General features: G+C 45.2%; 1 protein-coding gene across 1 annotated transcript; it reads right to left on the reverse strand.

Annotated features, from left to right (window-relative positions):
* Nucleotides 1-42,244: 42,244 nt before the first annotated feature.
* LOC137342640 (metalloreductase STEAP4-like) lies at nucleotides 42,245-53,267 on the reverse strand. The gene is made up of 5 exons (XM_068006680.1): nucleotides 53,142-53,267; nucleotides 51,031-51,503; nucleotides 50,154-50,681; nucleotides 43,750-43,914; nucleotides 42,245-42,887 (listed from the first exon to the last, which is right to left on the reverse strand). Exons 2-5 carry the CDS (start codon nucleotides 51,499-51,501, stop codon nucleotides 42,639-42,641), a joined length of 1,413 nt encoding a protein of 470 aa, XP_067862781.1. The 5' UTR covers nucleotides 51,502-51,503; nucleotides 53,142-53,267; the 3' UTR covers nucleotides 42,245-42,638.
* Between the last annotated feature and the right edge of the window lie 3,349 nt (nucleotides 53,268-56,616).

Genomic DNA, 56,616 nt, shown 5'->3' on the forward strand with positions numbered 1-56,616 from the left:
GCCTTTAAAAAATAGAGAGAAAATAGTTAGAAGTAGCCAGCACAGATTTTAAAAGGGAGGATCATGCTTGACAAACCTCATAGAATTCTTTGAGGAGGTAGTAGACATAGTAGATGGGGAAAATACAGTGGATGTAGTGTACATGGACTTTAGGAAGGTTTTTGACAAGAAATCCTGCTGTGTGCCCGTCGTGCAGGAATAATGAACCCTGTCTCAGGAAACTTGCCCAGGGTTGCAGCAGTGTCAGTGACCTTAGAAAGTAGTCCTTGTTACTCCAAACATTTCCACATTCTACTGCCAGAATACTTCAATAATGTGAAGTGCTATGTATAAATTATTACTCCCTGAAGCACATTTCATTTGTGTAATGCATTCTTGAGTTAAAAAAACAACATTTTTACAGAGTGCAAGTTTTTCCTTGTTTGTTTTTAGATGATTTTACCTGTACTTAATGGTGGATGTAGTGACAAGCTGAGAAGTGAAATGCATGATAACATTAAGCCAAGTGGCCCAAAATCTGTACATACTCTCTAAGAATTGACATTATGATAAACATATTACAGAAGGACAGTTGCCTGCATCAGGGGGTTAAATAAATTAATCCAGGTTGCATTAAACTACACAATCAGTTGTTGTTGTATAGGCAAATGCAGTAGAAATTTGCACACAAAGGTCCCACAAACAGCAAATAAGATGAATGACCAGTTATTCTATTTTGGTAGTATTCGTTGAGGACACAGGGAGAACCTCCCTGCTCTTCTTCAAAAGGAATGAGATCTTTTCCATCCACTTGAACAGGCAGATGGGGCCTTGATTTAATGTCACATTAAAAAGATAGCACCTCTGACATTGTAACACTCCCTCAGTACTGTACTAAAACATTAACCTTCATTATGTGTTCAAGTCCTAAAGTAGGGCGTGAATCCAAAACCTTCTGACTCAGGGGCAAGAATGCTATCATGAGCCAGGCAGATCAGAATTATACTGTGGGCCATGACTCATGCACTTTTGGCCACCCATCGCACCCAGTGGCTATTTTCTTAATGATAGCAGTGATTGGGCAGCAGCATCCATTTCCTCTCATATTAGAAGACCCAGGACTAAATTTATCAGGTGTCCAGGAGGTCCATCTGAGCACTTTTTAAACTCTGCTTCACATTGGATTAGAGTTATACTCCACTCAATGCAAAGTCTATGAGGCAGCATCATGGAAGGAGTTCACACCATTTGGCTTTAGTGCATTTGGTCAGTTTGGGACCTGATTCCCAACTTATAATGGTACTTTCATAACAAAATTGCTTTGTACCAACTCAAAAGTGATAGTATAATTGCAGCATTGAGATCTGGATAGATTCTCTAAATGAAATAAGTTAAACAGGAGTGAATGGAGCAAGAGTAATCAAACTGTATCTTTCTCAACAGTTTAAAATAAAACAATTTCATGGCAGTGGCTCAATGGAAGCAAAATTCCAAGCATGTGTTATAAATCCCAATCCTTGCAAATAATAATGCTTCAAATTCTTGAGTATTAAGGCAATAAATTGGCTTTAATATGTTGAATTCTTTAGTGTAACAGTAATACATTTATTTCTGCCATTTGTTTATGTTATATGTCTCTTTAGCTCATTGAAGTTTGCATAGTCCCAGAAATGTTTATAGAACATAACCTCCTTTAAACTGGTGATCTGATGAAGTCTTGTAAACAGGATACATGTTAAAATTAAATATTGTGCTGTGATATGAGGAGATTACAGCACCCTTTTCAAGCTAATTATTTTTTGTTATCTGTAGCATGTCAGGATAATTTCAGATCATGCAGTGTTCTGCGGGAGACTGACTGAGTTATCATTGGTTAGGGTGCAGTTAGATTATTGGCGGTAACTTTCAACTTTGGCGGGGGTGGGGGGGTAAAACTGGCGATATCGATTGGCTACCTCTAGACAGAGTAGATAGAAACTGTTCCCATTGGCAAAGGGTCAAGAATCAGAGGACACAGATTTAAGGTGATTGGCAAAAGAACCAAAGGTGACATGAGGAAAAATTTTTTTACTCAGCGAGTGGTTAGGATCTGGAATGCACTGCCCGAGAGGGTGATGGAGGCAGATTCAATCATGGCCTTCAAAAGGGAACTGGATATGCACTTGAAAGGAAAAATTTTGCAGGGCTATGGGGATAGGGCGGGGGAGTGGGACTAGCTGGATTGCTCTTGCATAGATTCTACGATTCTTTAAGTCAATCAATGCCATGAAGGATGTCATGAAAGGGGGTGCAGAAGAGATTCACTAAGTGATGAGAGGCTTAAATAATGAGGAGAGGCTATAGAAACTAGGGCCCAATGGTCCATGGCTTTTTGGAGGGCAAAAAGTCTTGTTCTGGTAGAGTTGGAATTTGGGGAGTAAGTCGGGTATGTCAGAGTTAGAACCATAGAAAAACCATAGAAAAGATACGGCATGGAAGGGGGCCATTCGGCCCATCGTGTCCGCGCTAGCTCGAAAAACAACCAGGTGCCCATTCTAATCCCACCTTCCAGCACCCGGTAGGTAGCCCTGCAGCTTACAGCACTTTAGGTGCAGGTCCAGGTACTTTTTAAAAGAGTTGAGGGTCTTTGCCTCTACCTCCAATTTGGGCAGCGAATTCCATACACCCACCACCCTCTGGGTAAAAAAGCTTTTCCTCATGTCCCCTCTAATCCTTCTGCCAATCAGCTTAAATCTATGTCCTCTAGTTCTTGAACTCTCCGCTAGGGGAAACAGGTACTTCCTGTCTACTCTATCTAGGCCCCTCATAATTTTGTACACCTCAATCAAGTCACCCCTCAGCCTCCTCTGCTCCAAGGAAAACAACCCCAACCTATCCAATCTCTCCTCGTAGCTGCAAAATTCAAGCCCTGGCAACATTCTCGTAAACCTTCTCTGCACTCTCTCCAGAGCAATTACGTCTTTCCTGTAATGTGGTGACCAGAACTGTGCACAATACTCCAGCTGTGGCCTTACCAGCGTTTTATACAGTTCCATCATTACATCCCTGCTTTTGTATTCTATACCTCGGCTAAAAACGGAGAGCATGCTGCATGCCTTCTTCACAACCTTATCTACCTGTACTGCCACCTTCAGGGACCTGTGCACATGCACTCCAAGGTCTCTCACTTCCTCTACCCCTCTCAATATATTCCCGTTTACTGCGTATTCCCTTTTATTGTTTGCCCTCCCTAAGTGCATTACCTCACACTTCTCCGGGTTGAACTCCATTTGCCACTTTTCCGCCCACTCCACCAACCCATTGATATCTTCTTGGAATCTACAGCTATCTTCTTCACTATCAACTACATGGCCAATTTTTGAATCGTCTGCAAATTTGCCAATTATGCCCCCTACATTCAAGTCCAAATCATTAATATATACCACAAACAGCAAGGGACCCAACACTAAGCCCAGTGGCACACCACTGGAAATGGATTTCCATTCACAAAGACACCTGTTATAAAATACATGGTATATTCTGGTGGAATTGGGTGCTGGCAAATGGAATGCCTGTCAACAAAGTGGAGATGACTGGATAATGCGGACAAAACCTACTGTCACAGAAATGTCAACATTTATGCCAGATTTTTACCTGATTTAAGTTAAGCCCATAGAAGAGAAGTAAGTTACCTGCTTGTCTTGTCAAATCAGGAAGTGGCTGTGTTCACAGGCTTTGACTGTCCTCAGTCTTTGTCTGAATCATCAGTTTTGGAGCAAATCCCATAGTATGACAGAAGGGAAGTGGTGGGGGCAGCAAAAATGTCCCTACCTAAAACTGCTTGTTAACTGAAGCCAAGTGTTAATAAAACATTAAGCTTTTTAAAGCGAATTGGCTTGTGTCTATGGCTGATAGTCCCTCTGTGTCAGATCCTAAAATAGACTAAAGAGAAAAATCATTCAGAAGGGCCTAAATGAGATCCAATTGTTTTTAAAAAATATATAGAGGAGATATATATAGAGATAGAGGATCAGCCATGATCATATTGAATGGTGGAGCAGGCTCGAAGGGCCGAATGGCCTACTCCTGCTCCTATCTTCTATGTTTCTATGTATATTTTTGTTTTCTTTCTGTCACCTTCTAGCCATTCCAATCACACACTGGACTCTGGTCAGGACAGGCGGCGGGGTGATCTGCTCCAAGGCATCTCTTAATGCCATTGTGAGCAGCTGATAGAAAACGACTATTACTGATTTTCCTTCCTACCCTGGGTATATAGGTGGCCTCCATTTGGTGCCTAATCATGGTGGTTTGTCTAAAATTAGAAGTCACCAGGTGGAGAGTCTTAAGCATGAAACATTCAGCCAGCACCTTGTGGCACAATGCATTGTCACTGTTCTGATTCATCTTTAGTTAGTTTGGGCTTGAAATTCCACAGGGCCATTCGCCCCAGTGTTGTGCTGCTGAGCTGGGAGTCTTGCCCACTGATTCTCTCCAGTGCTGACCTCACTGTAAATCAGAAGCAGAAAATGTTCAAATGCTGAAAAGCAAAAGCTGGAGTTGCATTCAAAAGTGAACAGACAGTGAAGCTCAAGCACATTTCAACAACAACCCGAATGTGGTGCAGTTTTTCAGGAAAAACAAAGCCTCAAAGAGGGGGTTTGCTTTCAATCGCCAGCCCGACTGTCCACCAGAAGCCTCAAATTAATGTTATATATGTACTCTGGTCGGACCCAGCACCATGTTTTATTGAGTGTCCCTGCACTAGGGTTCCCTCCAGGAAAATGAGGCTGGGAGGTCACACTGTTTGTTAGCATCTCAGCAGTGGGCCTGCACTTACTGAACCATGGCAGCTGGGGGTACTCTATGTCACCCAGCTACACCCACCCCCGCAAACCCCAGAAATCTCAGGGTAATGTTAAAAGAACGACGACCTGGCAAAATGGGTCTCCATGGCTTTTTCTGACCTCAGCGTCTGGGGAAATGGGTCTCTTCTGAGAGCAAGGGCTTTGAAAATCTTCTCTTATATTTATATGTGTTTGCAGTGTGTCACTGTTCCTATTTTCCCAGGAATGGCAGAGATACTAAATGAGTACTTTGACTTTTCTTAAAAGAGTGTGATGGTGGAAATGAAAGAGTACAAGAGGAGACGATGGAGCAATTAGATAGTGTATCAGCTTTTTTAAGAACTTCAGTGTAAGTTATCCTGTCTTGCCATCTGATCTTCATTAGTCGTTTCAGACAGCTTAGGTGAAAGTGATTCAGTTTCTTAATGCGGTGTGCATATGTTGTCAAAGTTTCACAGGCATAAAGCAGGTTGGTCAGAACCGCAGCCCTGTATACTTTAAGCTTGGTCTGCAAGCTGATGTCTTTCTTGTCCCAGCCAGGATCATCTGTCCAGACCGACTCATTTCAAGCAGTCACAGGGGAACCTATGTAATATCACTCAGGGTGCTGTCTGGGCACATTTCATTAGGTCACTGACACATTTTTAAGAGAGCTGCTGAATTCATTCAGTTTTGCATAAATGTCAGGCAACAGCATAATAGAACCTGGCAGTTTTATCAAGTTACTGGGTTCCCAAAGTGCAATAGATGGCACTTAGCATTTTGAGCTGCTATAGTGAACCCCTAAGCTTTTTGAATGCAGTGTAATTCTCAGGCAAGTCATGGCAGCAGAGCTCGCACCCGTGATATGCTCCTCCTGCACTATGTGGGAAGTCATGGACACTACCAGTGTCCCTGGCGACCATGTGTGCAGGAAGTGTGTCCAGCTGCAGCTACTGGCTAACCGTCTTTCGGAACTGGAGCTGCAGATGGATTCACTGTGGAGCATCCGCGATGCTGAGACTATCGTGGATAGCACGTTCAGTGAGGTGGTCACACCGCAGGTAAAGATTACGCAGGCAGAAAGGAAATGGGTGACCGCCAGGCAGAGTAAAAGGACTAGGCAGGTAGAGCAGGAGTCCCCTGGGGCCATCTCCCTCTCAAACAGATATTCTGCTTTAGATACTGTTGGGGGAGATGGCTTATCAGGGGAAAGCAGCAAGAGCCAGGTTCGGGGCACCACGGGTGGCTCTGCTGCACAGGAGGGGAGGAAGAAGAGTGGCAGGGCTATAGTGATAGGGGATTCCATTGTAAGGAGAACAGATAGGCGTTTCTGCGGCCGCAAACGTGACTCCAGGATGGTATGTTGCCTCCCTGGTGCTAGGGTCAAGGATGTCACGGAGCGGCTGCAGGGCATTCTGGAGGGGGAGGGTGAACAGCAAGTAGTTGTGGTCCATATTGGTACCAACGACATAGGTAAAAAAAGGGGATGTGGTCCTGTAAGGTGAATTTAAGGAGTTAGGAGATAAATTAAAAAGCAGGACCTCAAAGGTAGTGATCTCAGGATTACTACCAGTGCCACGTGCTAGTGAGTATAGAAACAGGAGAATAGACCTGATGAATGTGTGGCTGCAGGGATGGTGTAGGAGGGAGGGATTTAGATTCCTGGGACATTGGGACCGGTTCTGGGGAAGGTGGGACCTGTACAAACGGGACGGGTTACACCCGAGCAGGACCGGGACCAATGTCCTTGCGGGGGTGTTTGCTAGTGCTGTTGGGGAATGTTTAAACTAGAGTGGCAGGGGGATGGGAACCTGAGCGGGGAGTTAGAAGGGAATAAAGTTGAGAGCAGCAAGAGAGGGGAAGACCCAGGGGAAATTTACAATACAAATAGTACAAACAGTTGTTCAAGAACAAGTGAAAGGGAAAAGCGTAGAGCAGCGGAAAGAAAGTGTACTTTAGGCTCTACAGATGAAGTGAAAACTAGAAGGTGTAAGGCGATTAACACAGCATCAAAGCTGAAGGTCAGGCTAGGGTATGTGGCCCAACTAAGAGTTCTATATACAAATGCACGGAGTATAAGGAATAAATTAAATGAACTACAGGTTCAAATTCAAATTGGAGGGTATGACATGATAGCTATTACTGAGACATGGCTGCAGGATGGTCAGGATTGGGAACTAAATATACCGGGTTATAAGGTCTACAGGAGAGATAGGGAAAATGGAAGAGGGGGAGGAGTAGCCTTAATGATTAGAGATGAAATCAATTCAATGATAAAGGAGGATATAACGAGAGGTAAGCAGCCAACAGAGACCTTATGGGTTGAATTGAGAAATAGGAAAGGATCTAAGACTATAGTGGGAGTTGTGTATAGGACCCCTGGCAGCAGCTCTGAAGTGCTGGATTGTATAAGTGCAGAGATTAGACAAGTGTGTAACAAAGGCATAGTGGTCTTAATGGGGGACTTTAACCTTCACGTAGATTGGGAAAAGCAGACGAGCAACTGTCAGAAAAGTAGTGAATTTCTTGAGTGTGTCCAGGATAGTTTTCTGGAACAGGGTACTTTCTAAATGGTAAAAAGTTAAAAACAGTGGATGTCCAAAGGGACTTAGGGGTTCAGGTACATAGATCATTGAAGTGTCATGAACAGGTGCAGAAAATAATCAAGGCGGCTAATGGAATGCTGGCCTTTATATCTAGAGGACTGGAGTACAAGGGGGCAGAGGTTATGCTGCAGCTATACAAAACCCTGGTTAGACCGCACCTGGAGTACTGTGAGCAGTTCTGGGCACCGCACCTTCGGAAGGACATATTGGCCTTGGAGGGAGTGCAGCGTAGGTTTGCTGGAATGATCCCGGACTTCAAGGGTTAAGTTATGAGGAGAGATTACACAAATTGGGGTTGTTTTCTCTAGCGTTTAGAAGGTTAAGGGGTGATCTGATCAAAGCTTATAAGATATTAAGCGGAACAGATAGGGTGGATAGAGAGAAACTATTTCCGCAGGTTGGGGATTCTAGGACTAGGGGGCACAGTCTAAAAATTAGAGCCAGACCTTTCAGGAGTGAGATTAGAAAACATTTCTACACACAAAGGGTGGTAGAAGTTTGGAACTCTCTTCCGCAAACGGCAATTGATACTAGCTCAAATGCTAAATTTAAATCTGAGATAGATAGCTTTTTGGCAACCAAAGGTATTATGGGATATGGGCCAAAGGCAGGTATATGGAGCCAGATCACAGATCAGCCATGATCTTATCAAATGGCGGAGCAGGCACAAGGGGCTGAATGGCCTACTCCTGTTCCTATGTTCCCATAAAGAACTTCCATTCAATGAACATACAGATCACGCGTAACCTCATGCAAAGAATTCTGCATGTTAATACCACATTTGCTGACAGTTGCCGTGATGTTGTTTTTCCTTAGGAATTCGGCTTTCCCTGATTTCTTCAAGGAAGAATATGAAGTACTGTAATTGAATGGCTTGTGGGCAACACTGAGTACCCCCAGCTGCCATGGTTTCTGATCCCTCACATAAACAGCAGCTGAGAATCGCTACAATAAGGTACATTCTTCCACAAGGGTAGTCATTGAGAGAATTATAGGGGCCTTAAAGGGGTGCTTTTGTTGCCTTACTAGATCTGAAAGGGTTCTGCAATATGCTCCCAAGCGAGTATCAGGCATGATGGTAACTTGCTGCACCCTGCAAAGCCTTGCAGTCCAGAGAGGTTTGGACACTGCGATTCCTGAAGAAGTGGCCCAGGAAGAGCATGGAGTAGAGCATCAGGAGGACCATCATTTGGAGAATTCGTCAGTAACGACGGCAAGGGGCATCAGAACTCAACTTAATCAATGAAGTGTTCTCATCTGTTAATGCTTCACTTTGTCCTTACGATCACTTCTCCATTACTCCTGCCTCCAGTCCAAGTCCACATCTTTCCATTCAAAATGCATCTCGGAATTACATTAGGAGGGTCATTTTAACTTTTGTCGATAGTGTAAACAGGGCGATATCAGATCAGTTGCCCGTTATACACCTCTTGCAAAGTCAATGGAAACGGAAATCTGGTGAGGTGTATAACGGGTGACTGACCTGATATCTCCCCATTTACACTATTGCCAAAAGTTAAAATGACCTGCGAGATCTTTCTCCAGAGGAGAATGAGGTAGGATCTTGTTACAGGGACTCCTGAGTGGCCTTCTGGTCATTAATTCTATTATCATATCCTTCCCCCCCATCCCCACCAGCCCCTGTTACTGTGATGGCTCTGTAGGAGCATAACACGATTATAACCCCGACACATTAAGTAGACAGTGAATGGTGAGGGGGTTCTTGGGTGTCTACTCTTTTACAGGGATACCATGGTGAATGTCTAGGCCTGCACCCACTAACCTGCTCCCTGCATTGTCCCACCAATCTCAGCATCTCCCTTAGCTAAAGGAGAGTGCCTCCCCAACAGGCCTATGGCCTGCTCCTCATAGGAGGCCAGCTCTTTAATGTCATGAGTTCAAATCCTGCCACGGCAGCTGGCGAATTTAAATTCAATTAATTAAATTCAATTAATTAAATAAAAATCTGGAATTAAAATACTAGTATCAGTAATGATGGCCATGAAACTACCGGATTGTCGTAAAAACCCATCTGGTTCACTAATGTCCTTTAGGGAAGGAAACCTGCCGTCCTTACCCGGTCTGGCCAATATGTGACTCCAGACCCACAGCAATGTGGTTGATTCTTAATTGCCCTCTGAAATGGCCTAGCAAGCCACTCAGTTGTAAAATCTCGCTACGAAAAGTCATAATAAGAATAAAACCGGACGGACCACCCGGCATCGGACCACTAGGCACCGGACACGACAACGGCAAAACACCAAGCCCAGTCGACCCTGCAAGGTCCTCCTTACTAACATCTGGGGACTTGTGCCAAAATTGGGAGAGCTGTCCCACAGACTAGTCAAGCAACAGCCTGACATAGCCATACTTACAGAATCATATCTTTCAGCCAACATCCCAGACTCTTCCATCACCATCCCTGGGTATGTCCTGTCCCACCGGCAGGACAGACCCACCAGAGGTGGCGGTACAGTGATATACAGTCAGGAGGGAGTGGCCCTGGGAGTCCTCAACATTGACTCTGGACCCCATGAAATCTCATGGCATCAGGTCAAACATGGGCAAGGAAACCTCCTGCTGATTACCACCTACCGTCCTCCCCCAGCTGATGAATCAGTCCTCCTCCATGTTGAGCACCACTTGGAGGAAGCACTGAGGGTAGCAAGGGCACAAAATGTACTCTGGGTGGGGGACTTCAATGTCCATCACCAAGAGTGGCTCGGTAGCACCACTACTGACCGAGCTGGCCGAGTCCTGAAGGACATAGCTGCTAGACTGGGCCTGCGGCAGGTGGTAAGCGAACCAACACGAGGGAAAAACTTACTTGACCTCGTCCTCACCAATCTACCTGTCGCAAATGCATCTGTCCATGACAGTATTGGTAGGAGTGACCACCGCACAGTCCTCGTGGAGATGAAGTCCCGTCTTTGCACTGAGGACACCATCCAACGTGTTGTGTGGCACTACCACCATGCTAAATGGGATAGATTCAGAATGGATCCAGCAGCTCAAAACTGGGCATCCATGAGGCGCTGTGGGCCATCAGCAGCAGCAGAATTGTATTCCAGCACAATCTGTAACCTCATGGCCCGGCATATTCCTCACTCTACCATTACCAACAAGCCAGGGGATCAACCCTGGTTCAATGAGGAGTGTAGAAGAGCATGCCAGGAGCAGCACCAGGCGTACCTAAAAATGAGGTGCCAACCTGGTGAAGCTACAACTCAGGACTACATGCATGCTAAACAGCGGAAGCAACATGCTATAGACAGAGCTAAGCGATTCCACAACCAACGGATCAGATCAAAGCTCTGCAGTCCTGCCACATCCAGTCGTGAATGGTGGTGGACAATTAAACAACTAACGGGAGGAGGAGGCTCTGCAAACATCCCCATCCTCAATGATGGCGGAGTCCAGCACGTGAGTGCAAAAGACAAGGCTGAAGCGTTTGCAACCATCTTCAGCCAGAAGTGCCGAGTGGATGATCCATCTCAGCCTCCTCCCGATATCCCCACCATCACGGAAGCCAGTCTTCGGCCAATTCAGAAGAATGAGAGGCGATCTTATTGAAACATATAAGATTGTGAAGGGTCTTGATCGGGTGGATGCAGTAAGGATGTTCCCAAAGATGGGTGAAACTAGAACTAGGGGGCATAATCTTAGAATAAGGGGCTGCTCTTTCAAAACTGAGATGAGGAGAAACTTCTTCACTCAGAGGGTGGTAGGTCTGTGGAATTTGCTGCCCCAGGAAGCTGTGGAAGCTACATCATTAGATAAATTTAAAACAGAAATAGACAGTTTCCTAGAAGTAAAGGGAATTAGGGGTTATGGGGAGCGGGCAGGAAATTGGACATGAAGCTGAGTTCGGATCGGTCAATGCCCTGTGGGTGGCGGAGAGGGCCCAGGGGCTATGTGGCCGGGTCCTGCTCCGACTTCTTGTGTTCTTTAGATTTGTGGTTGGGATCAGATCAGCCATGATCTTATTGAATGGCGGAGCAGGCTCGAGGGGCCGATTGGCCTACTCCTGCTCCAATTTCTTATGTTCTTATGTTCTTAATTCGATTCACTCCACGTGATATCAAGAAACGGCTGAGTGCACTGGATACAGCAAAGGCTATGGGCCCTGACAACATCCCAGCTGTAGTGCTGAAGACTTGTGCTCCAGAACTCGCTGCGCCTCTAGCCAAGCTGTTCCAGTACAGCTACAACACTGGCATCTACCCGACAATGTGGAAAATTGCCCAGGTATGTCCTGTCCACAAAAAGCAGGACAAATCCAATCCGACCAATTACCGTCCCATCAGTCTACTCTCAATCATCAGCAAAGTGATGGAAGGTGTCGTCGACAGTGCTATCAAGCGGCACTTACTCACCAATAACCTGCTCACCGATGCTCAGTTTGGGTTCCGCCAGGACCACTCGGCTCCAGACCTCATTACAGCCTTGGTCCAAACATGGACAAAAGAGCTGAATTCCAGAGGTGAGGTGAGAGTGACTGCCCTTGACATCAAGGCAGCATTTGACCGAGTGTGGCACCAAGGAGCCCTGGTAAAATTGAAGTCCATGGGAATCAGGGGGAAAACTCTCCAGTGGCTGGAGTCATACCTAGCACAAAGGAAGATGGTAGTGGTTGTTGGAGGCCAATCATCTCAGCCCCAGGACATTGCTGCAGGAGTTCCTCAGGGCAGTGTCCTAAGCCCAACCGTCTTCAGCTGCTTCATCAATGACCTTCCCTCCATCATAAGGTCAGAAATGGGGATGTTCGCTGATGACTGCACAGTGTTCAGTTCCATTCGCAACCCCTCAAATAATGAAGCAGTCCAAGCCCGCATGCAGCAAGACCTGGACAACATCCAGGCTTGGGCTCATAAGTGGCAAGTAACATTCGCGCCAGATAAGTGCCAGGCAATGACCATCTCCAACAAGAGAGAGTCTAACCACCTCCCCTTGACATTCAACGGCATTACCATCGCCGAATCCCCCACCATCAACATCCTGGGGGTCACCATTGACCAGAAACTTAACTGGACCAGCCATATATATACTGTGGCTACAAGAGCAGGTCAGAGGCTGGGTATTTTGCGGCGAGTGACGCACCTCCTGACTCCCCAAAGCCTTTCCACCATCTACAAGGCACAAGTCAGGAGTGTGATGGAATACTCCCCACTTGCCTGGACGAGTGCAGCTCCAACAACACTCAAGAAGTTCGACACCATCCAAGATAAAGCAGCCCGCTTGATTGGCACCCCATCCACCACCCTAAACATTCACTCCCTTCACCACCGGCGCACTGTGGCTGCAGTGTGCACTATCCACAGGATGCACTGCAGCAACTCGCCAAGGCTTCTTCGACGGCACCTCCCAAACCCGTGACCTCTACCACCTAGAAGGACAAGAGCAGCAGGCACATGGGAACAACACCACCTGAACGCCCCCTCCAAGTCACACACCATCCCGACTTGGAAATATATCGCCGTTCCTTCATTGTCGCTGGGTCAAAATCCTGGAACTCCCTTCCTAACAGCACTGTGGGAGAACCGTCACCACACGGACTGCAGCGGTTCAAGAAGGCGGCTCACCACCACCTTCTCAAGGGCAATTAGGGATGGGCAATAAATGCTGGCCTCGCCAGCGACGCCCACATCCCGTGAACGAATAAAAAAAAACATGCCTTCCATGGGTATTGGCCAAGTTTCTCCTGAAACAAGATTGAGTGCATTAGGTGGATACTAGCATTTGAGCGATGTCTCCTAGGTAGCATCAGAAAGCTGATGAAACAGATCTGGTGGCATCATCCTGTTAAAGTGGAGGAACTCATTCTTGTAAGAGTAAGTGCCAATGCATAATACAAGGTACAGACTATAATCATTTGCCAACTATCTCCAGGGCTTATCCTGTTAAAGTGGAGCAAAGGTTTTTAAGACTCTGTATGCAAATCAGTCTTGTAAAGGTAAGTGCCAACATATAATAAGGTACTTACTATAATCATCTGCCAACCATCTCCAGGGCATATCCTGTTAAAGTGGAGGAAGCATATTTAAAACTCTGCATGCGTGTCATTCTTGTAAGGGTAAGTGCCAACATATAATGCAAGATACAGACTATAAACATCTGCCAACTCTCTAGGGGCACATTGTAATGCCTGGTGAGGCGATAGTGATCTCAGCATAGAACCATTGTTTCAGTATACCAGATGTTTGCTTGGTAAGGGCTCTGCCTCTTGAAGTTTCTGGAGGTTGGAGGATAGAAGAAATCAAGTCTAAACATGACTAAAGTGCAGTTATGAGTTTCAGTGGCAGAGGGGCTGAACTTCAGCCGAAGATTGGCAATGTTTCAAAGAAAGAAATAAGCAGCCATAATGCACAAAATAACTACACTTTAATGGACACTGAACTTGTGTGCTGGCTCTAACGCACAGAGAAATTTCACCCCCATGTAGTTGTCAAAGATAAATCCTGGGTCCACTGCGGTTTTATTTCTTTTTTATTCATTATTCTCTCTTCCTTTCGCGAAGGTGATGGTGAGTTATTTCACTGGGTGCAGGCAGCCATTCAGTAACTCACCCATATGACCATTGTGCAACTGAGAACCTAGATTACAGGCGAAACTTTCAACTTCAGCAGGGGCATAAAACAGGTGGCAGTGGATCGGTCACTTGTTTGACTTCAAATGGAAAGGATAATGGATTGGGACATATTACGGTGGCCGATCCCCAACCACCCATGATACACCCCTCTGCTGAAGTTGAAAGTTCTACCCAGTGAATTTTGGTAGATATTCAACTGCAGAAGGTAGTACAGGCTAATCAAATTTTGCCCTCACCTGATGTCCACATTATATCCAGCAAGGGTCACTGGATAGCAATCATGGGCAGGAGCCTCTGCTGACTTTTACTTTCCCTAGCCCAGGAAGGCTCTGACTAATCGTAGCACTCTTCTTACTGCCCTGATTGAGATCAGCTAATTCAGCTATCACTAGGCACCACGCTTGGTTTGATTCTACCATATCCAGAGCTTACACACTTACACTTTCCTACAGGGGTCAGGAGTGAATCCTGGCTGACTATTCCCCTCTCCAGATAAGGGGTGTTGAGGCCAATTATAACAGACATACTGTACTGTGGCTGAGATTGGCTAACTCAGTACAGACCAGATTGCTGATGCCCTGTGACTCTGCACCACACCCATTGGGCATTTATCTCACTGATCCACCTGAATTAATTTTTTATTAGAGTAAAACTAGATATTTGATAATGCATAATAGAACATTCAGTTGCACAAAACTACCTCAACTAGTTAATACTACCTCAACTAGTTAATAGTAGATGCATAGCATAGAAAAATTGTACAGAATAACATATTGCACAATTCTGGCAATGTAACCAGACCTCCATTTGAGCGATATCTCCCAGGTGGCATCAGAAAGCTGATGAAACAAATCTGATGATATCATCCTGTCAAAGTGGAGAAAGGGTTTTTGAGACTCTGCATGCAAGTCATTCTTGAAAGGGTAAGTGCCAACACATAATGCAAGATACAGACTATAATCATCTGCCAACTCTCTTTGGGGCACATTGTAATGCAGTCTGGTGAGGCGACGGTGGTCTAAGCATAGAACCATTGTTTCAGTATACCAAATGTTTGCTTGGAGAGGGTTCTGCCTCTTGCTTGTGCTTCTTTCTAGGCTTTTTGCTGAGAGGTATGTTGGTTGCCTAGTGAAATCAGAAGCACTGATAATCCTTATCTCTGAGAAGCCAACTGTTCAACTTGTTGCCACCCTGGAAAAAATGGGGAACCTATAATTTCCTATAGATTAAAGGCATATAAGTTTTAAGACTAAGTTTTAGTAATAGGCTTGTACAGTTACAATGTACTTAACAAGAAATCACAAATTTGTGCTTAAAACACCGCCTTTATTGTATTAATGTACTTGTATATTATGTAAATATTTCCCCAGAAAATTGGTGCGAATTACTTTTCTAAACTAAGCAATCAGATGTATATCTTGTGACTGGTCTATATGGTTGTAATAAAGAATTGTTTATGTCTGTTCTTTACTGCACAGACTAGCTGTCATTTTACTAAACGAAAACACTTAACCCAGGTCTTAAATGTAAACCTATTGCATTTCTCATTACATTTACAATAATATTGCAATTTCAGTTTAAAGATGTAATTTAATTAACACTTTAGGATGCCTGCAATTTTATTACATGTATTATATTGCTTGAATAATCATTTAACTTCAAACATGTTCTGCAGCTAATTTCACGACAGCTTTGTTCAACTGACCATCCTGTAAGTGAACGTAGCAAATGCTGTTCTCTTATAGAAGGTTTACCAAAAAATCCGGTCACTGTTAGAATCATAGAATCATAGAAGTTTACAACGTGGAAACAGGCCCTTCGGCCCAACATGTCCATGTTGCCCAGTTCATACCACTAAGCTAGTCCCAATTTCCTGCACTTGGCCCATATCCCTCTATACCCATCTTACCCATGTAACTGTCCAAATGCTTTTTAAAAGACAAAATTGTACCCACCTCTACTACTGCCTCTGGCAGCTCGTTCCAGACACTCACCACCCTTTGAGTGAAAAAATTGCCCCTCTGGACCCTTTTGTATCTCTCCCCTCTCACCTTAAATCTATGCCCCCTCGTTATAGACTCCCCTACCTTTGGGAAAAGATTTTGACTATCTACCTTATCTATGCCCCTCATTATTTTATAGACTTCTATAAGATCACCCCTAAATCTCCTACTCTCCAGGGAAAAAAGTCTCAGTCATCCAACCTCTCCCTATAAGTCAAACCATCAAGTCCCAGTAGCATCCTAGTAAATCTTTTCTGCACTCTTTCTAGTTTAATAATATCCTTTCTATAATAGGGTGACCAGAACTGTACACAGTATTCCAAGTGTGGCCTTACTAATGTCTTGTACAACTTCAACAAGACATCCCAACTCCTGTATTCAATGTTCTGACCAATGAAACCAAGCATGCTGAATGCCTTCTTCACCACACTATTCACCTGTGACTCCACTTTCAAGGAGCTATGAACCTGTACTCCTAGATCTCTTTGTTCTATAACTCTCCCCAATGCCCTACCATTAACGGAGTAGGTCCTGGCCCGATTCGATCTACCAAAATGCATCACCTCACATTTATCTAAATTAAACTCCATCTGCCATTCATCGGCCCACTGGCCCAATTTATCAAGATCCCGTTGCAATCCTAGATAACCTTCTTCACTGTCCACAATGCCACCAATCTTGGTGTCATCTGCAAACTTACTAACCATGCCTCCTAAATTCTCATCTAAATCATTAATATAAATAACAAATAACAGCGGACCCAGCACCGATCCCTGAGGCACACCACTGGTCACAGGCCTCCAGTTTGAAAAACAACCCTCTACAACCACCCTCTGTCTTCTGTCGTCAAGCCAATTTTGTATCCAATTGGCTACCTCACCTTGGATCCCGTGAGATTTAACCTTATGTAACAACCTACCCTGCGGTACCTTGTCAAAGGCTTTGCTAAAGTCCATGTAGACCACGTCTACTGCACAGCCCTCATCTATCTTCTTGGTTACCCCTTCAAAAAACTCAATCAAATTCGTGAGACATGATTTTCCTCTCACAAAACCATGCTGACTGTTCCTAATCAGTCCCTGCCTCTCCAAATACCTGTAGATCCTGTCTTTCAGAATACCCTCTAACAACTTACCCACTACAGATGTCAGGCTCACCGGTCTGTAGTTCCCAGGCTTTTCCCTGCCGCCCTTCTTAAACAAAGGCACAACATTTGCTACCCTCCAATCTTCAGGCACCTCACCTGTAGCTGTCGATGATTCAAATATCTCTGCGAGGGGACCTGCAATTTCCTCCCTAACCTCCCGTAACGTCCTGGGATACATTTCATCAGGTCCCGGAGATTTATCTACCTTGATGCGCGTTAAGACTTCCAGCACCTCCCTCTCTGTAATATGTACACTCCTCAAGACATCACTATTTATTTCCCCAAGTTCCCTAACATCCATGCCTTTCTCAACCGTAAATACCGATGCGAAATATTCATTTAGGATCTCACCCATCTCTTGTGGTTCCGCACATAGATGACCCTGTTGATCCTTAAGAGGCCCTACTCTCTCCCTAGTTACTCTTTTGCCCTTTATGTATTTGTAGAAGCTCTTTGGATTCACCTTTGCCTGATCTGCCAAAGCAATCTCATGTCCCCTTTTTGCCCTCCTGATTTCTCTCTTAACTCTACTCCAGCAATCTCTATACTCTTCAAGGGATCCACTTGATCCCAGCTGTCTATGCATGTCATATGCCTCCTTCTTTTTTTTGACTAGGGCCTCAATCTCCCGAGTCATCCAAGGTTCCCTACTTCTACCAGCCTTGCCCTTCACTTTATAAGGAATGTGCTTACCCTGAACCCTGGTTAACACACTTTTGAAAGCCTCCCACTTACCAGACGTCCCTTTGCCTGCCAACAGACTCTCCCAATCAACTTCTGAAAGTTCCTGTCTAATACCATCAAAATTGGCCTTTCCCCAATTTAGAATTTTAACTTTTGGGCCAGACCTATCATTCTCCATAGCTATCTTAAAACTAATGGAATTATGATCACTGGTCCCAAAGTGATCCCTCACTAACACTTCTGTCACCTGCCCTTCCTTATTTCCCAAGAGGAGGTCAAGTTTTGCCCCCTCTCTAGTCGGGCCATCCACATACTGAATGAGAAATTCCTCCTGAATACAAATTTCTCTCCATCCAAGCCCCTAATGCTATGGCTGTCCCAGTCAATGTTGGGAAAGTTAAAGTCCCCTACTATTACCACCCTATTTTTATTGCAGCTGTCTGTAATCTCCTTACATATTTGCTCCTCAATTTTCCGTTGACTATTTGGGGGTCTGTAGTACAATCCTATCAAAGTGATCTCTCCCTTCTTATTTTTCAGTTCTACCCATATAGACTCAGTGGGCGAACCCTCGGATATATCCCCTCTCACTACTGCCGTGATGTTCTCCCTAAACAAGAACGCAACTCCCCCTCCTCTCTTACCTCCTGCTCTATCTTTCCTATAGCATCTGTACCCTGGAACATTGAGCTGCCAGTCCTGCCCCTCCCTTAGCCATGTTTCAGTAATAGCTATAACATCCCAGTCCCATGTACCCATCCATGCCCTGAGTTCATCTGCCTTGCCCATCAGACTTCTTGCATTGAAATAAATGCAGTTTAATCTAGACTTCCCTTGGTCTTTGCCCTGCTTTCTCAGACCATCTGTCCGGTCATGTTTTGTACACTCTCCCTTACTGCCTTTTGTTTCTGTCACCACTTTACTTCCCACTGACTTCCTGCATCGGTTCCCATCCCCCTGCCACATTAGTTTAAAGCTTCCCCAACAGCACTAGCAAACACTCCCCCTAGGACATTGGTTCCAGTCCTGCCCAGATGAAGACCGTCCAATTTGTACTGGTCCCACCTCCCCCAGAACTGGTTCCAATGGTCCAGGAATTTGAATCCCTCCCTCTTGCACCATCTCTCAAGCCACGTATTCATCCTAGCTATCCTGTCATTCCTACTCTGACTAGCCCATGGCACTGGTAGCAATCCTGAGATTACTACCTTTGAGGTCCTACTTTTTAGTTTAACTCCTAACTCCCTAAATTCAGCTTGTAGGACCTCATCCTGTTTTTTACCTATATCGTTGGTACCTATATGCACCACGACAACTGGCTGTTCACCCTCCCCCTCCAGAATGTCCTGCAGCCGCTCCGAGACATCCCTGGCCCTTGCACCAGGGAGGCAACATACCATCCTGGAGTCTCGGTTGCGTCCGCAGAAACGCCTGTCTATTCCCCTTACAATCGAGTCCCCTATCACTATAGCTCTGCCACTCTTTTTCCTGCCCTCCTGTGCAGCAGAGCCAGCCACGGTGCCATGAACCTGGCCACTGCCACCTTCCCCTGGTGAGCCATCTCCCCCAACAGTATCCAAAACGGTATACCTGTTTTGGAGGGAGATGACCGCAGGGGACCCCTGCACTGCCTTCCTACTCTTCCTCTGTCTGTTGGTCACCCATTCACTATCTCCCTCAGTAATTTTTATCTGTGGTGTGACCAACTCACTGAACGTGCTATCCACGACTTTCTCAGCATCGCGGATGCTCCAAAGTGAGTCCATCCGCAGCTCCGGAGCCGTCAAGCGGTCAAACAGTAGCTGCAGCTGGACACACTTCCCGCAGGTGAAGGAACCTGCCCCCAACTCCGAACAGGTCCGCTCCTTACCTCAGGCGCTCCGACCCACTGCCCCCAACTCCGAACAGGTCCGCTCCTTACCTCAGGCGCTCCGACACACTGCCCCCGACTCCGAACCTCAGGCACTCCGATTGAGGCCTACTCCCCGGGCCTCACTCTTTATTTAGTCCGGCGCTCCGACCCACTGCCCCCAACTCCGAACAGGTCCGCTCCTTACCTCAGGCGCTCCGACCCACTGCCCCCGACTCCGAACAGGTCCGCTCCTTACCTCAGGCGCTCCGACCCACTGCCCCCGACTCCGAACAGGTCCGCTCCTTACCTCAGGCGCTCCGATTGAGGCCTACTCCCCGGGCCTCGCTCTTTATTCTCTTGGAGAAATAACAGGAATAGTTCTTCCAGCTGGTCTATGAAGATGGAGACTTTGCATATTAACAAAAAATATCATTGCTTTCCTTTGCAGAAATTTTATTGCAAATACAACAGGTGTTAAGATTATACTGTCTAGTTATTAAGTCCCAGTAGGCCTGTAATTTCAAGAATGCAAGAATTCACAGTTAGCGTATGAGTTGAGTAGCATTAATTAAAACTGTCGGTAACCTTTTAACACAGCCTCAGCAGGCCAGACGGATGGGGATGTACTCTTTAAACTTCAGCTAGACATAGGGCTCTACAACCAACTGCTGAACCAGGTAAATCAAATGTTTGACTTGTATTCTTGACTTGGTGGAAAAGTGAGTAAAGCGAGAAGCCTTGCGGTCTGCCAGTCCAAAGACTGGGCGCATTGGATGAAGTCTCACAACTATAAACTGGAGAATCAAGACAGTGCCTCATTTCTCCACTACTGCAACCACAAGAAAACACTGCACAAATAACAATTATTTACTTTTTTATGTTAAAAAAAATCACATCCCATCAAAATCTTCCTTTAAGTCAAGAAAACCGTTTAAAAGCCTCAGCAATCCTGTTTGGCGTCAGTTTGCGAATCTGATCAGAAAGGCAGCGAGTGGGAGAGGAGATCGCCCTTATCTCTGCTGAACTGTGAATTCTCACTGTTTTCAGTTCTTAAGCAACCCCCTCCCGAGTCACATTCGGCGTTGCTATCCACCTTGCATTTAATGCTTGTTATCCAACGTGGCCGCTGGAAATTATCCAGTGATGTCATTGGAAGAAGAAACGGGGGGTTGCCTGGAAGCTTGGTCGAAAAGAATAGTTTTGAGAAAGTTTTTAAAGGTGGAGAGAGAAGAGCAGAGACAGAGGGGTTTAATGAGGGAGTTCCAGACAATAGAGCCGAGGTGCTGAAGGCCCTGCCACCAATGGAGAGGCAAAGGTGGTGGGGGGGAGATATGCAGAAGGCAGAGTCAGAATACTGAAGGGGGCGGGAGGTGTTAAAGGCTGGAGAAAGTTGCAGAGATAGGATGTATAGTATTAACTCCATCCGGTACATATTGCACAATTCTGGCAACTTGATCAGATCTCCATCCCTTGGGATGGAGCCCAAAACTAACAGAGTCAGGACCATGGAAGACAAAGAAGAGTATAAGAATATGAAAAAGGGAGAGAGGGAAAACTCCAGAGGCATATATAGGTTTCAGTAATCGTGAACTCTAACAGATCTGTGAACTCTTACCCACGCTTATCCCCACTGATTCACTCAGGCTATTCTCAGACCTATCAAAGCTCATCTATCATTCTTTAAACTGACTACAGCCAATTTTAGGAAATGCTACCAAAATGTCAGCTAAATAAATCCTGTAATCTTGGGGGCTTATTTATTGAAACATTTATTATTTATGCTATATTTGATTCTATATTGATTATACGATAAATGCTGTTTATTGTAAATACCGTTTCCATGTTGTTAAGTGAACTACTATCAAATTCTTGCCTCTTGCGCATCCCCAATTTTAATCGCTCCACCATTGGCGGCTGTGCCTTCAGCTGCCTAGGTCCTACACTGTGGAATTCCCTCCCTAAACCTCTATGCCTCTCTACCTCTCTCCTCCTTTAAGTTGCTCCTTAAAACCTACCTCTTTGACCAAGCTTTTGATCACCTGTCCTAATATCTCCTTATGTGGCTTGGTGTCAAATTTTGTTTGATAACGCTCCTATGAAGTGCCTTGGGAGGTTATACGAAGGCACTATATAAATGCAAGTTGATGTTGTTGCTGGTGGAGTTTTGTTTCTTGTGGTGGTGTGCATTTTCTCACTAAAGCTGTTTTCCCATCATAAGTCTAGAAAGTAAACTGAATGATATTAGTGTACGCACAGTTTATATGTTCATAGGAATTGTCTTTTTAACAGAGGTGTTAACCCAAAAACAGGTTAAAATAATGGAAAAAGTAATCTTGTGATGAACATTTGCATGTTAATTTCACTCAGTGCAATTTCTGGGCTTCAATGTCCTAATATCATTGGCAGCCTGCTCCCAAAACTTCCTGGCTAGAAACTTGGAGGTGCCCAACAGTGGATTGATGGAAGCAACTTTGTTTCAATTGAATTCCCCATCCCTCAGGAGATTCTACAGCCTTCACCTGGTGCCTCCTCCTTGGTGTGACTCAGATTGGAAACTGAGAGGAGTGTGGGCTCAAACCTACATCCAATTCATGGTCTAACATGCAGCACAAATAAGTGCAAACTTGTTTCTTCCAGAGAGACCATGGGCTCAATTTTCATAGGGTGACAGGATGGCAACGGGGGTTGGGGGGGTGGACAATGGGTGCGCGGTAAACCCGGATAATAAAAACTTACCGTTCCCCACGCGATCGCGAGTTAATTGGTGGCTCTGAACGTGGCTTCTGGATTTGCTGTCCAAAAGCTGTGCAGTGGACGGACTGTGCACCTGCATTACAGGCTGTCAACTGGAGTGTCTACATTTAAAGGGCCATTGCTCCAATGGCTTTTGCTGGAGCAAAGACCAAGAACACACAATATGGAGGAGCACAGGGGCAAGGCTGCTCCAAGATTTAATGATGCCTCGCTTCAGGTGCTACTGGCTGGGGTGAGGAGGAGGAGGAGGAGGGAAATTTTTTATTGGCTGACAGGAGGAACTACCCTGCCTCTGTCACCAAGAATGCCTGGCTCGAGGTGGCAGAGGAGGTCACCAGCAGCAGTAACATCTCCCGCACCTGGAACCAGTGCAGGAAGCGCTTCAATGACCTAACTAGGTCAGCAAAAGGGTGTACACTCATTGATTCTCCTGCATTTCGTGATGCACATAACCGCCCCCATCCCCCCCAACTCATTCTGTATTACTTTTATTCGTTCATGGGATGTGGGCATTGCTGGCGAGGCCAGCATTTATTGCGCATTCCTAATTGCCCTTGAGAAGGTGGTGGTGAGCCGCCTTCTTGAACCGCTGCAGTCCGTGTGGTGAAGGTTCTCCCAGAGTGCTGTTAGGAAGGGAGTTCCAGGATTTTGACCCAGCAACGATGAAGGAATGGCGATATATTTCCAAGTCGGGATGGTTTGTGACTTGGAGGGGAACATGCAGATGGTGTTGTTCCCATGTGCCTGCTGCTCTTGTCCTTCGAGGTGGTAGAGGTTGCGGGTTTGGGAGGTGCTGTTGAAGAAGCCTTGGCGAGTTGCTGCAGTGCATCCTGTGGATGGTACACACTGCAGCCACAGTGCACTGGGGGTGAAGGGAGTGAACGTTTAGGGTGTTGGATGGGATGTCAATCAAGAGGGCTGCTTTGTCCTGGATGGTGTCGAGCTTCTTGAGTGTTGTTGGAGCTGCACTCATCCAGGCAAGTGGAGAGTATTCCATCACACTCCTGACTTGTGCCTTGTAGATGGTGGAAAGGCTTTGGGGAGTCAGGAGGTGAGTCACTCGCTGCAGAATACCCAGCCTCTGACTGCTTTAGTAGCCACAGTATTTATGTGGCTGGTCCAGTTTAATTTCTGGTCAATGGTGACCCCTTGGATATTGACTGTGGGGGATTCGGTGATGGTAATGCCGTTGAATGTCAAGGGGAGGTGGTTAGACACTCTATTGTTGGAGATGGTCATTGCCTGGCACTTGTCTGGCACGAATGTTACTTGCCACTTATCAGCCCAAGCCTGATGTTGTCCAGGTCTTGCTGCACGCGGGCACGGACTGCTTCATTATCTGAGGGGTTGCGAATGGAACTGAACACTGTGCAATCATCAGCGAACATCCCCATTTCTGACCTTATGATGGAGGGAAGGTCATTGATGAAGCAGCTGAAGATGGTTGGGCCTAGGACACTGCCCTGAGGAACTCCTGCAGCAATGTCCTGGGGCTGGGACGATTGGCCTCCAACAACCACTACCATCTTCCTTTGTGCTAGGTATGACTCCAGCCACTGGAGAGTTTTCCCCCTGATTCCCATTGACTTCAATTTTACTAGGGCTCCTTGGTGTCACACAAATGCTGCCTAGATGTCAAGGGCAGTCACTCTCACCTCACCTCTGGAATTCAGCTCTTTTGTCCATGTTTGGACCAAGGCTGTAATGAGGTCTGGAGCCGAGTGGTCCTGGCGGAACCCAAACTGAGCATCGGTGAGCAGGTTATTGGTGAGTAAGTGCCGCTTGATAGCACTGTCGACGACACCTTCCATCACTTTGCTGATGACTGAGAGTAGGCTGATGGGGCGATAATTGGCCGGATTGGATTTGTCCTGCTTTTTGTGGACAGGACATACCTGGGCAATTTTCCACATTGTTGAGTAGATGCCAGTGTTTGACAGATGGGGATAAAAGGTCAGTTATTGCAGGAGGGCACTCAGTTCTCTCAGCAAACATATGGCTGGGAGATCTTTGTGTTTAGTCTGAAAATTCTTGGTTTCCACTCAGAATTCTTCTGTATACACATATTTACCAACTTTCCGGACACCCTCAAACTGACACCATCAGGATGGGGGGCGCCATGGCTGCATTCACCACTACATCTGAGGATGAAGAATATCACCATCCTCGCCAGGCACGGCGTGCACTTCCTCCATTTGGAGCTCCACATCACAGTGCTGTGCCACAGGGACCTGCATAAGAGCACAGACGGGAGCAACAGAGGGAGTGACGTCGCAGGAGGCACTACCCTCGTAGAGGGTCTGCAGACCGAGGCTCAGCTTCCTGGACCTCTCTGAGGAGCAGTGCATACAGAGGCTCAGAGTCAGTCGCCAGGTGGTCGCAGACATCTGCAGCTCCCTTTTGCCGAGCTGCTCCCGGCTGGGCCTCGCGTCATCTCATTACCCGTCGCAGTTAAAGTCACCACTGCCCTCAACTTCTTTGCCTCCGGATCATTCCAAGGTGCCACCGGTGACATCGCCGGGGTCTCTTAGTCATCTGCACACAAGTGCATAAGGCAGGTCACCGATGGCTTATTTCGCAGAGCCTCGCAATACGCCAACTTCCCCATGGACGACCTCAGCCAGAGGGCATTGGGATTCCACTCTGTGGCTGGCTTCCCATGGGTACAGGGTGCAATCGATTGCACGCATCTCCACATGAGCCAGGACTGTTCATCGACAGAAAGGGGTATCACACCATCAACATCCTGGGGGTTACCATTGACCAGAAACTTAACTGGACCAGCCATATAAATACTGTGGCTTCTAGAGCAGGTCAGGGGCTGGGTATTCTGCGGCGAGTGACTCACCTCCTGACTCCCCAAAGCCTTTCCACCATCTACAAGGCACAAGTCAGGAGGGTGATGGAATACTCTCCACTTGCCTGGATGAGTGCAGCTCCAACAATACTCAAGAAGCTCGACACCATCCAGGACAAAGCAGCCCGCTTGATTGGCACCCCATCCACCATACTAAACATTCACTCCCTTCACCACCGACGCACAGTGGCTGCAGTGTGTACCATCCACAGGATGCAGTGCAGCAACTCGCCAAGGCTTCTTCGACAGCACTTCCCAAACCAACGACCTCTACCACCTCGAAGGACAAGGGCAGCAGGCACATGGGAACAACACCACCTGCATGTTCCCCTCCAAGTCACATACCATCCCGACTTGGAAATATATTGCCGTTCCTTCATCATCGCTGGGTCAAAATCCTGGAACTCCCTTTCTAACAGCACTGTGGGAGAACCTTCACCACACGGACTGCAGCGGTTCAAGAAGGCGGCTCACCACCACCTTCTCAAAGGCAATTAGGGATGGGCAATATATGCTGGCCTTGCCAGCGACATCCCATAAACGAATAAAAAAAATTTTAAATGTCCAAATGGCTACCGGCTGAAACACGGCTCCTTCAACATGGAGTGTTTCACATAGCACAGGAAACATGCTGAGGCAGAATGAAAATCCTTTCCCTGCCTCAATCACCATAAAAGTAAGCACTTTAACAAGGTTAACTTTCTTAATGACTGCTTTAAATATCAGCCCGCTGGCTTTAATTGCGGGTGGGACTTCTGGATTCCTGAAGCATGCCCGCGCACAGATGCGTCTGAGTGAAATGTGGAAGTCGACGGATTGGAGCCGGCTTCCTTACCCGCTGTGGATTTTCCCGATTTTCATTGGCCCTCCAACGCACCCAGACTTCTATTTGAAAATTGGGCCCCATAACTTTAATGGCATCATTAATGTCAATAATCATGACAAATGCTGGAATCTAAAGTGGGAAAATAATTCTGGAAATACACAATTAGTATCAGAGAAAGAAAGATAGATTTTAGATAGACAGGGTGAAGATGTGCCTTTTAAAGGACAATAATAATTCTGCTGTGTCTTGCAATGTCCTTGTGAACTTACTTAAGGCCCAGATTACACAAGGTTGATATTTGTGCCAGTGAATCCTGTAAGTCCTTCTCAGTTGTACATTATTGACCTGCACAAGTTGCTTCATCATAAAGTTGCTGTCCTTCAGGGAAAATGTTACACCATATCACCATATTCAGTACAGCTGTTTCCAGCTAGAGTGTATTATTCATTATAATAATTCACCTCTCAGTTGCAGTGGAGGAGATTGACAAAATAACACAAGAATGTTATAACATCAGTTCCATCCTGTACAAATTGTACAGTGCTGGCACAATAGACTGTACAAATAGTTTTCCATCAGAGAGTTTCAATTACACAGACACAAATAAAGTAAGCATAAAGACAGTAAAAAATAAAACAGAAGGGAAGTTCTAGAGCACAGCAGTTATAATAGAGGTTCCCATATTTTGACTTGTGGTTGGAAATGTACTTTTGACAGTGACTCAGGATTGTTACTGAATTTGTAATGTCCAATATTCTGATCTGCTTCTTAACTTACAATTGGCGGAAAGCTAAGCTATCAAAATAGGAAATTTGCTGTTATTATTCAACTGTACTGCTATAATAACCAAAAATGAGCAATTTTATCTATGTATATATCGTGGTAAATGACAGGAAATGCTGATCAAACCAATGGTACAGCATTGAGCATATTTTGATGCCAATGAGTTGGGATAGATCAGTGGGGTAGATTTTCGTCATCACCACCTGTGCGGTAATCTGGCAGAGCGGATTGCCGCCCTTCAGAGAAGCTGTCTAATTTTCAATTAATTGAAAGTAAGAATACCGGTGTTCTACATTCATGAAACATAAAGAGAAACTTCGCCCGTTTAAGATTTCACTAAAGGCTGATTCCACAATCAGTCATCTTCGGTGGGGAGCAGCATTTGCAAGGAGTGTTCCTCGGGAAATCACGGGCATTGCCCAAATGTTCTCCCTGAGGCGGTGCTCCTCGTTGTGAGCGCTGGATCGTGGAGTCAACCCTTTATATGCAGGGACAGCCTATTTGCACAGTAATAAAGTACTTTCCATTTTTGTAAAATTCACGAATTGAAAATGTGAAATATTCCATTGAGTATCATGTTTAAAGAGATATTGCACTATGTGTAGCAAAATTGTTTGTACATTCTTTATAAATATGTAATTGGCAAATGAATTTCAATATAGGTAAGTGTGAGATATTACATTTGGTAGGTAGAATAAGGGGGGGCCACATACTGCTTGGAAAGTAAGAGTCTAAATGGGGTAGAGGGGCAGAGGGATCTGGGGGTACAGATACACAAATCACTAAAACTAGCGATGCAGGTTAATAATGCCATAAAAAAACAAACCAAGCATTTGGGTTAATATCTAGAGGGATAGAACTGAAAAGCAGAGAAGTTAAGTTAAACTTGTATAGAACCTTGGTTAGACCACACTTGGAATATTGTGAACAGTTCTGGTCTCCATATTATTAAAAGGATATAGAGGCACTGAAGAAGGTGCAAAAAAGATTTACTAGGATGATACCAGAACTGAGAGTTTATATCTTTCAGGAAAGATTGAGCAGGCTGGGGCTCTTTTCTCTAGAAAAGTGAAGACTGAGGGGTGACCTGATAGAGGTCTTTAAGATTATGAAAAGATTTGATAGGGTAGACGTAGAGAAGATGTTTCCACTTGCGGGGGAGACCAGAACTTGGGGCCATAAATATAAGACAGTCACTATATATATATTCCAATAAGGAATTCATGAGAAACTTCTTTACCAAGAGAGTGGCTAGAATGTGGAACTCGCTACCACAAGGACTAGTTGAGGCGACTGGCATAGATGCATTTAAGGGGAAGCTAGATAAACACATGAGGGAGAAAGGAATAGAAGGATATGCTGAGTTAGATAAAGTAGGGCAGGAGGAGGCTCATGTGGAGCATAAACACCGGCATGGACCTGTTGGGCCGAATGGCCTGTTTCTGCGCCGTACATTGTATGTAATTCTATGTTTATGATTTCACTACACCTAGTGCACAAAGGAAATCTTCCCTATTGTTACCTCTGTAAAGTTGGCAGGAAACTATTTCTTCTGTTCATAAACATGTTGCATGATAAAGCCACTAATATCACAAAAATGCCATCTCTTCACTTGTGCTTGATATTGCCATTACAAAAATCACACTCTTCTAGGCTCTATCCCTTCCTCAAATGACAATCCTCTCTTGGTTTCTTTGGAACACTAACTACAGCTTCAAATTGAATATGGAAATATTTTGATTATGTTCTCTGAAGAAAGTTCTATTAAAGTATTCCAATATGTGTAGGAATCACAGATAATGTTTTCCTTAGAATGAACTGGGTATTACTCTTGGCAGTAAATGTACTATCCAATTTTTTGAGTGCACTTTATTTCATGGCATTGACTGCTGCCATGTAGAATGATTTTCCCATTATTACTGGTGGTGATGTCTTGTCAATAATGGGCAGAATAGGGGCAGGAGTGGTGTATTTTTTAATGTCTACTGATTTTCCAGTTTCTCAACATCAAATGTGATTACAAGCACAGTGAAACTAGTTTTGACAGTTCAGCCCATCTCTGGTTAAGGGGTGGCCATGAGAGAGATGCAGCTGAAATGAATGTCTCCTGTCATGTGCTCTCAACAGCAACTCTGGGTTAATAAGAGAAAATACTGGAAACACACAGCAAGGTCAGTCAGCAGCTGTGGAGAGAACAGACAAGTTAATGTTTAGCTTTTGTTTGACTATTCTTTACTCAAAATTTTAACAGTTCTCACCACAGATCTTGACTGACCTGCTGAGCGTTTGCAGCATTTTCCTGTTTTTTCTTCCGATTTCCAGCATCTGCAGTATTTTGCTTTTTACCGGCAATCCTAAGGTGCCTGGTTGTACATGCTGTTCCTGGCTGTGCTGAAAGATAAACAAAGGTCTGGACTGTGATCATAATGAGTTCATCACCCATTTATAGTCAATGGGCAGAAAATCTGGCTCATGAATGTCTCGTTAAAAGTGCTCAAAGAGAAAATATCAAGCTTCGAATTTTTTAGGAAACCAAAACTCTTTACTGAAGCCTCATTCTTGATATATTCAGAATGAAAGAAACTACAGAGAATTCAAAAGCAAGGGCTTTAAAGGTCACTGAAAATTAAAGAATATTCAATATTTTGGGCTTGAACACTTGATTACCTCCCAGCTCCTCTCACTTCAGCCGTTCCTTCTCTTTTGTGATTTTTTTTTACATCCAAATTCCTTGACCGTTCCTTAACCGCAAATGGGTTGATCAGTCGAAACTACTTTCACTGCATTTGCAATCACACTGCCTGTCCCATCAGTAAAACAAAATGGTAACTGCTGTTTATTTTGTGGTTTATAGGAGGAACTGTGCCTGCTGGGCACATAGTTGATGTTTGTGATTTCTAATGTTTCAACTGCTGCATTCACCACAAAGAAAATATTGTAATTGTACATGATGTAATTTCTCCTCCTTTATTAATCAGTATGGAGTTATACACCATACCTGACAATGTCTGGGCAGAACAAAATTTACTGTTGCACTTTACAGAATCATCTCAATCCTTTAACTTGGTACTGCCTGATAAACACACTGCCAACTATGTGTTATCCATTGTTGCATGTATTTTGCTTTAACATTTTTCTCATATTTCTTGAAACTTAACCGTTAATACCATAAGTATAAGTGGAAGACTGAAGCTTTGTGGTGAGTGACTTCTTTTGGTGTCTGGAGCATTTATGAGTTTGAGTTGGAGGCCTGGCAGATTTTAACTGACGGGCCTCATTTGAATACCCCTGGTCAGCTGCTCGCCCATTTCGGGCAGAGAGCAGCAACTGGCCAGCGGGGAGGGACAAAGATCGGGCGGCCCAAAGGCCATCTGCCAGCATCGAGGGATGGCTGCCAGCATCAAGGTAGGGGACCAGTTGCGAGGGTCTCACAGCAGAGGCCCAGTCCTTCCTTGTGGGGCCTGGAGGAGCACTCCTGCTCCTTCTAGCCCCATAAGGAAAGTTTTTCCATTTAGCTTCATTGGCCTCGCTGGCTTCCCGACAGCTTTACCTGGCGGGATGGCCACGGTGGACTCCCCACTCAGGACCGGGTTAAATTGCCATTGGGATCCCCTGCACATCATGAGACCCTAATTTGCATTCATTAATGAGGCTCCTGCCTGAGACCAGCGGGAGCCTCGTCCGCCACCAAAACCAACGGGAGTTAAAAAGGGGCTCGGCAGGAATGGAGTGGAAAATGGAGTCACCCCATCTTAACTGCTCCCCCCGCTCCTTTCCCACTGATCGGGGAGAGTTAAAATTCCCCTGTTAAATTCCTGATGATCCCAGTCATCATAGAATGGCAGTCAATCAGCCTATCTCGTGGAGCTTTCTCTTAATTAACGAAAGTATAATTGGATCATTTTGCACAATTGAGGGTAGGACCATAGGGAGCAAATTTAGAACTGTTCACACTTCTTTCAAATGCTGACCTTTGTGCCCATGGGGCTGAATTTCTATGAGAATTGTTATATTAAAATGGTGCATTCTGATTATCTTTAAATACTTTTTACTTCACATTTGGTAGATTTGAGTCCAAAAAGTTATCAGAAAAATAAGTCACTTTTGAGTTTATCTTTATTCAGCAGAACAGCCTGATCATCCCAAAAGCTCCCCGAATGAGTTCTCTGCCCTTCTCAAAGGGATTCTCCACTCCGCTTTCACAGGTGATTAAAATGTAAAATGGTGATGAAGTGAGGAATGTCACAAGAGACCAATTTTCAACTAAATAGAACTTTATCCACTGATTATTGAATGCAGAGAAAGGAAAACAAATTTAATAGGCAAGCCACTCATTCCACATGATTGCACAAATGGCTAGGGCAGCATATCAGCAGACCAAATCATCTGTAAAAATGCCAAAGACTGTTAAAAGAGCATGTCAACACTATGTAATTAAGTCTTGCACGTCCTCAACTGATAATTTCCCTTGTGTTCTTCCTTGTATTTTGTGTTCCAAGTAAATTATTTTTGTTTTCTGTCTTCTGCAATAGTATTTCTGTAGATAAACTAGAAGTCTGCTCACAACATTGGTGTCCTGTTTGACCTTGAGCTGTTTCCAACACCATGTCCTCTTGATCACCAAGATTGCTTACTTCCACCTCCATAACATTTCCTGCCTTCACCTCTTCTTCATCCCCTCTGCCGCTGAAACCCTTATGCTTGCCTTTCTCGCCTGTATTTCTCTTCATGGAATGCTTTTGAGACAGTTTCCTAGAACAATACATCGTGGAGCCAACCAGGGAACAGTATATTTTAGATCTTGTCTTGTGTAATGAGACAGGGTTAATTAGTAATCTCATAGTAAAGGATCCTCTGGGAAAGAGTGATTATAATATGATAGAATTTCACATTGAGTTTGAGAGTGATATACGTAAGACCAAAACTAGAGTCTTAAACTTAAATAAAGCCAATTACAGAGGTATGAGGGGTGAGTTGGCTAAGGTAGAATCATAGAATCATAGAATGTTACAGCACGGAAGAAGACCATTCGGCCCATCGAGTCCATGGGATACAGGGAAATGTGGCAAAATGGATCCAAAATTGGCTCAGTAACAGGAAACAAAGAGTAAAGATTGATGGATGTCTTTGCGAATGGAAATCCGTTTCCAGTGGTGTGCCACTGGACTCAGTGTTGGGTCCCATGCTGTTTGTGGTATATATTAACGATTTGGACTTGAATGTAGGGGGCATGATTGGCAAATTTGCAGACGACGCAAAAATTGGCCGTGTAGTTGATAGTGAAGAGGATAGCTGTAGACTCCAAGAAGATATCATTGGGTTGGTGGAGTGGGCGGAAAAGTGGCAAATGGAGTTCAATCCGGAGAAGTGTGAGGTAATGCACTAAGGGAGGGAAAACAGTAAAAGGGAATACGCAGTAAACGGGAAAATATTGAGAGGAGTAGAGGAAGTGAGAGACCTTGGAGTGCATGTGCACAGGTCCCTGAAGGTGGCAGTACAGGTCGATAAGGTTGTGAAGAAGGCATACGGAATGCTTTCCGTTATTAGCCGAGGTATAGAGTACAAAAGCAGGGAGGTAATGATGGAACTGTATAAAACGCTGGTAAGGCCACAGCTGGAGTGTTGTGCACAGTTCTGGTCTCTACATTACAGGAAGGACATAATTGCTCTGGAGAGAGTGCAGAGAAGATTTACAAGAATGTTGCCAGGGCTTGAAAATTGCAGCTACGAGGAGAGATTGGATAGGCTGGGGTTATTTTCCTTGGAGCAGAGGAGGCTGAGGGGAGACTTGATTGAGGTGTACAAAATTATGAGGGGCCCAGGTGGAGTGGACAGGAAGTACCTGTTTCCCCTAGCGGAGAGTTCAAGAGCTGGAAGACATAGATTTTAGCTGATTGCCAGAAGGATTAGAGGGGACATGAAGAACAACTTTTTCACCCAGAGGGTGGTGGGTGTATGGAATTCGCTGCCCAAATTGGTGGTAGAGACAGGGACCCTCAACTCTTTTAAAAAGTACCTGGACCTGCACCTAAAGTGCTGTAAACTGCAGGGCTACGGACCGGGTGCTGGAAGGTGGGATTAGAATGGGCACCTGGTTGTTCTTCGAGCCGGCGCGGACACGATGGGCCGAATAGCCCCCTTCTGTGCTGTATTTTTTCTATGGTTCTATGGTTCTATGGAGTCCGCACCGGATCTATGCATGAGTAATCCAGCTAATCCCACTGCCCCGCCCTATCCCCGTAGCCCTGCACATTTTTTCGTTTCAAGTACTTATCCAGTTCCCTTTTGAAGGCCACGATTGAATCTGTCTCCATCATTCCTCAGACAGTGCATTTCAGATCCTAATCACTCACTGTAAAAAAGTTTTTCCTCATATCACCTTTGGTTCTTTTGCCAATCACCTTAAATCTATGCCCTCTGGTTCTTAACCCTTCCATCAATGGGAACAGGTAGATCAGGAATTAGATTAAAAGGTATGATGGTAGATAAGCAATGGTGAACATTTAAAGAAATATTTCAAAATTCTCAACGCATATACATTCCATTGAGAAATAAAAACTCCACGAGAAAAGTGATCCATCCATGGCTAACTAAAGAAGTTAAGGATAGTATTAGATTAAAAGAAGAGACTTATAATGTTGTGAAGAAGAGTAGTAAGTGCGAGGATTGGGAGGTTTTTAGAAACCAGAGAAGGATGACCAAAAAATTGATAAAAACGGAGAAAATAGAATGAGAGTAAACTGGCAAGAAATATACAAACAGATTGTAAGAGCTTCTACAAGTATGTAAAATAGAGGAGATTAGTGAAAGTAAACATGGATCCCTTGGAGGCTGAGATGAGAAATTATAATGGGGAATAAGGAAATGGCAGAGACGTTAAACAAATATTTTGTATCGGTCTTCATAATAGAAGACACAAAAAGCATACCAGAAACAGTGGGGAACCAAGGGTCTAATGAGAGTGAGGAACTTAAAGTAATTAATATCACTAAAGAAAAATTACTAGAGAAACTAATGGGACTAAAAGCTAACAAATCCCCTGGACCTGATGGCCTACATCCTAGGGTTCTAAAGGGGTGGCTGCAGCGATAGTGGATGAATTGGTTATGATCTTCCAAAATTCCCTAGATTACAGAACGGTCCCAGCGGATTGGAAGGTAGCAAATATAACCCTGCTCTTCAAGAAAGGAGGGAGAGAGAAAACAGGGAACTACAGGCCAGTTAGCCTGACATCGGTCTTCGGGAAAATGTTGGAATCCATTATTGAGGACGTGGTAACAAGGTATGCTCCTTCATGCAAAGCTGCACCCATTGGGACAGGTGGTGTCACATTGCCCGTGGCAGTTAAAGTGACCACTGCTCTCAGTTTCTTCGCCTCCGGATCCTTCCAGGGCGTCACCAGTGACATCACCGGGGTTTCTCAGTCATCGGCACACAAGTGCATAAGACAGGTCACTGATGGTTTGTTTTGCAGGGCGTCCCACTACGTCAACTTCCCCATGGACGACCTCAGCCAGACTGAGAGGGCAGTGGGTTTCCACTCTCTGGCTTTCCATGGGTAAAGGGTGCAATTTATTGCACACACGTAGCAATCCAAGCATCTCCACACGAGCCAGGACTGTTCATCAACAGAAAGGGATATCACTCCACAATGCGCAGCTTGTTTGCGACCACCAGAAAAGATTTCTTCACGTGTGCGCCAGATTCCCTGGCAACTGCCATGATTCTTTCATTCTGCGGGAATCCAACATCCCGCCCCTCTTCCACGCACCAAACAGACTTAAGGGCTGGCACCTTAGAGACAAGAGATAACCCCTGCAGACATGGCTCATGACACCTATGAGAAACCCCATCAGCGAGGCACAGCGTCGATACAATGATAGTCACATCGCCACAAGGTCTGTCATTGAACATGCGATAGGACTGCTCAAAATGCGATTTCGATGCCTGAATCGATCTGGGGGAGCACTTCAACATGCACCAGCAAGAGTGGGTAGAATTAAAGTCGTCTGTTGCATCCTGTACAACATGGAGCAACAGAGAGGGTTACCGGTGGATGAGGCCCCATGCCCTCATCCAGCATCCACATCTGCCAACAACACTGAGGAGGAGGAGGATGACGACGACGATGGGCAACCCATCGGCAGACCAATGGCTCACCTGGCAGCTCGTGATGCCATGGAGTCACTCATATGTGTTAAATTCTCATAAGGAGATCTGCAAAGTGAGGATAGTCAAGTTCTCAGACCACCTGGAACAAGCACCACAAACACCAGAGCCCCTACCCACTGCACAAAACACATTCCCACTACCACACATACACTCGCTGTAAACGCACCCACTGGGTGGCATCATTTGGTGAATCGCCGTTCATGATGAAGCACATGAAAGGGCGATTTCACCAAAGGGACTCAGGAATGGACACGTGGTAGTGGCAATTATAACATTTAATGTGCATAGAACAAAAACCAAATATAAATGAAAAACATGACACTCTGTCAAACACCCTTCTGAATAACCTTTGTGATCACAAAACTTTAGCCTTTCGCTTCCTATTACTTCTACGTGGTGTATCCACTGTGGCTGTAGCAGAGGTAGTGGCAGGTTGCTCACGTTCATGCTCTGACTGCTGAGATGCTCTAGGTCTACGGCCTCTGGGTTTTGGAGCCCATGAGGGCTCCTCCAAAGACAGCTATGCCTGCACCTGGAGAGAAGGCAGCATTGCGGGTACTGGTTGAGAGGGAGTGAGACGTGGGAGAGCTTTGAGTGGAGTCCCCACTTCTATGTCCCCCTTTGCCATCATCCCACTCCTGGGCCAGGGCCACATCACTCCTACCACTGTGCTGGATAACAGCTTGGAGGACATGTGTGATGCCTTGTAAGGCCACTTCTAATGTCTCTGTCGGCCTGATTGAGGCAGCAGAATGTAGTTCACCCTGAGTCCGAACGGCCGTTGTCAGGGCCTGAAGGGACTCATTTGTGAGCCGTGCTTGAAGCTCAATGGAGGCTGCCATTCTTTCCATCACAGACATTCCCGCACTTACCTGTGCCACCATTCCACTCATGCAGAAGTGGGACTCCTCCATCCTCTGCACTATTGTGGAGTGTGTGAATGGCACCTGTTCCAGTACCTCGCAAATGTGCTGCTGTCCCTCGATCATTCTCATTTTAAAGGATGGCCCCTGTGATTCAGCATCTGCCTCCAGGCTGAGCAGAGCCTGGAGAGGAGTGCTCCCACCGACACAGACTCTCCACAGCTGCCCCTGCCACCAGTGTCTGCTCGTGCTCACTTGTGTGTGGTAACTCACCAGGCGCCAAAGCAACTACGTGAGTATCTGCGCTGGTGGATGGTTTACTATGATGTGATGGTGCACCCTTAGAAGCTGGGAGCTCCTCTGAGGAATCGCCCTCTCCCGTCACTGGGGTCATTGAAGGGCCTGTAGGAGAACAGAAGGCAATATTAAGAATCATCACAGATGTGTCATGTTGCGATGAGCATACTAAGGTGTTCAACATGTCTTCATTAATAACATCAATTCATGTTGTGCCTAATGAATGTTAAAGTTGTGTCACCAGATGTTTGTGGGGTGCCAGTCTCGGTGTCCCCGACGGACAGGCACTCGACCACGGGGCTGAACTGCAGGGCCTCCTCCTCCGCCTCTGTGAGGACCGCTATTTGTTGTGGCCCCTCTCCAGTCCTCGCCCTCTCCCGTGCACTCTGAGCTCTCTTCTCCTATAAGGGGAAAAAGTATAGACGTGTGAGTGAGTGAGGGTGAAGTGTTCAGCTGATGAATGCATTGGTTTGGGTGAGGGTGACCATGAAAGAGATGCATCAGAGGGTATCAGACAGACATCACATTGGATCAGGATTGGGGTAAGTAGCTGTGGCGGTTTCACAAATGGGGAGGTGAGGAAGTGCTCAGAAAATGACGGTAAGTTGATGATGAGCCTTAAGTGGATGTGAGGAGTGATGTGATGGAGTAGGCAGAATGTGAGGCGGGAATGTGAGGTTGGCTTTCTCCAACAAAAGCCATTGCATCAATGGCCCTTCAAATACAAACTCTCCAGCTGACAGCAAGTCATGCAGGTGCGCAGTCTGGAAGCCATGTTAAGGGCCATCAATTAAGTCGCGATTGTGTGGGGAAAAGTGAGGATTTTTTGGGGGGGTTTTCCGCACGCCGATTGACCCCCGGCTGACACCCAGCCGGCATATTAAATTCCTGCCCACAGAGTCTGCAAAGGGATATGGACATGATGAGTGAATGGGCAAGAAGATGGCAGATGGAATATAATGTGGGGAAATGTGAGGTTATTCACTTTGGTAGGATGATTAGAAAAACAGAATACTTTTTAAATGGTGAGCAACTACTAAATGTTGGTGTCCAGAGAGACTTGGGTGTCCTTGTACAAGAAGCACAGAAAGTTAGCATGCAGGTACAGCAAGCAATTAGGAAGGCAAATGGCATGATGGCCTTTATGGCAAGGGGTTTGGAATACAAGAGTAAGGAAGTCTTGCTGCAATTGTACAGGTCTTTGGTGAGACCACACCTGGAGTACTGTGTACAGTTTTGGTCTCCTTATCTAAGGAAGGATATACTTGCCTTAGAGGCGGTACAACAAAGGTTCACTAGATTGATTCCTGGGATGAGAGGGTTGTCCTTTGAGGAGAGGTTGAGTAGAATAGGCCTATACTCTCTGGAGTTTAGAAGAATGAGAGGTGATCTCATTAAAACATTTAAGATTCTGAGGGGGCTTGATAGAGTAGATGCTGAGAGGTTTTTTCCCCTGGCTGGAGAGTCTAGAACTATGAAGCAACGTCTCAGGATAAGGGGTCAGCCATTTAAGACTGAGATGAGGAGGAATTTCTTCACTCAGAGGGCAGTGAATCTTTGGAATTCTCTACCCCAGAGGGCTGTGGATGCTGAGTCATTGAATATATTCAAGGCTGAGATAGATAGATTTTTGGACTCTAGGGGAATGAAGGGATATGGGGATTGGGCGGGAAAGTGGAGTTGAGGTCAAAGATCAGCCATGATCTTATCGAATGGTGGAGCAGGCTCAAGGGGGCGGATGGCCTACTCCTGCTTCTATTTTTTATGCTCTTCCTCTGCCCCTGCTGGGACCACTACTGAGCTCTCCTTCCCTACCTGCCACATGTAAATAGCATAAGGGGTGGGGTCTAGGTTGCTGGTGGATCTCTCTCTGGTCTGGTAGTGTTACGCCCTAACATAGGGAAGGTGGTGGTAAACCCAAGGAAGCAGGAGTATCGGCCCTTGAGTTGTCCCCATGGATGGCGAGGTCCTTGTAGTGGTCTCCTCTCCTTGCAGCCTGGCCGTTAACACTTACCCGCTGATGGCCTCGGCCAAGGCCTTCAGTGGGATATCATCTCTGATGTTTGGGGCGATTTGCCCCTTTAAGCTCCTTCACCAACTCAACAATAACAAGAACTTGCACCTTTATAGTGCCTTTAACGTAGTAAAATGTCCCAAATCACTTCTAAGGAGAGTTACCAGACAAAATTTGACACTGAGCCACATAAGGAGATATTAGAACAGGTGACCAAAAGCTTGGTAAAAGAGGTAGGTTTTAAGGGACATCCTAAAGGAAGAGAGGGAGGTGGAGAGATGGAGAGGCTTAAAGAGGGAATTCTAGTACTTGGGGCCTAGACAATGAAGGCACGGCCGCCAATGGTGGGGCGAAGGAAATCGGGGATGCACAAAAGGCCAGAATTGGAGGAATGCAGAGTTCCCGGAGGATTGTAGAGCTGGAGGAGATTACAGAGATAGGGAGGGGCGAGGCCATGGAAGGATTTGAACACGAGAATGAGAATTTTGCTGGACTGGGAGCCGATGTAGTTCGACGAGCACAGGGGTGATGGGGGAACGGGACTTGGTGCGAGTGAGGATATGGGCAGCAGAATTTTGGATGAGCTCAAGTTTATGGAGAGTGGAAGATGGGATGCCGACAAGGAGAGCAATGGAATAGTTGAAACTGGAAGTAACATAAGCATGGGCAAGTTTTATCCGTTCAAATTTGGGTTATGTCTTTTATCATTTTATCACCGATAATGTTTTAATGAGTCCCAATCATGAAAATAACTTGGGCCTCCAGGAAACATCATCAGATGGGTATTGGGCTCACTCCTCCCATCACCCGCCTGATCAGTTCTTTTACTGTAGTGGCGTTCCCACTGCTGTACTGTTGATATTCTCTTTTTCGTGCTGACAGGCTTCCTTAAGGTGGCGCAAATCCCGTCAGGAGCCCACCATACATTTCTCATAAGCTGTGAGCCAGGGAAATGGATTAAGGTTGGACTTGATTTGGAGGGGCGGGCTGAAGTCCTGCCTCACTGGAACTCCGCCACAGAGAGGAGAATCACAGCCTTAATATCATTAACTGGGACTGTTGATCCAATTTCCACATACTTAAGAGGCCTGTAAACCTGTCAAGAATAAATCCAACTCAGAGCTGGTGCTAGTTCTTTGCCAAATTCAGCAACAACACAGCAACACTGAAGTTTGTCTTCTGGCGGCTGTCATCATCATTTCAGATAAGAAGTGGGACAAATGGGAGGTTTGGAAAATCTGATTGTCACCTATTACAGTTAAGGCAATCTCCCACACCAATATGCATAATGTTTTACATACCTACAATTGGGTAAATATAATAAAACTCAGGAATTGAACAGAGAACCTTGCTACTATATTATAGTCGGTTGGAATATATCACATGCCATCACCTAATATCCAGAGTACACTGGAATGGCTGGAATCTAGGACAGGACGCGGTGCACTGGGTCCCGATCTTACAACAAATTCTCCAGGATGGCCTCTGACCGCCCTCACAAGGCCATTGTCATAAGGGAAGGTGGCACTCCTCACGCAATGCGGAATATAGGGACTCAAAGGTATCTGGTGTATGGTCAGCATAGGCATACCTTGTGAGACCAGGTCATAGAGTCATAGAGTCATAGAGCACGGATAGAGGCCCTTCGGCCCATCGTGTCCGCGCCGGCCATTAGCCCTGTCTACTCTAATCCCATATTCCAGCATTTGGTCCGTAGCCTTGTATGCTATGGCATTTCAAGTGCTCATCCAAATGCTTCTTGAATGTTGTGAGGGTTCCTGCCTCCACAACCCAATCAATCTAGCAGTGGATGTGGGGATCACCTGGGGTCCAGGCTGTGATCATGGCCTGAACCTCTGAAGATTTGAAACCAATTTTTTTTAAGCGATCCTTTGTAGAAGGATTTGCAGGGGGCCAATTATACCTTGTTTTGGGGGAGGGAAGGCAACACCTCCTCTCGCGTGGGCACTCACAACAAACTTTCCAGCTTGGTTTATATGGCAGGTGCCCTAAATGTGCCTCTAGTGGTGTTAGTGCCAAGGTTGCTGGCCCATGGACCTTTGGGGCCATACACTCTTTCACTCTGCAGCTAAAACGAAGTTATTTAATATTAAATGGGTGTGGAATTGTCGTGTTTTGTAGGCCTGAATTGTAGGCCTGATCCTTTCTGTCCTGGGTTGGCTGTAGCAGCTTATCAGCTCAGGCCGGAGTTAAAATTGCAGTCAGTTCCCAATTATGTCATCGGGATCCGACATGCTTATGTAAATAAGGACCCTACTGGCTTTGGGCAGTGTTCTTGCTGCCTGCTCAGGAGAGCAGGTTATAAATGCAGACAACAACAACAACTTGCATTTATATAGCACCTTTAACGTAGTGAAAAGTCCCAAGGAAAGCAGGATCCTGGCGGCTCCAGGACGGGTAGGTAACTTAGGGCATTTTAACTGCCTACCCACCCAGTTTACGTCGGTTGGATAGGGTTAAAATTACTCCCATTACAGACTAATTTACAGTTTCTTTTCATCCAGGTGTCTGCAGACATAACCTTGTGAACATGCTAACAGGCGCAGGAAATTCAGTGTCTCTTCATTTGTCATTCAAACATTGCAGTAAATGTGCTATAGGACAGGAGAACGGTAAGAGAGGAGATGTTCTCATGAGCGGGGTGGTGGGGATCTCTTCTCATTTCTATCTTCTTTTACACTATGTGGTCCTGGATAGTGTGGAGGTGAGTCAGACTTCAAACAGTGTCTCAGCATCTGCTTGGGCACTTGTACCTTCATTTATCTTGGCCAGCCTCACATTTCTGGCATGAATAGCTGTTCATGCAGTGGTAGGGTTGGCACTTACAGCCAGTGCCACCTCCCTCCAACTGCCTGCACATCCTTTTTCTGGGGCATAACTCCCTGGGGGCCAAAGAGCCTTTGTTTACTGGCCTTTATCTCTACCAGCATTATCTCCACTGCAGCTTAATAATCTTGGAGCCTTGGTCACTGCAGATCCTCCAGATGGTGCTGCTCCTTCTACCATTACTTTACAACACTCAATTGCAGAACCAACTCTCGCTCTCTCTTACACAGATGCTGATGGGATCACATGGCAGTCCACTTAGCCACGCCTTTTTACCGACAATATCAGGAAAATCCAGGTCATTTCATTTCCTCCCCTCCTTGCCCATCCAGAACTCCATTGAGGAGAATATCTGTAGGGTTTTTTGACCCCCCACTCCCTCTGACAACACAGTAATTTCGGTGAAACATAGGTGGAAAACCTGCAAGAATGGTGTAAAATGCCTTTATTAGCCATTTATGTAATTTCTCTGGGTGCTGCACTGACATTACAGCAGTAGATCGGGAGAAGCCGCGTGGAAATTCAAGGCGCAAGTGTTTGTTAGCCTTTCCTTTTAACAAAGCTTCCAAATTCATTAACAAGCTCTGAACATGCAGTTTTTTCCCACTACTCTGCTTACATCCATTTGAGGCAGTAGGTGAGTGTTTGAGATGTGCCTATAGTGATCTGACCCACACGCCAACCCCAAGCAAATTAGGTGCTCTCCCATTTACTCTGGGGGGGCCAGCAGCGGATGGAACCAGTCAGCCTGATCGCAGTGTAAGTGCCAGGATCGTGACCTTTTAAAATTTAGGTCCCTTGCGAATGGCAGATTTTTGAAAGAAATTACAGCATCTGAATCATAAGGGAGCAGACATACTTATGGGGGCTGCTGTGAATCCATTGAGAGAGAAATGGTCGTACAAAAAAATAATATTATAATAGGTACCGATAAAATACGTCAATACAATGGTTCCCAAATCTTCCCACTGCTGGGGTTTTCCTTGTGTCATGTCTGGGTCTGTTGTAAACTAATTGATTGAGATTGATTGCTATGATTAATCAACAACTCCATTATCATTGTATTATGGGACTACCAGGATGGTAGAAGGTGAACTAGAGGGAGCTTGGCCTTTCTTCGTCTAGCAATTCCTATGTTGCTATACATAAATTTCAAAGGTGAATTACGAGTGAGGAACTTTATTGTAAATATATAGTATATTGCAATTGGAGATAATACAAAAGTACATTTGTTCAATTAAGTAATAGAGCAAGTTGATTATTACTTTAGTTCCCTGTATTGCACAGTTCAAATCCACGAATGATGTTCACTGTAGACCTTCAGCTGCTTTCCACCACTCAGACCACATTATTAGTCACACTGCACTGCGCTGCGGACAATGCCGGATTTCTACAGCAACAATGAAATGGACCCTGAAGAATCATCCACACAACAGGACCAAGAAAGAATCTGAATAATTTTCATACCATTTTGATGTTATGCATAAATATACCTTATATTTTTTGGTGCACGCATGTATTTGCAGAACAGAATTTATTCAGGGGGAATACCTTCTGTCAAATGTTTACATTGCCTGAGCCTTTTTCTTTCTTTTCCCAACCCTGCCGGATTCTTGTGACCATTCTGTCTACACACGGAGTTATGAGAATCAGCTTTAGAACCAGCACAATGCAGGGAATCACCATGGACAGTATGTACCCTGGGGGAAGCCCCCATTTATACCGTGTAGGCGTTAAGAATTTATTCCATCCAAGTACAGCAGCGTGAGCCGTGCACAGCAGCAGTGTGACATGACCCAGCTTCGACTGGAAGAAAAAGGAGAAATATTTTAGGCAGGATTAATAATTAATATTTCTGGCATAAAATCACATTGAGATAATTTAAATGCATGCTGTTCGTTAAAAGCAAGCACAAATAACTTTAAACACTGCAAGTGTTTTATCGCAAAAGAAAATTCCATTGAGCTAATGCTCGTTCTTAAATCACAAAGAAAATATACACTGAAAACATTTACTTGCAACAACATTCAGCATAATAAAGCTCAACAACTCAGTTTTTCAGATTGTAGAGTTTAGAATTTGACTTCTGGGGATCGATTTTAAGTCCTGGGTGAGAACGTGGCCTAGCAAGCGGCCGGCCCATCCGGGAGTGGCAGCAGGGAGGCCCAGACGCTTTTAACAGCCGGGTCTCATCAGCACGCCACTGGGCAACTTCCTGACCAAAACGGTCTGGAAGTCAGCAGGAGACAGCTGCTTGGCCGTCAAAATTGGGCAGCAGGAGGCTGGCACTGGGGACTAAGGCAAGTCTTCGGGATGGAGTGGAGGGTTGGTCCTGCAGGATCGTGGTTAGAGGAGAGGGAGGGAAGCCTAGGATAGAGCAGGCCCAAGGTTTCCTTGTAGGGGGGGGGGGGGTGGTGTGCAGTGACCTGGCCCACAAGGTAACTTAAAAATGTTTTAAAAACGTACTTTTCTTAGACTTTTCTGGCTCTGGATCCACTTGCCGACGGTTTTGGACTGGGGGTACCCACCACTGCTCCCTGACTCGGGTTTCAGGTTATTATTGCACATATGTACTGCTTCCTATTTATGTTCTTGTTTATCTGACTAGCTATTACACAACAAAGCTATATGTTAATGAATGAACCTCTATAAGTGGCTAATGAAGTACCTGAACAAATCTGAATTCTCTCCAGTTCATTGTATTGCTGACAGATGGAAGGGAGGTTATTCCGAGCAGACAAAAGACAGCAAAGCCCAAGATTCCAAGTGCGTAAAACAGATCACCACGCCAGGCCCACACCCTCTCCATCTCTGAGGTTGTGTTCTTTTTCACCTGGATTGAAAACAAGAAACATGCTGCAGGATGGTACAAAAATTTGTGTTATTTATCTACACATCAGCTTGACAGTTCGACACATCACTCACAGAAGGAAACAATCTCACTTCAAACAGGCAGGGCTTTTAAACTTCCTTCTCAGATCACAATGCTTGGATTATTTGTGATAGTTAAAATCACAAGCTTGAAGGTAATGTTACTGTAAAAACAGAAGATGCAGGAATGAACAAAGGCCATTCACTTCATTCAACTCACCCATTCATTCATGCCCAATTACAGGGCCAAATCTGACCATTTTTCATACTTTTTCTTATATCCACAATCATACCGTGATGCTTTTTGCTGAATCAGAATGAATGTACTCTGGGTGGGGGACTTCAATGTCCAACACCAAGAGTGGCTCGGCAGCACCACTACTGACCGAGCTGGCCGAGTCCTGAAGGACATAGCTGCCAGACTGGGCCTGCGGCAGGTGGTGAGCAAACCAACACGAGGGAAAAACCTACTTGACATCGTCCTCACCAATCTACCTGTCGCAGATGTATCTGTCCATGACAGCATTGGCAGGAGTGACCACCACACAGTCCTCGTGGAGACGAAGTCCTGTCTTCGCACTGAGGACACCATCCAACATGTTGTGTGGCACTACCACCGTGCTAAATGGGATAGATTCAGAACAGATCTAGCCGCTCAAAACTGGGCACCTAGGAGGCGCTGTGGGCCATCAGCAGCAGCAGAATTGTATTCCAGCACAATCTGTAACCTCATGGCCCGGCATATTCCTCACTCTACCATTACCAACAAGCCAGGGGATCAACCCTGGTTCAATGAGGAGTGTAGAAGAGCATGCCAGGAGTAGCACCAGGCGTACCTAAAAATGAGGTGCCAACCTGGTGAAGCTACAACTCAGGACTACATGCATGCTAAACAGCGGAAGCAACATGCTTAAGACAGAGCTAAGCGATTTCACAACCAACGGATCAGATCCAAGCTCTGCAGTCCTGCCACATCCAGTCGTGAATGGTGGTAGACAATTAGAAAACTAACGGGAGGAGGAGGCTCTGCAAACAACCCCATCCTCAATGATGGCGGTGTCCAGCACGTGAGTGCAAAAGACAAGTCTGAAGCGTTTGCAACCATCTTCAGTCAGAAGTGCCGAGTGGATGATCCATCTCGGCCTCCTCCCGATATCCCCACCATCACAGAAGGCAGTCTTTAGCCAATTCGATTCACTCCACATGATATCAAGAAACGGCTGAGTGCACTGGATACAGCAAAGGCTATGGGCCCCGACAACATCCCGGCTGTAGTGCCGAAGACTTGTGCTCCAGAACTAGCCGCGCCTCGAGCCAAACTGTTCCAGTACAGCTACAACACTGGCATCTACCCGACAATGTGGAAAATTGCCCAGGTATGTCCTGTCCACAAAAAGCAGGACAAATCAAATCCAGCCAACTACCGCCCCATCAGCCTACTCTCAATCATCAGCAAAGTGATGGAAGGTGTCGTCGACGGTGCTATCAAGCGGCACTTGCTCACCAATAACCTGCTCACCGATGCTCGGTTTGAGTTCCGCCAGGACCACTCGACTCCAGACCTCATTACAGCCTTGGTCCAAACATGGACAAAAGAGCTGAATTCCAGAGGTGAGGTGAGAGTGACTGCCCTTGACATCAAGGCAGCATTTGATCGAGTGTGACACCAAGGAGCCCTAGTAAAATTCAAGTCAATGGGAATCAGGGGGAAAATTCTCCAGTGGCTGGAGTCATACCTAGCACAAAGCAAGATGGTAGTGGTTGTTGGAGGCCAATCGTCTGAGCCCCAGGACATTGCTGCAGGAGTTCCTCAGGGCAGTGTCCTAGGCCCAACTATCTTCAGCTGCTTCATCAATGACCTTCCCTCCATCATAAGGTCAGAAATGGGGATGTTCGCTGATGATTGCACAGTGTTCAGTTCCATTCGCAACCCCTCAGATAATGAAGCAGTCCATGCCCGCATGCAGCAAGACCTGGACAACATCCAGGCTTGGGCTGATAACTGGTAAGTAACATTTGCGCCAGACAAGTGCCAGGCAATGACCATCTCCAACAATAGAGAGTCAAACCACCTCCCCTTGACATTCAACAGCATTACCATCGCCGAAGCCCCCACCGTCAACATCCTGGGGGTCAACATTGACCAGAAACTTAACTGGACCAGCCATATAAATACTGTGGCTACAAGAGCAGGTCAGAGGCTGGGTATTCTGCGGCGAGTGACTCACCTCCTGACTCCCCAAAGCCTTTTCACCATCTACAAGGCACTATCTACAATACTCTCCATTTGCCTGGATGAGTGTAGCTCCAACAACACTCAAGAAGCTCAACACCATCCAGGACAAAGCATCCCGCTTGATTGGTACCCCATCCACCACCCTAAACATTCACTCCCTTCACCACTGGCGCACTGTGGCTGCAGTGTGTACCATCCACAGGATGCACTGCAGCATGTCGCCAAGGCTTCTTCGACAGCACCTCCCAAACCCACGACCTCTACCACCTAGAAGGACAAGGGCAGCAGGCACATGGGAACACCACCACCTGCACGTTCCCCTTCAAGTCACACATCATCCCGACTTGGAAATATATCACCGTTCTTTCATCGTCGCTGGGTCAAAATCCTGGAACTCCCTTCCTAACAGCACTGTGGGAGAACCTTCACCACACGGACTGCAGCGGTTCAAGAAGGCGGCTCACCACCCCCTTCTCAAGGGCAATTAGGGATGGGCAATAAATGCTGGCCTCGCCAGCGAAGCCCACATCCCATGAACGAATAAAAAAAAAATTCCCTTTGGAATGCTTCAAAAGGAGCTTACAGCAACTGAACAATATAAAGCCAATATTTATTAGTTCTAAACTGAGTTCTCATTCTCCATTAAAAGCTACTAGTTAGATCCTCTCAATCTCATTGCATAGTACTAGTGAAGTGTAAGATCCTGTGTCTGGGGTGGATCTTGACTTTGTGCGACAGTGTGGAATGGGTGATAGTGACTCAGCCATCTGTTTAGCACCTCTCCTGATTTTTGTTACCATTGACTTCAATGGAAATAAAAATCAGGAGAGATGTAAAAAAAGCTGCCGACTCACTACCCCTATATACCTGCAGGCATCATCTTTCTGCAGGGAGTTAGTCATAGAGTCATAGAGTTATACATCACGGATAGAGGCCCTTCGGCCCATCGTGTCCGCGCCGGCCATCAGCCCTGTCTACTCTAATCCCATATTCCAGCATTTGGTCCGTAGCCTTGTATGCTATGGCATTTCAAGTGCTCATCCAAATGCTTCTTGAATGTTGTGAGGGTTCCTGCCTCCACAACCCTTTCAGGCAGTGAGTTCCAGACTCCAACCACCCTCTGGGTGAAAAAGTTCTTTCTCAAATCCCCTCTAAACCTCCCGCCTTTTACCTTGAATCTATGTCCCCTTGTTATAGAACCCTCAACGAAGGGAAAAAGCTCCTTAGTATCCATCCTATCTGTGCCCCTCATAATTTTGTACACCTCAATCATGTCCCCCCTCAGCCTCCTCTGCTCCAAGGAAAACAAACCCAATCTTCCCAGTCTCTCTTCATAGCTGAAGCGCTCCAGCCCTGGTAACATCCTGGTGAATCTCCTCTGCACCCTCTCCAAAGCGATCACATCCTTCCTGTAGTGTGGCGACCAGAACTGCACACAGTACTCCAGCTGTGGCCTAACCAGTGTTCTATACAGCTCCATCATAACCTCCTTGCTCCTATATTCTATGCCTCGGCTAATAAAGGCAAGTATCCCATATGCCTTCTTTACCACCTTATCTACCTGTTCCGCCACCTTCAGGGATCTGTGAACTTGCACACCAAGATCCCTCTGACCCTCTGTCTTGCCTAGGGTCCTCCCATTCTCCTAATCGGCCGTCGTAACTTGTGCAGTTTCTGCCAATCTTCTGCCAAAGTTACAGTGGCCAACCAGGAGAAACCTCTGAAGAAATTCCCAGCACATTGAACCTGTTATGTATCACAAGCCAAAACAATGTGAAAACCCAACTAGGTGCCATATATAGGCAATGGCAATAAAACAACAATTGAGAATACATGGAAGATGTTAGGCATTAGCAGAATGGAACAAAAAAACAGCAGCTTCTAGGAATTTCCCAGTTCTTGTGAAATCAGAAAAAGCATTCTATTGTACTGGCATCCTGACTGGGATTAGCAGTTGAAGCTGTAAGAGGAGCCAGAACTTTGATTGTCTGGAGTACAAAGGGGAATTGAAAGCATGGGAAGAAGCAATAACCAGACAAATAAAGCAGTGCACAATGAACAAAGTGTTCAAAAATCACAATAGCAGACAAGGTGTTGGCATCCTGTTATTAGCCGACATTAGCACACATGGGAAGTGAAATTGGTTTTGGACAATGACGCAAAATGGAAAATAAAATCAGACCAGGTGTAAAACGGGCTGCTGGTTCATTATTGCTTGTTTTGCACTACTGCCCAAGACAAATTTCACCTCCATGATGTTCTGGAAGTGAAGTGTAACATAAGAAACAAAATTCAGATCTGAAGTCTCTTGTAGTGAAAATGTTCTATATCTAGAACATTTGTTAATGAGCACAAGTCAGTCAGCCATTTTCTGCATTAATCTAAGATAGCATTTAAGTTGGAGTGTGTTTCAAGGCAGTGACATGTCAAGGGGTTCAAGGCAAAGCTCATACAAATTCACAAGATAGATATGGACAAGGAAGGTTATACAAGCTCATCCATCCAGGAAAAAACCTGCAGTCTGCCCAATACGGCATCCAGCTGTTTCTTAACTTATTCTGTGGTTCTGTGCACCATTACAACTGAAAACAAAGGAATGTCACACAAATGCATTAAACTCCATATGCTAATATCATAACAATTTCTTGGTGTAGTTATTTATTGGCTGAGTTTACAGTTACAATTCAAATGGGAGGCAGGCTCCTAGTATTGAACCTTGTGAATCATACTGAAGAGATATTATACCTCATGATTTATAGGACTGGATTCTCCTCCTAATGGTAGGTTAACAGCAGGACAGGACTTCCACCCACCCATGTGACTCTGCCGCTAACCTGCTCCAGCTTCCCACAGGCATAATTACTTATTTAGGGCGGGAGGACAGCAATAACATGGTGCCCATTGGTTCACTGCCACTGGGTAGGAGAGAAATTGGGTTCTGCTGTAGCATTTAAAGCGCTGCAGCTGTCAGAAGGGCCACATATTCTTCTGTACGTGGAGCAGCTGAAAAGAGCAGCAATGACTGAAGAAGAATTGGCATGGGGCAAGGCAGGGGAGGGGGGCGGTGGGTGATGTTCAGGCTCAGGAAAGATTTCTAGGTTTTTTGATTTATCCAGTGATGTGTTACTAGCAGAAGGGCTAAAAGGGGCACATTCCTGGGGAATGAGAACAGGAAGCCCCATAAAAAGGTGTTGCAAACAGATCCTATGGCACTTATATCAGGTTCACATGAGGATAGGAGCAGGCCTAGGAATGACACCAACATCCACTGAATAGGCTCACTCAGAGAAAAAGTATCTCAAAATATCCAGTTCATGTACAATCAAATCCAGATTCTCAATTAAACTTATTAGAATCTACTTATTTGTGAATATAAACAAAAGTGATCATGCAGCTATGGGTATAATGAAGGCCGTCCATCTTCATAGATCACATAGTTTTATGTTATCCATTATTCTTTGGCATATGAAATTTAAGGGGATTGTGGAAATCTGTGGGTTGGAGAAACTGGAAGAAGCAAACACATGGAATAAAGAAGCTTGTTTGTCAGAGCTGATGCTTAATCCTTTCAGATGTCACCAAGCTATCACAGGGGGAGGAAGGAGTGACCTTAAATTAACAAAAACAAAGAAAGCAATAGAATATAAAATTAATGAATGCTTTAATAAATCATAATTCTTGTCATTAACTATTTAAACCTGAAATCCTGTCCCCTGGTTTTTTCCTCCTTTGTAGTCTTTCCAAGCTACAAAATCCTTTGGCCAGGGGATCTACTTCTAAGCCTCCTCTGAATATTTCTCTCTCCCTGTAGGGGGTTTTTGGCCTTCACGTGGTACCTCTCCACAGCAACTCGGGCGAGATGGAACCCACACCACAGTGCTACACATTCAGGTTCAGTCCACTGCACTGGCCTGATGCAATGATATTAAAACAGAAATAGAATACAGTACAGGTAAAAGTCTTACCTCCGAAACGGTATACTGAATTTGTTTCCAATAATATGCATAGCTAAGTGGTTTGACCAATGAGTAAAAAACATGAAGGAAGCCATAGGCAAATGACACAAGTCCGAGCTGTTTGCGACACAACATCCACTCGTCGAGCCAGTCAGGGAATCGCTTGTACTTTGTCCCTCTGTAGAGTTGGATGAATGCAGCAATCACACCCGGCAGGTAAACCAAGCCAAGCAGAATGAGGGAGACAATTGGAAAAACATTATTGGGTATGGAAATCATCATCCGATAGGTATCATCGGCATTTTTTTTTACATAGGGATAGATTACTTTAATCACCACATAGTACAAGAAGAAGAATACTGTGAGACCAGCTGTTATATTAAGTGGTAGTCTCCACATTGGAAAGAGCTGTAGAGGGTAGTCCTCCAGTTCTTCAGCTGCTAGAAGGGATCCCTGGTCTAAAGGAGTGAGGCCTATACTCCTGGCAACATCCATCACCAGTTGTTTGGATTTATTGTCATCCCCACAGACAAAGACCTGAAACATGGAACAATCAGATTTTATCAATTATTGAAATTATTGATGCTGCAATTCAATATATTCAGCACAACTTAATTAATATTGTTTTTAAAATACAGTTAGTTGATCAGTGTGGACAATAGTTTTTTTTTATTCGTCCATGGGGATGTGGGCGTCGCTGGCGAGGCCAGCATTTATTGCCCATCCCTAATTGCTCTTGAGAAGGTGGTGGTGAGCTGCCTTCTTGAACCACTGCAGTCCGTGTGGTGAAGGTTCTCCCACAGTGCTGTTAGGAAGGGAGTTCCTTGTTTTATCCTTGTTAACATCACTTTTTTCGCATAATAAGTAGACATATATATGATCTTACCTGACTGCTGGCATCCAGATTGCCTGACTGCAGGGCCCAGGCTGAAACTGTGTTAAATCCCTTCACCACATTGGCTTTGGGAACCAGCTGAGACAGATATTGTGCATTGGACTCAGGGTATTGGTTCATTCTGAGGTTGTTGCTCACATCCACCAGGACTTTTCCATCTAGCAAATCGGACAGAGCCGGGACAAAATCATAGTTTTCCCTGTGAACTGCCAAGAAAATGATCTTGGATTTTTTCAGGGCATCCGCGTGGTGAAACACTTGTGCTCCACTTGGCAGCAGGGTAGAGTCCTTTGGGTATCGGCTACCAAATACCACCGGGTAACCTGATTTGAGCATCCTCATACCCAAGGATCTGCCAAAATCCCCAGTGCCAAGAATGCAAATTGTTTCCCGCTTATGGTCCAACCTGTTTCTGCTGCTATTTTGATGAAGTGGGATCATGCCTGACGAATTGCTGTCCATCTCTGAAAAACAAAGTCAGAAGGAATTTTACAAAGTTCTCTCTGGTCAATCAGCTCTAGCAAATTAAAGCATGACAAACATCAACAGTACTGATTTTTATGATGTTCTAATGGGGATATTTCTCCTTAGTGTAAAATTTTCTTTAGCTATTTTTTTCAATATAATTTTCTTTTAATGCTTTTGTTTTAGTATATACATGATCTGTGACACCAGTCATGTTGCTAATAGCATCACTGCACATCTCTGTTTATATCATCATGTATCATGAAGTCCCTCATGTTTACCAAGATGACGATATATCGTTAAACATCTAAGAGCCCCAAATCTTCCCAGAGCCTGGGCCTTACTGATGGAGGAACCTTGCAGGTGAAGACAGGTATGGGTCAGATCCAGTAGTATCAGGTCACCAACCCGAAAATAAGGATCTGGAAATTTTTTCCGGGGGTGGGATTGGGCAGTATTTTCATCTAATGATATCACAAAAGGAGACAGACTGGTGGGATTGCATTATCTCTGCAATTCCCACTGCAACTCCGACTGCTTCCACCTCCTTTTTCTGAACATATTGGACACTAGCAGGATTCTGATGTCCAGCACAATGAAGCAGTGTAAATGGGGTTCGCATGCTGCTCCACTGCTGCTCCACTGTACTGGACCACTCCAGAAAGTAAATGTCTGTCCAAGTGAAATCAGCCCTCTGAAAAAAGGAGCTGATTTTCTCAGCTGTCTTAAGCTGGTTATGCCAGCTTTGCCCATAAGTAGCTAGCAAGCACTACATTTTACTTCCTGCCCAGCAGATGCCCAAGATGCACAGATACCTCCACTGGAGCCTCCCTGTTTTTTGGAAATAGCTTGGCCCAGAAACCCCGGAGGGGGTCAGGTCCCCTTCTCACAGGTGGGACGCAAATCCCGCTCTGCCATAGTTACGCCAGTGGAGCAAGATGGTGAATTTTAGCACCGCAGTGTACACTAAATGTAAGCAATCATTTTTTTCATTTTAAAGAAAGGTTCTTATCAAGCACAAATGGTTTAATAAATATTTGAAAAGAAAATTGTTGTCAGGTGAAGAAAACCAAACCAAAGCAGAGTCACACTCAAAAAGAGCGTGGATCAGAGATTGGGCTACAAAACAGTAGCACTGTTTCTCCAACCTATGTCTCATTGAGTGCTGCTCCCCACTGAGAGCTTGGGAATGGTGAATTTACCCTCATACAGAGTAGATATAAAAAAAATACTGTGAAAGCTGGAAATCTGAAATAAAAACAGAACATTTTAGAAATGGACAGGAGATTGAAAGAAAAAGAATGAGTCAAAATGTCACGAAAAAATACAAGTATGTTACTTATGTGTCCCAGTACTGTTATAGCCTGTACTGAACTAAAAGCTGCTTCTATTTCATTGATGCTGTAAGTGAAAAAGAAGAACACAGTGAATAACCTGTAATGTAGAGGAAAGGGATGGTCTTATTTTGTCCATTTTATGAAGTTACTTGTGAATCAAACACTTGCTTTCTAATAGCAATTCCTATCAAGCTTAGCTGGTAAAATACAAAGTTTATAAAACTTTAAAAATAAGTTGTTGTAATGTACAATTAATTGTATAACAAGCACTGAAAGTATAAATATATTAAGTGTTCTTACCTTCCTTATCCTGGTTGGCTGGACTGGAAAATGAGGATAGTTAAGAAAAAAATAAACAGATTGTTACTTAACGTGCCACATCTGATGTGTGGATACAGGCTGCTGGTGTTTATCTTTCAAACTGACCCTTATATTTAAAGACTATGAGGTCAATGTGCCTTTTGCTCCGCCTCTTTGTGTTTCTGCCAGAACTAGAAGCCTCCAACAAACTCTGACCACATCTGATTTGTTTGAGCATGAACGTCCCCCAGGAGATTATCGTATCCCTCAGGTCAAAACTTTCTACGTGGTTGTTCGGAAATGAATTTTGAAAATGTGGCTAAAATGTCTCTCCTGTGAAATCACACTTGTTCTAAGACAGCTTTTGCAGTGCAACAACTACAAGCAGTTGACAGTCAGGTTTGCTTAGTGTTAAAACTTCTGCCAATGTTTTCATCATTGAATTTGAACATGTGCATAAAAGGGCACATATCAATAAAGTTCTTCATTTTACCAGTTTTCCGAATCAATATCTGTACCTTAAAATTATTTCTAATCCGTTTTATCTAATTTTATCCCATCTCATGAGATTTCCTGAAATCTTCCAATGTTTCTGTATTGAGTCAGAGCACCTCCCTTACCTACACTTGGAGATGTGCTATCAGTAAGACTACAAAAGGCAAACCCGTTGAGCTATTATTTCAATATTTATATTTTCATTTATATGACCTTCCCTCCATCATAAGGTCAGAAATGGGGATGTTCGCTGATGATTGCACAGTGTTCAGTTCCATTCGCAACCCCTCAAATAATGAAGCAGTCCGAGCCCGCATGCAGCAAGACCTGGACAACATCCAGGCTTGGGCTCATAAGTGGCAAGTAACATTCGCGCCAGACAAGTGCCAGGCAATGACCATCTCCAACAAAAGAGAGTCTAACCACCTCCCCTTGACATTCAACGGCATTACCATCGCCGAATCCCCCACCATCAACATCCTGGGGGTCACCATTGAGCAGAAACTTAACTGGACCAGCTATATAAATACTGTGGCTACAAGAGCAGGTCAGAGGCTGGGTATTCTGCAGCGAGTGACTCACCTCCTGACTCCCCAAAGCCTTTCCACAATCTACAAGGCACAAGTCAGGAGTGTGATGGAATACTCTCCATTTACCTGGATGAGTGCAGCTCCAACAACACTTAAGAAGCTCGACACCATCCAGGACAAAGCAGCCCGCTTGATTGGCACCCCATCCACCACCCTAAACATTCACTCCCTTCACCACCAGCACACAGTGTCTGCAGTGTGTACCATCCACAGAATGCATTGCAGAAACTCGCCAAGGCTTCTTCGACAGCACCTCCAAAACCCGCGACCTCTACCACCTAGAAGGACAAGAGCAGCAGGCATATGGGAACAACACCACCTGCACGTTCCCCTCCAAGTCACACACCATCCCGACTTGGAAATATATCGCAGTTCCTTCATCGTCGCTGGGTCAAAATCCTGGAACTCCCTTCCTCACAGCACTGTGGGAGAACCTTCACCACACGGACTGCGACGGTTCAAGAAAGTGGCTCAGCACCACCTTCTCAAGGGCAATTAGGGATGGGCAATAAATGCTGGCCTCGCCAGCGACGCCCACATCCCATGAACGAATAAAAAAAAACTCTGTTGCCTGTATGGTGGCTGACTGCCAGATTCTTCATTCCCATTCCTGAAGTTCCTGGTCTATCCATGTTCTTTCTCCATTCTCCCTGGCTCTTTTCATTTTGCTAGGTCTCTCCTTAATTTCTCCATTTCTTATGTCATGTAACCTCATTGCTTCCCAGTTGCATCCACCGTACAGGCAGCCCCAGGTTCAAATTCTAGTCTGTGCTTATTTACTTGCTCTTAGCCAGAGCTCAGCATCCCCAAGCTAGAGAGAAGAAAAATGTATCCAGCGTTCCCTGGCCTGATCACAATTCAGTGATCTCTGCTGGAAAGCATTCATGTGTGGATGCCAGGCAAGAACAAGTTTGGATTTGGCCATGATTTCCCAATGGTCAAATAACCTGAGGGAATATTTCTTCTCAGCACAATATGTAGCAAAATCACAACTCATTCTTTATAAATGGACTTACTATTTCATTACATGTAGCACATACAGGAAATCTTCTTCCTAATTCATTTGAAATTCAGCCATACTCCCCAATAGTTCAATTGGTAAATGTACCTTCTGGTATGATGCTGAGCTATTTGAACCAGGGAGGTCCCAGGTTTGATGCCTTCTCTTTGCTGAGTTCACTGATCGCAGATTGGGCAGCCTATAGGGCACAGCAATTGGCCTCAGTGACTCTGGGCTAGAGTCAGGAATAGTTACCTTGGGTTCCCACTGCTGATCACTGTCCAGTGACTCCTGCTGGAAGGTGCTTGAGAATGCATGTGGCATCATGTGCGAGATCTTACTCTTCAGTACATGCAACAAGGTGGGGGAGTCTACTATTATGATCACCAGGTAATGCTATTGTAAACTAGATATTGGGCAGTGATGGTGCTCTCTAGGTCGTAGTGGACATGAGGCCCTCTTATGGGAGTGACAAGGACACTGAGCTTGAAAGAATATTTACTGATGACCCATAACACTGGTTAATAATCTGTTTGGCAGTTTATAGTCAAGAAAAATCGCACGAGGGCGATATAACCAGTAGACAAATTCAGTAATGAGGGTTTTCTGTTTGATCCCTGGGCTTGCTAAAACTTATCTAGATATTGGGCAGGTAAAGGAAAACTTTGCATTATAAGGAGTGTCAATTGGAACATCAAACCCTGCAATCTCCTGGTTGGAGTAAAACGCAGAAACAGAACTCGATTTTTCTTAAGTTTACGGCCCATTTCCAGACAGGTTTGAGGCTTTTGCAATTTCACCCTTGTTGATAGTTTCAACATGGGTCATGGTTCTTTAATCATGATTGATGACCACAGGAGACAATGGTTTTTCTCTTTTACCTCCATGAGGAGAAAGAAGAGGAGGATGAGGAGGACCAATTCAGGGAGGCTAGGCTGGTGAGGCACCATAGTTGGCATCTGGCTCCCACTCTTCTGTATATTCAGACTTGTGGTTATATTCAAACTTCACCCAACAGCAATGCTTAAGATGGCTGCCCTTCCCTTGAGAGCCTGTAATGCAGTTGTGCCATGAACCTCCTGTACCTCCTCCACCAGGAGTACCATGCTGTCAGTTCATTGAACGTCACAATGGATCCCATCCCAACTAAAAAAGAAAAGGGACTTATGCTGGGACTTCCTGACCAACATTCCTCTTGCAACCGACACCATCAGAAACCAATTAGCTGGTAATTCATCTCATTGCTGTGAGATCACTGCTGCTTGCAAAATCACTGCCTTATTTCTACATAAGAACAGCCGTTAGGCTTCAAATAATTCAGTGTATGTGAAGTGCTTTCTTTCTTTCTCTCTTTTTTTTTTCTAAGCCCTTATATACCAGTGCTATTATT

This window comes from Heptranchias perlo, chromosome 2 (genome assembly GCF_035084215.1).
Source record: "Heptranchias perlo isolate sHepPer1 chromosome 2, sHepPer1.hap1, whole genome shotgun sequence".
In the NCBI taxonomy this organism is placed as follows: domain Eukaryota; kingdom Metazoa; phylum Chordata; class Chondrichthyes; order Hexanchiformes; family Hexanchidae; genus Heptranchias; species Heptranchias perlo.

Coding starts and splice junctions, on each gene's coding strand:
- LOC137342640 (XM_068006680.1), bottom strand. CDS start 51,501: ATGGACAGCAATTCGTCAGGCATGATCCCACTTCATCAAAATAGCAGC. Junction 50,682..51,030: donor ATCTGGATGCCAGCAGTCAG/GTAAGATCATAT, acceptor TCCATGTTTCAG/GTCTTTGTCTGTGGGGATGA. Junction 43,915..50,153: donor TTCAGTATACCGTTTCGGAG/GTAAGACTTTTA, acceptor TTTTCAATCCAG/GTGAAAAAGAACACAACCTC.